This window comes from Erinaceus europaeus, chromosome 8, assembly GCF_950295315.1.
Source record: "Erinaceus europaeus chromosome 8, mEriEur2.1, whole genome shotgun sequence".
In the NCBI taxonomy this organism is placed as follows: Eukaryota; Metazoa; Chordata; class Mammalia; order Eulipotyphla; family Erinaceidae; genus Erinaceus; species Erinaceus europaeus.
Genome location: NC_080169.1, coordinates 114,774,558 through 114,846,646, shown reverse-complemented (window position 1 = coordinate 114,846,646; position 72,089 = coordinate 114,774,558). Strand labels below are relative to the sequence as shown.

The 72,089-nt window shown below is 40.2% G+C and overlaps 7 gene segments (V, D, J or C); all 7 read right to left on the bottom strand.

The window, feature by feature from the left end:
• Nucleotides 1-10,727: 10,727 nt before the first annotated feature.
• Nucleotides 10,728-11,562, bottom strand: LOC107522465 (T cell receptor beta variable 20-1-like). The segment is given in 2 exon segments: nucleotides 10,728-11,161; nucleotides 11,472-11,562. Coding segments are annotated over 2 exon segments (465 nt in total).
• A 9,023-nt stretch (nucleotides 11,563-20,585) lies between these two features.
• On the bottom strand, nucleotides 20,586-23,541 carry LOC132539735 (T cell receptor beta variable 20-1-like). The segment is given in 2 exon segments: nucleotides 20,586-20,935; nucleotides 23,448-23,541. Coding segments are annotated over 2 exon segments (444 nt in total).
• Nucleotides 23,542-29,650: 6,109 nt separating this feature from the next.
• LOC107522464 (T cell receptor beta variable 20-1-like) lies at nucleotides 29,651-30,905 on the bottom strand. The segment is given in 2 exon segments: nucleotides 29,651-30,003; nucleotides 30,308-30,905. Coding segments are annotated over 2 exon segments (390 nt in total).
• A 1,200-nt stretch (nucleotides 30,906-32,105) lies between these two features.
• On the bottom strand, nucleotides 32,106-32,872 carry LOC107522463 (T cell receptor beta variable 20-1-like). The segment is given in 2 exon segments: nucleotides 32,106-32,455; nucleotides 32,794-32,872. Coding segments are annotated over 2 exon segments (381 nt in total).
• Nucleotides 32,873-39,531: 6,659 nt separating this feature from the next.
• On the bottom strand, nucleotides 39,532-40,546 carry LOC107522462 (T cell receptor beta variable 18-like). The segment is given in 2 exon segments: nucleotides 39,532-39,875; nucleotides 40,501-40,546. Coding segments are annotated over 2 exon segments (390 nt in total).
• Nucleotides 40,547-49,048: 8,502 nt separating this feature from the next.
• Nucleotides 49,049-49,490, bottom strand: LOC107522461 (probable non-functional T cell receptor beta variable 17). The segment is given in 2 exon segments: nucleotides 49,049-49,357; nucleotides 49,442-49,490. Coding segments are annotated over 2 exon segments (358 nt in total).
• A 5,270-nt stretch (nucleotides 49,491-54,760) lies between these two features.
• On the bottom strand, nucleotides 54,761-62,378 carry LOC107522460 (T cell receptor beta variable 16-like). The segment is given in 3 exon segments: nucleotides 54,761-54,780; nucleotides 55,917-56,198; nucleotides 62,330-62,378. Coding segments are annotated over 3 exon segments (351 nt in total).
• Between the last annotated feature and the right edge of the window lie 9,711 nt (nucleotides 62,379-72,089).

Genomic DNA, 72,089 nt, shown 5'->3' with positions numbered 1-72,089 from the left:
TGTTTTTTAGTGATTAGTGATAGTAAACCCCCTTTTTCTAAGCTCTATTGAACATTTGGTGGTAGTGCAGCAGGTTAAGTGTACATGGTGTGAACATTTGCATGTTTTCTTTGGAGCACTTTTGTCAAACTAAGATGAGTTGATTTGATGTTTATCATTTTGTATTAAGATGAGTTGATTTGATGTTTATCAGTTTTGTATGAGTTCCCTCAGTATTTTTGAAGAGTATTTCTTTACATATGGCTAGCAAGTGTTTTCTCTGTATCAGTTAAAACTACAGGAATTAATATAGTATATGCAAACAGAAACAAAAACATATTCAGAAATAGAACAAAATAGAAAATCCAGAAATAAACCCATGTATATAGGACCAACTGATACCTGACTAGGGTGCCTCACACGGAGGAAAAGTAGTTCTTGAACTGTGCTGGAAAAATTAGATATTTAAATACAAAAATAGACCTTTATCTGATATCAAACACAGAAAACAATTCAAAGTGAATTAAGACTTAAGTGTGAGACTGGGATCATAGATCAACCTGCTAACGCTGATGTCCAGTGGAGAAGCACTTACAGAAGCCAGAACTCTGACCCTCTGCACCCCTGAAATAATTTTGATCCATGACCCCAGTGGGGGAAACATGATAGGGGGAAGATGACCAGAGGGCTCTGAACTCCAACTCCATCAGGAACTGGAGAGAGAAGAGGGAAACTAGGAGAGGGACATTTGGATGCAGTAATAAGTGTATGTGTAACTTGGAAAGGAAGAGAAGACGGGACCCTTAAAAATAAAGGACCAATGTATGCAAATGGTTGTAGAAATAATAGTTGTGTGGAGTTGTACCCCTCTTATCCTATGGTTTTGTCAGTGTTTCCTGTTGGGAAATTGCGCAGATGCAGTCACATCCACCATGTTGTCCCCTCAGGATATGTCAATTCCCTATTTCCAGAGTTCCTTGTTTCCTAGCCAATCCGGTCCCAGCTTGTCACTTCCAGAATTTCTCCCATAAAAGCCCTTCTGCTTCTTCCCCTCTCTCTCTTTTGCCTGCTTTTCACCTCCGTGACTGGTCGCAGGGAAAGGTTGTTGGCAGTGGGAGGCGGTCATTTTGCTAGCTCCACGTGGCCTGAACCACTGCACTCTCACCTAACTCTGAGGTGTCCCTGTGAATAAAGATTTGTGTTCCCTCTCTGCTCTGGATCTCCTCTCTCTCCTCTGCATTGCAGCCCGACAGTTTCCTTTTTTATAAATATTTTTTTTTAAATAAAAGCAATAATAGTTGACCCATATCTGCAGCCTTAGGAGAACTGCTATAGCTTACAGCAGAGCAATTGGGGACCCAGCACTCTGGTGGTGGGAACAGTGCAGAGTTGTGCCTCTTTCATCTTGTAATTTTGTAAAGCAATATTCACTCATATAAATGAAAAAGTGTGAGACCTGACATTGTAAAAATCCTCAAAGAAAACATATCAGAAAGTAAAATACAGAAGTGGGATGTAAAAGCAAAATGTTTATTTCCCTAATAGATTGTAAATTTCTGGCCATTAAAAATTGAAAAGTAAAGCTATTGAAGAGATTTTCTACTGGGCTTTCACATTTTACTCATGACGTAATAATATAATACTTATTTGCTGTCTCTTAAGATTTTAGCTCTCTGCTTGAGTGAAGGAATCTTTCCAATATCTGAAACATCTCTAGCCCTAACTTTTGAATACTAAACCCAGGGATTGTTATTCACAAGCAAGGAAGTGCTTCAAAGTTGAATGCTGGGGAGTCAGGCAGTAGCTCAGCGGGATAAGTGCACGTGGTGCACAGCCAGCGCAAGGACCGGAGTTAGGATCCCGGTTCGAGCCCCTGGCTCCCCACTTGCAGGAAGGGGAGTCGCTTCACACACACACAACACACACACACAAACACACACACACACACACACACACACACACACACATCAGTAATAATAATAATGCTCTTACAAGATCCCAGAAGAAGCAGGAGAATCAGCATCTTCAGGTATTAACCTAAGATACACTTCGGATACAGTACCACACCACTGTTCCCAAATCTTTTCTCATTAATTGAAAGGGTCTACAAATGATTCCAAGATACTGAGGATGCTTGGATATGCCCCCTAGTGGGCATATTTGCCAGTGAGGAAACACTGTGTACTGTCAACAGTGATCAGAAAGACCTGGTTGATGGTCTAACTCAACTACTAATTTTACAGAAGATACGCCAAGACAACAGTCATCAAAATAAATGTAACACATTTCTTGGTCTTTTATAAGGAATGTAATATAGGGTTTGGAGATAGCACTGCAGTTATGCAAAAGTCTTTCATGCCTGAGACTCCAAGGTCCTAGGTTCAGTCTATAGCAACATCTAAGACCACATCTGAGAATGTTCTGTAAATAACATGGACAAAAAATAACAAGAAGGAAAATAGGAAAGGGAAGGAGAAAAGGAGGAGGAGAAGGATGAAAAGGATGAGGAGGAAAAGGAGAGGAAGAATGTTCAGCAGAAAAGTAGTGTATGTCTGGAAATAAATTAAATTACTGCTATTATAGTAAAGCACATAATAATCTTCTCTATGCCTTATCTTCAAAGTAACCAATATTCACACGGTTTTTAGTCACTCACACTATCAGGCGATGCTAGACATTTTAGGATAGAAATCCAGTATTTCTTTATACTGGCAGCAAGGATTCAATTATATCATCTAAATGATATATTTATCCCATGACTACATCAAGCCAGCTCTTTTCACATTGAAGGGATTAATACTCCAGTGACACCTTATTACAGTCTATATGTTTCTGTGAAATAGACCAGGTGGTTTGCTTGCAGTAGTAATTAATATAGGCTGTGTTAGCACTCTGGGTCCAGGGAAATAGGTTCTAGGAGATGTAGAAAAAATTCTTCCTTGAACATGAATTGCACTTGTTTTAAGTGATTCAGACTCAATATATAGCAACTTCAGAGACCGAATATTTTTCTCTAACATACTATAATTGCATTTTTATGACAACCTCCCAGTTTTCATAAAACCTCCCAGTGTGCTTTCACTTGATATTTTGTTTTATGTATTTATGTATTTTTGTCTGTGGATGTAACATAGAAAGATAAGACTATAATTTTATCTAGAAAAATATCTTTCTATTATGGTGTCCTATATTTTTATAGTGTCATATATTTTTATAGTCTGTATTTTATAGTAAAAATATATATCTTTATTCCATTTGAGAAGTGCCAGTCCCTAGAAATATACTGTGGATATTTTATTATTTAATGTAAATTTGTTATTTTAATTTTTTAAGTTGTATTTGATAGGATAGAGAGACATTGGGAGAGGAGACAGAGCAGCAGAGAGAAAGAAATGCTTGCAGCAATTCTTCACCTCTTATGAAGTTCCCTTCTACAGATGGGAACAGGGGACTTGAACCTGCATCCTTGTGCATGGTAACACGTGCACTGAATAAGCTGTGCCAGTAACCTACCACAATGATAGTGCCAATTTAACTAACAAATCCATTTTTCAGAAATGTCTTTCTGATGTAGATACTTCTTAATTAGAATTAACCTCAAGAAGAATGTTTGTAAGCAATGCAACTGCTCTAATGTTCTGAAATCATCACTTCGCTAATGCAGTAAGGATCATTAATTCAAGGAGGGCAACTACTCTTCACAGATGAACTAAATCTGCCAGAATTCATATTACTTTTTTTTTCTGTAAATTATACAACAGACAAGGAAATCTTCCTCTCTTCTAATTATGTCTAATATATTTTAAAAAACAGACCTACTGTTTACATCTTAATATGTTATCATTAATATTTGTACTCTCTCTGGCTATATAAGCTTACACCCTCCCATCAGCACTGCGTTATTATCATTATTTATAAATAAGAAGATGAGAACTCCACCGTCTGTTATGCGGGTGATACTAGATCATCTGGCTCAGGAAATGACTAGTCAGGAGGGATCCATGAACATGAAATGGACTGCCAAATTAAAGCAACCTAGAGTCATTCCATAATGGCTTCATTTCTATGGTCAGAAAACATTAGATATTATTTTTTTTAATTTTTTTCTTTTTTTAAATTTAATAATTAATTATTTATTTTGTTGCCCTTGTTGTTTTGTTGTTGTAGTTATTATTGATGTCATTGTTGTTGGATAGGACAGAGAGAAATGGAGAGAGGAGGGGAAGACAGAGAGGGGGAGAGAAAGACAGACACCTGCAGACCTGCTTCACCACCTGTGAAGTGACTCCCCTGCAGGTGGGGAGCCGGGGGCTCGAACCAGGATCCTTCCGCTGGTCCTTGTGCTTAGCGCCACCTGCGCTTAACCCGCTGCACTACCGCCCGACTCCCAACATTAGATATTCTATCAGATCCAAGATTTCATTGAACAGTAGCATTGCAATATCCAATGGTCACTGCTATTTTCTCATTTCTGTATGTTGTTATGTTGGTTTTGTCTGGTGGAAATATATAGAGGAATGAATGAATTATAAAACCAAATCCAGGAAGAATCCACAGATAATTTCTAGAGTAACCTTTTGTGTCTGGTGGTGGGGAGGAGCTAGCATACTGGTTACAAACTAGGCTTTCATGCCTGAACTTTTTAATTTTTTTTTCCTCCAGGGTTATTGCTGGGGCTCTATGCCTGCACCAGGCATCCACTGCTCCTGGAGGTAATTTCCTCCCATTTTGTTGCCCCCATTGTTACTCTTATTATTGTTGTCATTGCTGTTGTTGTTGCAGGACAGGACAGAGAGAAATGGAGAAAAGAGGGGAAACACAGAGGGGGAAAGAAAGATAGACACCTGCAGAGCTGCTTCCCTGCTTGTGAAGAGACCACCCTGCAGGTGGGGATCCAGGGGCTTGAACAGGGATCCTTATGCCGGTCCTTGCTCTTCACCAACCATGTGTGCTTTAACCTGCTCCACTACTGCCTGGTCCCCATGCCTATACTTTAAGGTTCCAGTTTTAATCCCAAGCATGACCATAAGTCAGAGCTGAGTAGTGTTCTGGTTTCTCTCTATTTCTGTATCTCTCTCATTAAAAGAAAATAAACAAAACATTAAACAAAATTTGTATGTGAAGAACTGCCACATTTCCTCTTCCTTAAAGTTTTATATCAAGAGAAACAGACACTGCTTTAGTTGAAGAAACACTTCTAGGGATAAGTTAAATATTTTCTCACTTAGCATTCTAGTTGTATGCAGTGAGGTGATTCGTTTGAATAGCGCAAGCCCATATATTTAGTAACAGAATGATGCAATCAAAAACATATTTGAAACTGATGAAATCCGCAAACTAGGACCTCTTCTTCTTAACTGAATGGGCAAGTGTCAGATCGTGAGGGAGAAAATAAAACAGAAAACAGCAAGACTTTAAAGCACACTGAACTCCTGTCTGCTAATCAGTCCTGCAAACGATTCATTCAAGTCTGACATTCTTTTCACGTTGCTACACTGCTGGCAGAGATACTACAGCTCTGTCCAGTTCTTTTGTGTGGAAGACCACTTCTTCTGAGAAATATTGTAGTGTTTAGAAATGTCCCCTTCTTGAACATCCTTTACAAATTTCAAGTCCTATAAACAAGCCTCAAACCTTTTCCCTGGATCCTGAATGTTCAGATATGATGCCACATACTTTAAGACTCTTTAGTCACTATCAGGCCATTCCACCAGCTGGGGCCATAACTGGGGAGTCCTGAGATTCCCAAACAGACTTGATGGGCCTAGGCCTCAAATAAATCACTCTCTCCGGTGTTACAGGTCATTTCTATCAGGGACAACAAAATAGACCCCTTTGTGGGCCCTCATAGGACCTTGCCCTCAACTTGGATCCACAGTGATAGAGAATGTTCCATCCTTTGAAGGGAGGATGGACAACATACTCTGTGCTACACCTGAGGAAGAGGGGTCGATACTGGGGCAGCTTGGAAGATTCCTACTCATGACCACAGAATGTGAGCTCAGATCTAGAGGGATACAGAGGTCACACAGGCTCCTAAGCTAATTATGGGTTTATAGTCAATAATATTTACACCCCTTTCCCATATTACGGAGCTACTCTGTTCCCTGATCCAGCTTTCTGGTCTTTCTTCCAGCCATGACATCATCTCCCCAGAAAATTATTAGGATCCAACTGTATATCAGATTTCAGGCTCAGGCAAAAAAAAAAAAAATCCACTAGTCTAACTAACTACAGGCCCACTGAAATATAACTAAAATATACCTACTAGCTATCTACAAAATGGAGGACCCCCAACACTTCATCTTCACTATTCTAGCCTTTAGGTCCATGATTGTTCAACGATTTGCTTGGCTTAGTATGTTAACTCTCTTGTCAACCACCAGGTTCTAGATGCTAGCAGGATATGACCAGACTTCCCTGGACAGACAACCCCACCAATGTGCCTTGGAGTTCTGCTTCCCCAGAGCCCTTCCCCACTAGGGAAAGAGAGATGCAGGCTGGAAGTATGGATTGACCTGTTAACGCCCATATTCAGCGAGGAAGCAATTACAGAAGCCAGACCTTCAACTTTCTGCATCCCACAATGATCTTGGTTCCATACTCCTAGAGAGTTAGAGAATAGGAAATCTATCAGGGGAGACGATGGGATATGGAGTTCTGGTGGTGGGAATTGTGTGGAGTTGTACCCCTCTTATCTTATGGTTTTGTTAATGTTTCCTTTTTATAAATAAAACATTTAAAAAAAAATCTGTTTATTACCAGGGTTCTAGCTCAGTTTCCCTCTCTGAATAGATATTTGGGCATCTGAAGAGTTCCATCTTCCACAATGGAAGAAGAGGAAGGCTCTGGAATTATGTATCTGGAGGGCTTGGGGTTGTTGTCACTGATAAATGCTTAGATCTGGAGCCTGGATTCTTTGAGACAGGAAGTTTCTCTCTGAACTCAGGACTCAGCGGCTTATAGGAGACAAAGGATCACACAGCACATCCCTGAGTTGCCCATAGTAGAATAACATCTCCTTGTATCCTTCTGTCTGGAAGAAATGAAAGAAAGAAATAAAGACATTAATCTCTAAACACTAAGCAGAGCTTGTAATGGAATTGGTGTATTGCACCAAAGTAAAAGACTCTGGGGTAGGTCTGGGGGAGTACAGGTACTGGAAAAAGATGACAGAGGACTTAATGGGGGTTGTATTGTTATGTGGAAAACTGAAAAATGTTATGCATGTACAAACTATTGTATTTACTGTTGACTGTAAAACATTAATCCCCCAATAAAGAAATTTAAAAAAAAGAAAGACAATCTCTGAGGACCTCATCTAGTTTAGTAGAAGCAATTTGTGAGATAACTCGGGGACATAGTTGGAAGGGATGCTGGAGGTATTTAAAAGAACACTCTTCAGTTTGCAAATGTGGAGACTGAAGCCTGAGAACTCAATCCGGCACATCCCAATGTACCTCCACTAACTGATCATCCACTTTTATTTTACATCTAGTTTAAGGGAGTTGAGTTACCTTGTGACAAACCTAATTTCACTCTGATAGGTCCTTTAAGTTGCTCTTGGTTTCTGGAATGTTTGGTTACTATAGGAACACTTAGACTTTGGTCAAGGAAAAGACAGGGTCACTCCAGACCATCCCATCAACTCTCTCAGGGAAAATGGATCCTGGGGTTTGCCCAGGGACATCTGAGTCAGCGATGGAAGGACACACACACCCTCCTGCTGCCTGGAGCTCATGCTTTGGACTCACCACTTTTCACTCAAAGGAGAATGTTCATTCTACCTCTGTGTCTAAGGCTGGTTTGATTTGTTTGAAGTATTTCTTCAATACCTTTACTGATCCCCATTTGAGTTTATTATTTCTTAGATGTCTTATTTTTCAAAATAATAATTTACTTGAGAGAGACAGAGAAAGAGTGATAGAGTGAGGAAAAGACTAGATGACTTCTGAACTGTCACATATGAATGTAATGGGTATCAAACTCAGGCATCTGGGGCCTAAGGTGAAGGAGTTTGTTGTTCTACCAGTGTAGTTTTCAGAGCCCTATTTGGTACTAACTCAACACTACTGAGAAATTTTTGTTCATAATGTATGTTGAATATCAATGCTTTGATACACAACTCACATATATTTTCTCCATGTTCATAGATATCTAGAGAAATCCCATGTATATATTTCTGGCACAAATATGGCATACATCAATAGAACAATGAGAGTATATGTATGTGCGTGTGCATACACACAGAGATGCATTTGTGTTCTACTGAACTTTGGCAAGGGAACCTTAATGGGGGAAGGATAATCACTTTAAAGAGTGGCATTAAGAATCTTAGCTAGCCTCCTGAAAAAGAATGCATCCACAAAATACATGGGAATGCATCCTTTTTGTAGGACTATATGAGAGCTTGGTAGAGCTTAGGGGAGCTCTCCCATCCTTGGATGGAGGTCTGGAAGCACACCCCACTTCTTGACCTCTCCAGTATAGGGATGAACTAAGAGGGAAAGTCTTCCATGACTCAGTTTTCCCTTGTTAGTCTCTCAAGCCCAAAGAAGGCCTACAAGCCTCTTACACTTAGATCCCCCTGCTAGCAGGCCAAATGGCTGCCTGCTTGAGGGTTCACTCAAAGTTCACTATAGGCCTTCAAATTTCACACGTTCACTATAAGTTCACCTTCTGATCATATAGGAGAACACACACTCTCATACACCCCTGCCAATACCTTGGCAGTGAGACCCCCATATCTATTTCCTTGTTGTCCTTTGATATTTATGATTTACATTAAACCTTGTCTCTCTGCTTCACCTCACCCTACTGGTTTAGCCACTATGTTTTTCTTAATACCTTTGGATAATCAACATGCCTGCATCATGGAGACTAATTGTTCTGACCTTTTGGTATCACACCATTTCTTGCCATTCCTACCCCTCCCCACCATAGGGGCAAGCTGACCTTTAAGAAACCTGTAATTTCTGACATATGTGAAAAATGTCCTCCATTCTGTTTGCTATAAAGCCTTGTGTTCTACCCTAAATAAACAGAGGTTCATACTAGAATCTCTCCTAGTGCTTCCTTTCTTTGTACGTGGTCTCTTGAACCAGTAGCAGAAGGCCAGTGGCTTACCTCCTGGTTGGAGGCACTCCACATGAGTGCCAGCACTTTTGACAATAAAATTTCTGTAAGTTGACGTTTCTTCAATATTATTATTCTACAGGAGGAAAACAATGTCCAATTCCCAAACTAAAATACACTCTAGCTGATTCTATCCCATGTATTGCTTTTGCTATCATATTTTTTTTTAAAAAAATGAAAGTCTTTAGCATGGGGAACAAAGATAAAATGCATTTCCCCATGTTTTGTTTAAGGAATTCTACATTTTTAGGTTATGTATTAAGTTGTATATATATTTGCTACCAGGATTATTGCTGGGGCCTAGTGCAAGCATTAAGAACCCATCACTTTAGGGGGGATTTTTCCCTCTTTTTACATCTTCTATTTTATATTTTATAGGACAGAGATAAATTAATAATGTAGAGAGAGAGAGAGAAGAAAAGAGAGAGAGAGAGACACCTGAAGACCTGCTTCACCTCTCATGATGCATGCCCCCTGCCTGAAGTCCTGTGGAATAGGACTTCACACCCTGGTCCTTGTGCGTGGTATATTTTACACTTCACCAAACATGCCTTCTGCTTCACCATAGAGCATTAGAGCCTTTGACTCCCCTTATTACTGCTCCTTCCCCCTTACAAGACCCCAGATCTGCTTCCTTTCTTGCCCTCTTAACCGCATAAATCAAAATACTGTATAGACTTATTATCTTTAAAATTTTTTGCCTCCAGGGTTATCCCTGGGGCTCAGTACCAGCAAATGAATCCACTGCTCCTGGCAACAATGTTTTCCCCATTTTATTAGACAGGACAGAGAAAATGAGAGAGGAGGAGGAGACAGGGAAGGAGAGAGAAAGCTACCTGAAGACCTGCTTCAAAACTTGTGAAGTGTCTCCACTTCAGGTGGGGAGCTGGTGGCTCAAACCAGGATCCTTGCATGGGTCCTTGTGCTTTATACTATGTGCATTTAACTGGGTGCACCATAGCCTGAGCCCTTGTGTAGACTCCATGAGTGACTATCTCTGCAAAATTGATAACGGTCCTCTTGGTATCAAGGTCCTTGGATAGTGATGAGAATTGAATAGTTTAGGAGAGTCAAGTGTAGAATTTATCACAGGAACACATTGTTTCATGGAAGGGCATTGAGATCTAAAGAATCCTGAATGATTTATCAATAATATATATTGGGGTTGGGTGCTGACTCACCTGTTTGAGTGCACAGGTTCAGGCCCTGCAGAGGTAAAGCCTTTCATGTACTGAAGCAGTGCTGCATCTTTCTCTCTCTCTCTCTCTCTGCCCCCCCTCCCTCTCCATCTCCCCCTCCCTCTCCCTCTTCCTCTCCCTCTCCCTCTCCCTTTCTCTCTCTCCTCCCTTCTTTTCACTTTCTGGCTGTCTATCTGACAAGTAAGTAAATGTAATTTAAACATAATAATACATGAGTGTGATATATTGCTGCAGAATAATCAAATTTTGAAATTGCAGACCAAGGAATCCTGGCCACCTTATATGCCTACCTTAATTCCCACATCACCTAAAAAAGTTACTAGAGACTCTGCCTTCTAACATGCCAACTCAGATATATTCCTTCCATCACCTCACTTCTCTCTCTCCCTCCCCCACTCTCTCCACACAGGTGTCTCAGTCAGAGAAGCTGTGGTTTTGATCCTCCACCTCCTTCCTCAAGGCTCCCTGGCTTTTGGGGTGAGGAAGGAGGGAGAGCTGTTTTATATGTTCTTGTCTGGGTCTCTGCTCTCTTCCCCGCTCTGTGCTACTGGCACCACAGAAGTAAAGGCTGCTGTCTCCAGGAAGCAGGTTTGTCAAGGTCATATTTGTAACTGTTTGACTTTGGCGATTTATGGAAAACTTCTCCTTGTGAAAACCTTCCTCATACGTGGCACTGGAGCCCTCATTGGAAGTTGCTATCAGTGCGAGGCCCTCTGTAGGAAACTGACGGTACCAAAACACAGTTGGGACAAGAATGTCCACTGTCGTGCACTGGAAAGTCACAGATGTTCCACTCTTGCAGAGAGCCCTGCTTGGATGCTGAAGGACATGAGCACCAAGCCCATAACCTGGAGAAGCAGAGACCAGGGAGATGAAATAACCAACAGGACAATCAGGCACAACCACTCTCTGAAAAGTAATACATTTCACATCCTCACCATTTTCTCAGCTCCCAGGATTTTCAGAAAACTTCCTGTCAGACTCCTCCCAAGGATTCTAGTGCCCTAGATTACAGACTGACTACTCTTCCAGAAAGCACAGATATCCCATTCTCCTTTTGGCAGCATCCTCTCTCTCTCTCTCTCTCTCTCTCTCTCTCTCTCTCTCTCTCTCTCCCTCTTCCCCCCCCTCCACACACACAGAGAATAAGACTCTTACTGGGTCCCAGAAGCAGCAGTAGCATCAGCATTTTTAGCAGTCACTCCACACAGACGTTCTGCATGGTGTAAACTATTCATCAGTCCCCCATCCACAGCTGGAGAGGTGGGTGGTGATTGCATGAGGCTAGGTGTACTCAGCTCCGCCCCGTGGTGGTGATGTTTGCAGGCTACAGGAAAGCTCTATACCTCTTAAGAGTTACACCCTGCTGAAAGAGACCCAGGGGATGTTCTTCACTTTAGAGACGATGCATAAGACAGAGATCATTGAAATGACTTAAACAAGTTATGTTGTGAAGTAGATGGCATTAGCACAAAGACCCTTACAGTATAGTAAGCATTACTATGACTGCCCTTCCCTACCCTCGAAGTGTCCAATAGCTTCTAATCATTATTCACTTGATGAGGTAATCTTTTTTTTTCTTTTGTTCATTTATTACTGAGTAGAGACAGAGAGAAATTCAGAGGGGAGGGGAAGAATGGAAGAGAGACAGACACCTGCAGCCCTACTTCACCACTTGTGAAGCTATCCCCCTGCAGGTGGGGACCAGGGACTTGAACCTGCGTCCTTATTCACTGTAATGTGTGCTGTTAACCAGGTGCACCACTGTCTGGCCCCTTCTTTCTTTTTTTCTTTTTCTTTTTTTTTTTTTAATGCCTCTTGGTTTATCTGCTGGGGGGGGGGGGCTTGATGCCAGCACTAAGAATCCACTGCTCCTAGTGGACATTTTTTTCATTTTATTGGATAGGACAGAGAGAAATTGAGAGGGGAGGGGAAGATGGAAACAGAGAGAGACAGAGGCACCTGCAACCCTGCTTCACCACTCCTGAAGCATCCCCCCTGCAGGTGGGGGCCAGGGGCTTGAACTTGGGTTCTTATACATTGTAATGCAAGCACTTAACCAGATGTGCCACTGTCTGGCCCCTTCTTCACCTTCTAAATATAAATATAACATTTTTATACCTATCTCATATAGTTTCCTCTTTTATAGACAGGATTGATATTAAATACCTCTACACTTGCAGTCCACAAATATTTGTGAAAAGTATGAGGATAAGTTAGTAATAGCTGTAGCATCACAAAGTATGTCATATTTTAAGTGTGTGCCAACAGAAATAGATTCTGAGGGTTTTAGAATGTGATTTTTGGCTTGATTATGCAGATAGTTAGAATTAAATGGATGGGACTCAGAAATGCATAGAAGTTTCAATACTATCTATTTTGTTTCAAACCATTATAATTCCATTTTATGGAATCCTTCAAGTGTTTTCACTTACTTCTATTTGTGTGGGATAACTAAGAAAGGTGGAATCTGACTTTACATCACTTGTATTATAGTTACAAATATATCACAGAAAATAAGTATTGTACTTGAAATAGTTCTATTACATGACTCTATAGGCATCCCGTTCCTATGGTAAATGTAATTTACCAGAACTGAAGCATCTTCCACTAAACCGTACTTTTTCTGCAGAAAAATAGGCAAATGTTCTGGATCACAAAGGCAAAACCTTGTGACATATATAGTGTGGTGTGGTAGGTTAAATAAGACAGCTGAGCAGTCATTGCTGAAGTTCCCTGAACACTCCTCCTGTATAGTGATGGAAAAGGCTGCTTTGGGTGGCTATTCAAAGTGAAGAAAGCAGATGACTCAGGGTACTGAACACAAGAAAGGCTGCCACCTAGTGGGAAGCAGGGGTTGGGACATGTGCATGCGCACAGAGAAGATGACTGTTTCCTACACTGCTACTGCTGCTAACAGAGACATATGGTTCTTTTTGTGTGTGTGTGTGGGGGGGGGGGGGTTGAGGTCGGGCGGCAGCACTCTAGCTTGACTTAGGTCCTTTCTCAACACCATTTAAATTTTGTGAGAAGCAGATCAGCATCAGCCCTTGTGCGGGATCCTGAGAGAACCAGTAGGTGATATTTCAGTTAAAATGTTGCTCATGAGCTGGCAAAGTATCTCACTTGGGTAGTGTGAGTCTTTGAAGGAGCCAAGCTCAAACTTAGTCAATACAGCATTGGATGAAGCCTTGTTGTTATGGCCTTTTTTGCAACTTTCTCCCTCTCCCTCTCCCTCTCCCTCTCCCTCTCCCTCTCCCTCTCCCTCTCCCTCTCCCTCTCCCTCTCCCTCTCCCCTCCTTTCCTCTCCCCCTCCTCCCTCTCCCTCTCCCCTCCTTTCCTCTCTCCCCTCCCCTCCTCTCCCTTCCTCTTCTCTCCCCTCCTCCCCTCTTCCCCTCCCCTCCCCTCCCCTCCCCTCCCCTCCCCTCTCCTCTCCTCTCCTCTCCTCTCCTCTTCTCTTCTCTTCTCTTCTCTTCTCTTCTCTTCTCTTCTCTTCTCTTCTCTCTCTCTCTCTTCCTCTACTTCTCATTTTCTCTCTCAATCTCTAATATATTTATAAGAAGGACCATGAAATAGAACATCTGGCTATATATAGTGGAAAGAAAGCTTTGCGATTGGTCAAGTATTATCTGAAAGAGAATGTTTGCATTCATGAAACATAATTCTGAGAGTATCTTTGGCTAAAAGGCACAAGTGTTACAGAAGACTGGAATACATATTTGGTAAGGAGCTTGGATATAGTCAAGTAGAGCTCGCCACTGTTGATATAAAGAATCAGAGTTCTGATCTGAGTGACATACCTCTGCATGTATTTTCTCTTCCCAGTCACACATCCTACTTTCTATCTAGGTCAAGGGGATGGAGCCTCCACAAATCTGATCCAAGTCTCACTTTGGCCATCTGTGTTTATCTCCCTGGTTACTGGAATGTATGGTTGTTACAGCAACACTGTAGCTTCTCTGGCCCATGGAATTCTCAAAATCATTTCAATTCTATCAACTTTCTCTGGAATAATGAGTTTCCTGAGGTTTGTATAGTTGTGTCTGTTGGTACGCTTCTAATTCTGCTTCTAAAACCCCTTCTGTTTCATTAGTTTAATCCCCCCTGCTTATCACTGTATTCTATTTACATAACCACTGTTAACTAAGCACCGCCCTGCCTGCAGGGCATTGGTTTAATCCCCACTGGTTCAAGATGTCTTTTTGCTCTGCCCCCTCTCATAGTCACCCTGATTTTCACCAGTCTCTTTTCCCTCCACCCTCTCTATGTCACATCCTGTTTCCACCCTACTTGGCAAATATATATATATATATATAAGGACAGGATTGTGATTAGAGATAGCTTAGCTTAGACTGCGCTGTGTTCCACATGAATAAAGACTGAATTGAGTACCACTCAGCCATGAGTCTCTGGTCCTCTGTTTCCCACCCACGAAGCTAGCCAGCCCAGCTATAGCAATGATGAAAGGACACATTAGCCTTCACCTACACCTCTCTGGCTGTGTGGAGCTCGGGCTCCGAAGCCAACACACCTGTTACCCAAAGGCAATCAGTCAAAAATAATTAGACTGCATTCAGAACTTTGCATGAAAGCATATCCACAGTAAAAAGTTGTGAAGCAGATAATAAAATGATGACCTTTATTTTATTATTTTCTAGATGATGAATTTTGCCTCCAGGGTTATCACTGGGGCTCGGTGCCTGCACTATGAATCCACTGCTTCTTTGGGTCCTCATTTCTTTTATTCTTTTGGATAAGACAAATAGAAATAGGAGGGGATGGGAAGATAGAGAAGGAGAGAGAAAGATAGACACCTGTAGACATGCTTCACCCTTTGTGAAGCGACCCCCTTACAGGTGGGGAGATGGGGGAACAGGTATCCTTGTGCGGTCCTTGAGGGTTGTACTATGTGCCCTTAACCCAGTGTGCACCCACCGCCCATTACCCTCAAATGATGACCTGTAGATAACTAAGTTACTACACACACACACACACACACACACACACACACACACACACACACCATTAAATGGGATCTCCAGTACAGCATTTCTGAAAATTATTTGTTTTTCCTATTTATTTATTTATTTATTTATGCCACTAGGGCTATTGCATGATGAATCCACTGCCTGGAGCCACCATTTTTAAATTTTATTTGACAGGACAGGGAGAAATTGAGAATGGAAGAGAAGGAAAGTAAGAGAGACACCTGCAGGACGGCTTCACCACTAATGAAGCTTCCCTCCTGCAGTTGGGGACAATGGGTTTGAACCCACATCCTTGTCCATGGCATTGTGTTTGTGCTCAACTAAATGTGCCATCACTTGTGCCTTGGGCAATTATTTTAGCGTGATGTTAATTGCAAAGCCAGTTCACTAATGACCTTGCATATCTCCTTCATATAACAAAGTATTGTGTGAGAAATGGGCATTCAGAATGAAAAAAAAATCTTAGATACAAGAAACTTAAGCCAATTCCCTAAAAAACCTCAAAATTCTGTCAATGGCATCTCTATTACTAGAGAAAACTGGTCTTCTGAAGGGTTTTCATGTTGGTATATATGAAAGTACATGTGTCTCCTATATTTTGTTTGTTCAATAGATATGCAATGATGTAGCATTATGTCTCCTTTCACATTTTTCTCATAATCAGAAAAGTCAAATATCTCTTCATGACTTTAGCCAGATATTTCCTATATAAAATCATGTTGATGTATTTTGCTTATTTTTATTCAGTTTGTGCAACAATTTGTTAATTCTCATACATATACAAATCCAAAAATATGGTCACTAAAATCTGGGGGTTTCCTAGGTGTCTGATAATTCACTTAGATAATGTACTTGCTTTGTCATACACACTGTTCAGGTTGAAGCCCGACTCCCACCACTCTGAAGGAAGCTTTTGTGATGTGGTTAGTGCCTTTATCTCTGTCTCCTTAACTCTGTTTCTGTTTTTAAAAGAAGTCAGACTGGAGTGGTGAGTTCACAGACAAAAAATCCAGGATAAATATACAAATACATTCATTAATTAATCAATCAAACAATCAATTAAATGTTTCCTCTAGTACATTTTTGGAGGATATTGCCAGGACCTTGCGCATGTGTGATTTTATTGGTCCAGAGCAGCTCTTTCAAATGCACCTTCCACAGCACTGCAGACTCCCTAAGGGTCCTAGCAATCCCATATGGCACCCTTGGGCTTCAAATCTAAACTTCTGGGGTGGCAAGATAGGCTTCTGATCAGGTGATCTATATCAGTGCCTTCCACAAAATAATTTTGAGCAGTTTTTTTTTTTAAATTATCTTTATTTATTTGATAGTGACAGTCAGAAATAGAGAAGGAAGGGGGAGATAGAGAGGGAGAGAGACAGAGAAACACCTGCAACCCTGATTCACACTCACAAAGCTTTTCCCCTGCAGGTGGGGACTGGGGGCTCAAACCTGGGTCCTTGTGCACTGTAAAATGTGCGCACAACCAGGTGCACCACCACTCGGCACCACAAAATAATTTTGAAGGGTTTATTTTCATACTGTACTTGTTCTCTTCTTGTTTCAGAATTTTCTAGTTGTGAGTAGCGTATCTTCTTAAGTTTGTATGATTCTCTTTCTGCTGTTTCTTCTCTTTGACACCATCTTCTTGAGCTAGATAAAGTCATATCACTTCCCTGAAGTTTTTTTTTTGAATCCTTGTTAGTAATTATATAGAGACCATCTCTAAAACATCATTAATTTTTGTCACAAATGAATAGATCTGATTTCTCATCATACATATTTCTTGAGGGTCCCTGGTGGTATCTAGACAGAACTGACTAATCTTTGGGATACAATACTGACATTTATTGTAGGAAAACGCTGCTTTATAAAAGGATAGAACTAGACACCTGGTTAAGTGCTCACATAAAAGGATTTGATATTTACATGCAGACTGTATGTATATTTATCAACAAAATATTACTAAAAATGGAATTCAGGTAAAAAAATTCTAGGCTTTTAAATTTTCATTATTATTGTTTTATTTATTTAAGAAAGGAGACATTAACAAAACTGTAGGATAAGAGGGGTACAGCTCCACACAATTCCCACAACCTGATCTCCATATTCCATCCCCTCCCCTGATAGCCTTCCCATTCTCTATCTCTCTGGGAGTATGGACCCAGGGTCATTGTGGGTTGCAGAAGGTGGAAGGTCTGGCTTCTGTAATTGCTTCCCCACTGAACATGGGCGTTGACTGGTTGATCCATACTCCCAGTCTGCCTCTCTCTTTCCCTAGTAGAATGGGGTTCTGGGGAAGTGGAGCTCCAGGAAACATTGGTGGGGTCCTCAGTCCAGGGAAGTCTGGTCAGCATGCTGCTAGCATCCAGAACCTGGTGGCTGAAAAGAGAGTTAACATACAAAGCCAAACAAACTGTTGAACAATCATGGACCTAAAGGCTGGAATAGTGCAGATGAAGTGTTGGGGGGTTTATTATTATTATTATTATTATTATTATTGGCAGTATTAGTAGTAGTAATAGTAGTAGTAGTAGTAATAGTAGTAGTAGTAGTAGTAGTAGTAGTAGTAGTAGTAGTAATAGCAACAGCAGTGCTATTTTAATTCTAGGTTATATGGGACTTTTGAAAGTGTGATTATAGAGAAACTGCAGATTCACTTTGCTCTCCCCAGTCAACTAGAAAAAGCAAGGGAAATGACATGAAAACTAAACAAAATTGGACCAGAATTTCTTCAGAACCTCACCAAGCCACAGTGGCAAAGTACAAGGACCGGCATAAGGATCCCGGTTCAAGCCCCAGTCTCCCCACCTGCAGGGGAGTCACTTCACAAGCAGTGAAGCATCTATCTTTCTCTCCCCCTCTCTGTCTTCCCCTCCTCTCTCCATTTCTCTCTGTCCTATCCAACAATGATGACATCAATAATCACTACAAGGGCAACAAAAGGAAATAAATTAATATTTTAAAAAAAGAAAAACAACAATGACAAAACTCCTAAGACAAATATAGGGCCTAAAAGAATGAAGTATTCCATGCCAATAATGCCATCAAAATGGCAGGAATGACAGGTAAATTAGACTTTCCAGCAAATAAGGTGAAAGAGAAAGACATGGACACACATATTAGTCAGAGAATCACTCCAACAGAAAGACATAAGAATGGTCAATATATATCTTCCCAATATGCATGTATCCCAAAATATGACAAAAGTATTAACTGTCTCTTAAGAGACATTAGGAGCAACACAGTATTAATTGGAGACCTTAATACATTCAAAGCAAGAGACAGATCAAAAGGACAAAAAATCAACAAGGAGATAGAGGCCTTAAATGAAGTCATCAATAAGATGAACTTAACAGATATATTCAGCACTTTTCAGACAGATGTATTCAGAACTTTTCTCCCCTCCCCGAAAAAAATATAAAATATTTTCAAGTGCACATGGAACATACTCAGGGAAAGAACACAAAAATAGCCTTAGTAAATACATAAGTATTGAATTTATAAAAAGTATCTTTTCTGACTATGAGGTGGTAAGGCTAGAAATCAATAAAAAAAAAATAAATAAAATACACCCAAACAATGGAGACTGAACAATATACTTCTGGGTGACTGAAGAAACCAAATGAGTACTCATCAGTCAAATGTTATTTTTCAAACAAATTGAACAACTTGTCCGACAATTTCTATGGAACCACAACAGGCCACCAATTACTAAATCACTTCTGAGGGAAAAAGGGAAAATATGGAAGTATCTTGCTATCCAACTTCAGTTTATACAACAAAGTGACAGTAATCGAAACAGCATAGTACTGCAATAAAAATTTATCAACTGAGCAGAACCTAAAGTTCAGAAATGAGCCCACACATATACAACTACCTAATGTAAGACAAAGGGGCCAAAACCATTCAACTGGGTAAATAAAGTCTCTTTAACAGATGGTGTTGGGGAAATTGGACAGGTATCTGTAGAAAAGTGAAACTAGACTACCACCTACCACCATAAATCTGGGTCACAACAAAATGGATTAAAGACCCTAATATTACACCAGAAACTGTAAAATTACTAGAAGAAAATGTTGGTGAAACTTTGCAGGACCTTCACATCAGAGATGTATTTGGAGACTCAAACCCTGAGCATGGGAAATGAAAACAAGAGTAAATAAATGTGGTTACATGAAACTAAAAAGTTTCTACATATTGAAAACAGACTACACAAGGGTAAGAGGTAACCCAGTAAATGGGAGAAGATATTTCCACATTATACATCAGTCAAGTGACTGGTATCAGACATCCATACTGACTTGGCACAGATCTACAAAAGAAACAGAAATAATCCAATAAAAAAAAAGCGAGCCAAAGAACTAAACAGAGAGTTTTCTAAAGAAGAAAGACATATTACCCACAGACACATGAAGAAATGATCCACTTTCCTTATCCTTAGAGAAATTCACATTAAAACTATGCTGAGATACCATCTCACACTAGAGAGAATGGCTTACTTCATCAAACCAGAAAATGACAGGTGCTGGAGAGGTTGGAGAACGAGGAAGTCTGGTATATTCTGGTGGGAATACAAACAGGCACAGTCCCTTTGGAAGACTGTATGGACAGTCCTTAAACACATAAAAATGGAATAATCTTATGATCTAGCAATACCTCTCTTAGGTATTTATCCAGTGGACACCCAAACACTAATTAGAAGAGACATATGCACCCCTGAGTTCATAGTTGCATTATTAACAATTCCCAAAAGTGGAAGCTGCATAAATATCCATCTAGACATGACTGGCTTGAGAAGCTATGGAAACACTACTCTATAATCAAAACGATGATATTGTACTCTTTGGGACAAATGGATGGAATTGGAGGAGATTATGCTAATCAAACAGTTTCTAATACGAAATATGGTGGTTATCTTTGGAAGGTGGGAGGGTGGGGGCAAGGAACTTTGATGGTGGCTTGGTATAGAACTATACATTGTATCTTACAATCTTGTTACATAGTATTAATAACAACAAAGAAAATAATCCTAAATTTTACAATGATACTCCATGGATCATTTCATGTCAGTTGGCCACCTTATTGGTTCAGCTCAGCCCCAATATTTCTGGTCTATATTTTCCAAAAAGACCTTCTTTATACTCCAGCTCAAATATCCACTTTCTTCTCTCTCTGGACAAACATGCCACAGGTGCTTCAGTCAGAGAAGTTGTGGTTTTTCTTCCCACCACCATCTTCCACTGGGTTCATGAGTTTGGTGGGGTGATGAAAGAGGAGGGTATTACATGTGTTCTTGCCTGGATCTCTGATCTCTGCACAGCTCTGTGTGACTGGCACTACAGAAGTAGAGGCTACTGTCTTCAGGATCCACATTATTTACCATCAGAGATGAAAATGTGAGGTTTGGATGGTTAATGTGAAACTTCTCCTTGGAAAAACCTTGTTCGTATGTGGCACTGGAACCCGGATTAGAAGATGCTATTAGTCTGAGGTGCTGACTGGGGACCTGGCGATACCAAAACATTATTGAACTCTGAAAGTCCACTGAGATGCACTGGATTGTAACAGAGACACCACTCTTGCAGAGCGCCCTGCTTGGATATTGAGAGACAAGTTCACCAAGTCCAGAACCTATAGAAAGAGAGATCAAGTTGATGAAAGAGGTCAGACACGACCACAAGCAGAAATCTTGGAGCTGCACACATTGTCTTCATGACCCCTCTTCAAGCAAACAACCATCTTTGTTTTGAGACTTTCTAGAACTAGCATGATCCATCTTCTTTGAGTGAAGACTAGGTTCTCTCTTGGCTTTTGTGTCTTCAGATGACATGAGCACTCACTTCCTATTCACCAGTATAGGAAAACAGAACTTGGTCAATACTTTCTCTCTCCTCTCTCTCTCTCTCTCTCTCTCTCTCTCTCTCTCTGTCTCTCTCTCTCTTACACACACACACACACAAACACACACACACACACACACACACACACACTTGCATACTTGATACAATAACATTCTTACTGGGTCCCAGAAGCAAAAGAAATAGCAGCATCTTCAGGAGTTATCTCTTCACACCACCATGCTCATTACTGGTTTTTTGCTATCCTAGAAGTGCGAATGAGTTACTACATGATGCTGAGGATGTTGAGAATGCCCTCTGGTGGTAATATTTGCCAGTGATGATTTCTAAGAGCCATACACTAGAGAGTGGGACATGGAAGACGTTCTGTATAACAACTCATTTTAGAGAAGAAACACAAGGCAAAGATCATTGAAAATGGCTTAAACAAAGTTCTTGATATTAAATATAATATGGGGTATATGTCTGTAAAAAAATAAATTGTGTGGTCCAGGAGGTGGCGCAGTGGCTAAGGCACTATACTCTCAAGCATGAGGTCCTGAGTTCAATCCCTGGCAGCACATGTACCAGAGTGATGTCTGGTTCTTTCTCTATCTCCCCTATCTTTCTCATAAATAAATAAATAAAATCTTTTAAAAAAATAAATAAATAAATAAAATAAAATAAATTGTAGGCCAAGTAGATATAACAGCAGTAACACAGAGATCATATATAAGAGAGATCACAGGTTAAACCCTCTTGTCCACTGTAAATTTTAAGTAAACATTTTAATGTCATGAAAAGCCTATATGCTTTACTTTATATAAATTGTTCAACTAGTAGGGCAAGCTCTATCCTCTCCATTTATGTTGAAATTAATTAAATAAACAACATTTGGCCAGCAAGATAGTTCACTCAGGAGACTGCCCATTTATTTAGTTGTGCATGTGGCCTAAGTCTTAGCCTAGCTCCTGGAGCACTGGGGGATGCTTCTGCACTGCATTTTCTTTCCCTTTATATTTCTGAAACTTCCTCTATATATCAGTCTAAAAAGTTGTCCCACAGCAGTTGTCCTGATAAGGCCAAAATAAGAAAAAAAAAAGATAAATAAAAATAAAAACATTATTATGTATCTTTACTGTCCTACCTTGAATTTCCTTCCTCACAACATCATCCTGTCCCATCAGTGCTTCAGTATAAAAAGCAAATTAGGAGATGATAAGTCTAGCACTGTCTTTCACTGCCACAAGGCCCATGTTGTCTCCTCTGTCTCAGAAAATGACTCATGGGGAAACAACAGTGAATGTGAAATGAACAAATGTTAAACACCTTCGAGCTGTAACATTTCCAGTGATTGCTCTGATGTCATTAGTAGAAATTAGATGCAGTGACAATATGAAGTGTTTATCATTCCACATTTCATTGTTTTAAATCCTGTTCAAAGGGGTGTGTCTTCTTCCTAGCTCTGTATGTCAGTAATTGGTCTAGTGTAAAAAGTATTTCCACTGAATATTGGGGAAAGAAAGGCAAAGCTGACCCCAAAATTCAGGAAGGATTTTGAAAACAGTGACAGGAGTCAAGACTTGCCTGAGATGATCACAGACTTATCATATTTTCCCACATACTCTTTCCCCAGAGGGGAAAAAATGGGTCACTCAGAACAGAAGCATATCCAAAGCAAGATTACTCTGAATGCTTGGTTGAGGTGTGTGAAGGAAGTTGATAGCTCAGAATACATACAGCTCATGATAGTGAATGCAGAGAAACCAAACAACTTGTGGGAAATGGGGTTGAGTAATCACTTAATGCAGAGAAGAGGTGACTAGACTTCTCTGTGTCTGTAGGCTAACACATAGCTACAGAGGTGTCTAGGTCTAGGGAGTGGAAGTTACCAATGAAAGGAAAACAAACCTTCTTCTGAGAGTTCTTACAACTTTCAGAATATCTTTTTCCTGAATGTCATTTTCAATTTGCCAGGAGTAACTTAGGCCAGCCTTTGTTCTGGGTTCTTTGTTCTGTTTGGCTTTGATACCAAACTCTGACTACATTTCAGGATCAGTTTATCCTTTTATTTTTAAATATTATCTTTATTTTATTTATTGGATAGAAACATCCAGAAATTGAGAGGGAAGGGTGATAAAGAGGGAAAGAGACACATATAGCACTGCTTCATCACTTGCAAACTTTTCCCCCTGCAAATGGGGACCAAGGGCTCAAACCCAGGTCCTTGTACATTGTGACTATGTGTGTTTAACAAGGTGCACTACAACCAGCCCCCAGTTTACCCTTTCTCTGTGAGTAGCTACCTGGTGGTCGGAGCAGCTCATATCCCACTGTGACTGTGTTTTGGAAATACAACCAAGAGAGTTCCACAACTGTTGTCACTTGGATGTTTTCCATCTAGAGTTCTGCTGCTCTACAGTGGAAATTTGCTCCCTGTAACCAGGATTTACCTGTGTTCCACAGCAGACCTGTACGACCCTTACTGGGAAGGGGGTTTCCTTGTGACTTTAGCAGTTTCCAAGGAGAAAGAAGATTAAAAAAAAAAAAAGCACAGCTCTGTGGGCCTCAACTACTTTAATGGGTACAATTAGAATTATCCAATGGATGTTGCAAGAAATTCTAGAGAGTTTCAAGGCTTATGTTTCTAAATTTTACAAATGAGATGACAGCCTACGATCTGAATCATGAGTGGCAGTAGATAACATAACAGTTATGCAAAGAGACTCTTATGCCTGCAGCTCCAAAGTCCCAGGTTCAACCCCCTGTACCACCAAAAGCCAGAGCTGAGCAGTACTCTAGAATAATAATAATGATGATAATGATATGTGAATCATGTGCACCCCATATGCCTCCCCCAAAGCTCTGCTTTTCAACTGGACCAAGTAGTCAGAGTCTCTGCACATCAACCCCGAGGCTCACTTGAATTTGTCCATTGGATATTCCTTCCTGGTTACTAGAATGTTTGGTTACTGTAATTACACATAGGTGCTGTGGGCAGACAAGTGCCCAGAATCATTTCAATCACCTTTATTCTCTCAGGGAGAATGAGTTCTGAGTCTGTCCTAGGGCCTTTGTAACAGTGATGCAAGGACACCTGCCCTTTGCTCCTGCTTCATGGAGATTGGGCTCTGGACACACCACTTTACCAAGAAGGAAATTTTAATGACCCTTCCTTAAGGCCAGTTTGACTTCCTGTCATGTTCATGTTTGTTTGATGAAACCAAAGATGAAAACTAATTGGAAAATAGTGCCAGGGAGTAGATGAGACATAAAAGACACATATATTGTAGGGTAGCTGGAACTGATTACTCTCCTACGTAAGGATTTTTATGAAGGGGTCCTGACCACTACTCTATAAACTGCCTTCTGGATTAGGACAGAAGTTTCTAGTTATGCAGACAAACCATATTGACTGAAACTACTCTGGTATGCTCCTTCTAGTTTGTCTCTTTGACATATTTCTTTTTTTAAAAAAATATTTATTTTCCCTTTTGTTATCCTTGTCTCTTCACTATTGTTGTGGTTATTGTTGTTGTTATTGATGTTGTCATTGTTGGATAGGAGAGAAATGGAGAGAGGAGGGGAAGACAGAGAGAGGGAGAGAAAGACAGACACCAGACCTGCTTCACTGCCTGTGAAGCGCCTCCCCTGCAGGTGGGGAGCCAGGGGCTCGAACCAGGATCCTTTTGCCGGTCCTTGTGAGCTTAACTTGCTGCGCTACCACCGACTCCCCCTTTGACATATTTCTTTTTGGAAAAGCAAGTAGTACTTCTCTGAAATTTCTAGAAATCTAATCAATGTAGGACCCATATGTTCCTTCCAGCTGTAACATAACTATCAATAATCAGTGCCTATACCTCACTGACTAGGCTCATGATTAAATACCTTTAATTGAGCATTTTTTTTAAATTGAGATATCAGGACTGTGATAAATGGTGCCAGAAGGTTTTGGAGAAGCAATGAGAATGTTTATTGTAAAAAATGCACTGTTTTATGGAAAGATTTTGGCTATGTCTAAAAAATTGTGTGTACAGCTACATAAAATATTATGATGATTAGTTTTGTTTTGTTTTGCCTCCAGGATTATCACTGGGGATTGGTGCCTGCACAATGAATATACTGTTCCCAATGACCATTTTTTCCATGTTTACTGGATAGGACAGAGAAAAATTGAGAGAGGAGGAGAAGAAAGAGAGAGAGAGAGAGAGAGCAAGAGACAGAAAGATGTACATGTGCAGACCTGCTTCACCACTTGTGAAGCAACCCTCCTGCAGCTGGGGAACCGGAGGCTCCATCTGGGATCCTTGTGCTTGGAACTATGTGCACTTATCCCAGTGTGGCACCACCATGCCCCAAGATGATTAGTTTTCTGCAAAGGAGCATAATACAGCACTTGTTTAGTATAGAAACATTAAAATGTGTTATCATCTATAGCAGCTTTTTGTCATTAATTCATTACTATTGAGCCCTTACTCCCCACCTATGTGGGGGCCCTTCACAATCAGTGAAGTGGGTCTTCAGTTGTATATATATATATATATATATATATATATATATATATATATATATATACAACTGAATATATATATTAATTTTTATTGGGGGAATTAATGGCTTACAGCCAACAGTATATTCAGGTGTCAGGTTTCTATCTTTCTCTCACTTTGTCTATGTCCCTCTGTACTCTCAATTTCTTTTCTCCTTTCTTTTTTTCTTTCTTTCTTTCTTTTTTTTTCTTTTTGTGTTTTGCCTCCATCAGGGTTATCTCTGGGACATGATGCCTGCACTAGGAATCCACTTCTCCCATGGTCATTTTTATTTTTTTTTTTATTTTTGGCTATGACAGAGAGAAATAGAGAGGGTAAGGGGAGTTAGGGATAGAGAAATATAGACACCTGCAGATCTGATTCACTATTCACTACTCATGAAGTGGCTCCCCTGAAGGTGGGGAGCTGGGCGTTCAACAAAGGTCTTTCACAGGTCCTTGCACTTTGTACTATGTGTGCTTAATCTAGTGTGCCACCACTGGGTCCCACTCAATGTTTTTTTTTTCTGTTCTATCAAATAAAACAGAAAGGTGGGGGGGGGGAGAGAGGAAGAGAGTTAGAGAGAGAGAGAGAGGAAATGGTTGCTGGGAGCAGTGGACTTACAATGCCAACACTGAATTCCAGCAATAACACTGTTAATTTTTTAAAAAGAAAAGAAAATGGTATATGGAACAGTCCATATGAGCTGACCAATGTACAGCTCAACAAAACTCTCACATTGCTACTTCTAAAACATTATATTTTCTCCAGCTCCTACTCAGTCACTTCCCTGCTCTCTTTGTTTACACAAATGTATGCAGTCACATATGTCTCAGTCACAGAAGGTGTGTGTGTGTGTGTGTGTGTGTGTGTGTGTGTGTGTGTGTGTGTCTCACCCTTTCCTCCTTCCATGGATCACTGGGTGGTTTGGATGATGAAGGAAGAGGATGTTGCTGAGGTTCTTGTGTGAGTCTTTGCTCTCTGCACAGCTCTGTGTCACTGGCACCAAAGTAGAGGCTATTGTCTTTGGGAAATACACTCTTTACCATCAGTGATGGGAAACTTCTCCTTGGGATAAGCTTATTCATATAGGGACTGGACCCAAGGCTAGAAATTGCTATCAGTGTTGGTAACTAATGTTTCCAAAGTATATTTGCACTCTGGATACTTTCTGAGCTGCACTGGATGGTCACTGAGTCTCCACTCTTGCAGAGAGCTCTTCTTGGATGTTGAAAGACAAGAATACCAGGCCCAAAGCCTGCACACACAGAGATCAAGGTGATGGAAGTCAACAGCACGAAAAACAATATGACTACATGCTTGTAACTTTGAATTGTCCCTAGCTCTTAGGGAGTCCTCTTGATGAAGTGAAAAGTTGCTGTGAAAATGCCTAGAATCAAAATCTCCCATCTCTTCTGACAAGTTACTACTCACCTTTTATATCTCCAGATTGCATGGATGTCCACAATCCTTTAATATGCCTTAAAATATTCCAAAATGGGAATTGGGTGGTAGCGCAGTGGGTTAAGAGGACATGGCACAAAGCACAAGAACCGGTGTAAAGATCCTGCTTGGAGCCCCCGACTCCCTACCTGCAGGGGAGTCCCTTCACAGGAGGTGAAGTAGGTCTGCAGGTGTCTATCTTTCTATTCCCCTCCTCTCTCCATTTCTCTCTGTCCTATCCAAGAACTCTGACATCATAACAACAATAATAATACAACAATAAAACCTCAAGGACAACAAAAGGGAATGAATAAATAAATATTTTAAAAATATTCCATAATATTAACTACTTACTACTCCTCCCTCTCATCTCTCAAACACACACACACACACACACACACACACACACACACACACACACACACACACACATCACAATTATTTATATAGAATGCTCTTTCTAGGCTGCAGAAGCAGAAAAAGTAGAAATATTTTCAAAGCTTGGTCTCAGAAATTGTTTGGATATGGTAAGATCATGATCTTTATTGATGACATGACTATGAATGTGCTCCATTGTACTACCTGGTTCTGACTTTCCCTGTGATGGTGACTCAGTTCCTCTTTCTAAGAACCACACAATCAGTCCTGAGAATGTGCATGTTAGCATGCACAAGGACTCCTGTTTAAGCCCCTAGTCAATATCTGTGTGGCTGAGCCATATAAGTGGGAGAATAATGTTGCACCTCTCCCTCCTTCTCCCCACCCCCTCTCTTTCTCTTTCTCTCAGGATAAAAATAAAAAGTAGTGAATCTGGTGTACAAGTGCCTTTATCTCTCTCTCTCTCTATCTCCCCCTCCTCTCTCAATTTCTCTCTGTCTTATTCAATAAAGAAATGGGGTGGGCAAAGGCTATAGGGAGCAATGGGTTCCTTGTGCAGGCACCAGTGATAAAGCCAGTGATAAAGCTGAAGGAAAAAGAAATCTTTGAGATACACTGTGTATCAGGGAATTTTTGCTGAGGCTTCAATAAAACAGTTCTGAAACTCTTTATATGATATTTAGTCACATACCAGTTGGCTCACAGATCAAATGTTCTGAAATTGTCATGTGGCTTCTCTGTGGTTGGAGAATATTGCCTCTGAAGAGTATGTTTTATAATCAAATTATATATAGTGACATATACATTGAAAGATAAGAACACTAGCTCCAGGAGTCCAGCTGTAGTGCAGTGGTTTAAGCACACATGGAGCAAAGAGCAAGGACTCCAGTAAGGATCCTGGTTCCAGCCCCCGCTCCCCACCTGTAGGGGAGTCGCTTCACAGGTAGTGAAGCAGGTCTGCAGATATCTGTCTTTCTCTCCCTCTCTGTCTTCCCCTCCTCTCTTCATTTCTCTCTGTCCTATCCAACAATGACGACATCAGTAACAACAACAATAAAACAACAAAGGCAACAAAAAGGGGGGAAGAAGCAAAAAATTTAAAAAAATAAGGAACACAAGCCCCAAAGCCTGTACAAACAGATCAAGGTGACGACAGTCACCAGCAGGATAATCAGCATGACTACAGGCAGAAAACTCTCAAGCTTGTATCCTTGAATTTTCTTGCTTTAGATCTTAAAATGTTTATACAGTTATTAGTACAAATGTTCATACCCCTGCTAGTCTATTTATTTCTTCTATTATATGCTTTCTCATTATTTATTCATTTTAGATAAAGACAGAGATTGAGAGGGGAATGAGAGAATAAAGGAAGAGAGAGAAAGAAAGACACCCTCAGCACTACTTCACCACTCGTCAAGCTTATTCTCTGTGGGTGGGGACCAGAGACTTGAATCTGGGTCCCAAAGTATGGTAACATGTGGTCTCTACTTGATGCTCCAACTTCCAGGCCTCAATTTACACTTTATGTGGGATCAACTTCATCAAACTTTGAAGGTTTTTCTGGAATTTTCTATTCTTAAGTATATGGTAATAAGGCCCTTCTACCAAGTGTTACCCTGGTCAATTATCAATCAGCTCACTCTAAAATATTGTCAATTACACTCACCACCAAATAGACGTATTTTTAGTTCTGTTTCTTTTACATAGAGAACCTAAGATGGTGAGTAAATCATGTTGCGTAGTTTTGGGAGAAGCAATGCCAGAATGTGTTGTAGGAGATATGCACTGCTATGTGGAAGAGGTTAGGGACTTTCCTAGAGCCTTGTGTGTAGATTTAAAAAGAACACAGGATTGTCATAGGACAGAATGATACAATGATCTATATTGTGCGACTTTATTTCAGGAAACTTCTTATGTCCATTGCTCACTGCTACAAAGCCCAGTTCAATTCCAGATAGTTCTTTAATACTATACTTTCCCTGCTCTTCAACTGAAAATTATCCCCGTTCTTCTTTTTCTCTACAAACACACACAGGCACAGGTGTACTGGAAGATTTGTGGTTTCTCCACCCCCTCCCCCTTTGATGGGGCTAATGGGTTTTTTGGTGTGGAGGGAGAGGAGGAGGTGGAGGAGAGGGTATAAGAGGAGGAGGAGACTATCACACTGGTTCTTGTCTGGGTCTCTGCTCTTCACACAGCTCTGTGTCACTGGCACCACAGAAGTAGAGGCTGCCATCTTTAGGATCCACTTTCAATACCGTCAGAGAAGAAAATGTTACATTCGGATGACTGATGAGAAACTTCTCCTTGGAAAAACCTTGTTCATATGAGGCAGTGGAACCCGTATTAGAAGATGCTATTAGTGTGAGCTCCTGATTGGGGAGCTGATGATACCAAAACATAGTTGTGCTCTGAAAGTCCACCAAGGTGCATTGGATGACCACTGATGCTTTACTCTTGCAGAGAACTCTGCTTGGGTGTTGAGAGACAAGAGTACCAAGCACAGAGCTAACTGCAGGGATAGAGGGTGAAAATTATAAAACAGGCAGTCAGGACAATTGACTTGACCAGGACACAAAAACAAGAAATAACCATGCCTGTCTTTCTCACAGTTCTCAGGTGCTCCAATTTGTTTTGTGATAACATCCTGTCAGACGCCTTACAGACACAACTCACTCAGAAGCCTGACTGGTGACTCTCCAGAGGCATGGATGTTAGGGACTCCTATTATTCAGAGGAGAAGTGTCCAAAATCTCTGGAGGTTGCTTCACTCATGACAACACACACACACTATACTGAAATAATGCTATTCTCACCAGGCTGCAGAAGCAGTAGAATAAACAGCATCTTCATGGTGGTGTCTTCTCTACACTCTTGGTGTGGTGTGATCTTTCTCTTCACTCAAGGAGGGTGGATGAGTGCCTACAGGAGGGGAAGGATCTAGATTTTTTTTTTTTTACACCCCCTGGTGTTGATCTTTGCCAGAAATGGAGGACTCATCCTTCTTTCTATAAACTATATAATTCTGAAAGAAGCTCAGGAAATATTCTAAGAGAAATCCTAATTTTATTTATTTATTTGTTTGTTTGTTTGTTTTTAATTGCCTCCAGCAATTATTGCTGGGGCTGAGTGCCCACACTACTCCCAGCAGTTCTATTTTCCTTTTGTTTTTTACATTCTATTTTGTTTTATTTAACAGAGAAAAATTGAGAGGTGGGGAAAGGGAGAGATAAAGGAGAGAGAGAGACCTATAGACCTGCTCGACTACTCATGAAGTTTCTCCTCTGCAGGTGAGGAGTGAACCCCAGTCCTCCTGCTTGGTATATAAGTGCACCACTGCCCACCCTCAAGAAATCCTAATTTTAAATAATATTCACTGAGATTGAAATCATGTAATTGATAAAATGTTACTTAATCCTACATAAGGAATGGAGTATATACCTGTGTAATAAATGAGATTATATTCAGTTATTTACTTCTATACCTTACTGTCAATACAATCATAACAATTTGTGTTTAAGTTTAACAAAGTTCACTATAGAAAATACATTCTTGGGCCTGGGGAGAGGCCCACCTGGTTGAGTGCATATGTTACAGCATGTGAGGACCCGGGTTCAAGCCCCCAGTCCCCACCTGCAGGGGAAAAGGTTTGTAAGTGGTGAAGCAGGGCTGCAGAGTGTTCCTGTCTCTCTCCCTCTCTACATTCCCTCATCCCTCTCAATGTCTAGCTGCTTCTATCAATTAAAGATAATACAAAATTTAACAAAGGAAATGCATTCCTCTATATGGATTGGTTTTAAGATCTGCCTATGGAGTATATGCACAGTTATTAGGATTAGCACTTGGTAGAGTTAAGAAGGTATCAGGATTTTACAGTTGTATTTCAGAGTGTTTAACAATACAGCTGGTCACTTTACAAGTTACTAAATCCCCCCATGGCTATATCTTCAACACTTATATTTACCTAGTTGAGCATTTACACTACCATGTGCAAGGACCCAGGTTCAAATCCTGGGTCCCCACCTGCAAGGGGAAAGTTTCATGAGTGGTGAGGCAGTAACTGCAGTTCTCTGTCTTTATCTCTTTCTCCCTCACTCCTTCCCACCCCTTCCCCTCTCCTTCTCTCTCTCTCCTTTCTCTTTCAATTTCTTTCCATTTTATAATATTAGAAAAATTAAGAAGATATGATAAAAGAAAAAAATGTACACAAGGAACAGTCAGTTTCTTATCCACTCACCAAACACCAGTGATAACACTGGTGACAAAAAAAATCATGTACATGTTACAATGTGCAAGAATCTGGGTTCAAGTCTCCAGTCCCACCTCCAGGGCGGAAAGCTTCATGAGCAGGAAACAGTACCGCTTTCTCTTCTTTCACCTCCTTCTATTTATCCTTTCTCTATATATTTCTACCTATCCAATAAATAATAAAATATTTTAAAAACAAACAAAACACTATTTCTTTATGTTTTACTCTGAGATTTTCTTCTCATCTTTCTCTTTGCAAGCACAAGCTGTCACAGATATCCTCAGTGAGCGACTCTGTGTTTTTTCTCTTTCCCACCTCCTTCCGCAAAGATCAGTGGGTGGTTTGGGTGGTGAAGGAGGAGGCTGTTACAAAGGTTCTTGTCTGGGTGTCTGCTCAGTGCACCGCTCTGTGTCACTGGCACTGCAGAAGTAGAGGCTGCTGTCTTCAGGAAGGACACGCTTCACTGTCAGATCTGAAAATGTGAGGTTTGGATGGCTGATGGAAAACTTCTCTCTTTTATAACCTTGCTCATATGCAGGATTGGAGCCCATATTTGAAGTCGCTATTACTGTGAGACTTTGACTCAGAAGCTGACGATACCAAATGATAGTTGTACCCTGTATGCCTTCTAAGCTGCACTTGATGGTCACTGAAGTTCCATTCTTGCAGAGAACTCTGCTTGGATGTTGAAAGATGAGATTACCAAGTCCAGAGTCTGTATAAAAAAAGAGGAACATTAGTCCTTCAGAATACCAGACAATGTTTCAGATCATAATCTCACAGCCTGTGTCATTTTCTTTATCCAAGATCCCAAGAAATTTCATTTATGATGACTTCCGGTTCATACCCTAGGATTAGAAACCCTCAGCCTACTTACTCTCCAAAGGAAGAAATGTTAAACTCTCATTCTGATCAGACTGAAAAGAGCCACAATCTCTGGTCACCAGGTCACTCACAGGAGAACACACACACACACACACACACACACCACCGCCACCACCGCCACCACCACCACCACTACCACTTAATTTACTATTATAATCAGACTCTTACCCAGTCCTAAGAATATCAGAATTATTAACATCTTAAGGGAGCTATTTCACACAAACTCCTGGGGTATTGTAACCATCCTGTTCATCTGTCTGTCCTTCCTCCACCCCTAAAACCATGCTTTATGATGCAGAAGGAGCTCAGTTCTGCCCCTAGTGGTGATTTTTGTCACTGACTAGGACTCCATTCCACTTTCTGACTGTCTACAATCCACTCAGTTCTGTAGCTATCTGGAAGATGGTCTGATACGTTCTGCTAAGACTCCCATTTTTAGACAGGGTACACTGAGACAGAGATCAGTGGCATGTAGACAAGTTCCTAGTCATAGATACGGAATTGGGTTTATGCTTGTATAATAACTGGCATTATAATCTCTTTAGTACATAGTCTCACTGCACCCAAGACAACTCCTGTTAGTCACCAAAAATTAAAAAGTGAAATTCTACACTCAGAATACAATCTTCTTTTCTATAAATGGTGATAATTCTTTTCTAACTTTTTTAAACAGAGTTTTCAATAGAGTCCTTGTTTATTCTACCTTGCAAACTTGACAGCAGAGCCACAAGTATACCTGGGAAAGCACAGATAGAAACTGACTCTCTATGGCAAGAGAAACAAGGCTCATCATCCAAAAAGTGATAGGTTCTCCCCCACCCCGCCAAGAAACCGAACTGTAAACAAATGTTCAAGGTACTGGACTCTAGTCATTAGATCTGCATAAGGAAGGTGTGCTGAAATTTTGGCTCATCATCTTATCCCTACAACTGTGCAATAATGCATTCAAAAACAGGAAGTTGAAAGACATAAGAAAAAAGGCTGAGCCTTGATGGCAAATCTCCCTGATGCCCACAGGATTTTGCAAGAGTTGCAATGGGAACAACCATATTGGAATTAGTTTATAGGGTATGGTTGGGACTATGTGTAAGCTTGATAGAGTTTAGGGAGAACTACCCCCATCCTTGGATGGAGGTCTGAGAAGATAACCTCTTGGTGAGTCTCTCTCAACCGAGGTGAGAAAAAGGGGGGAAACTCAGACTTATTTCTTTCCTTCTTGACTCTCAGGCCCACAGAAACCCCAATACTTCTCCCCATTAACTGCAGGCCACATGGCCGCCTACTTTAAGATTCACTTACTCAAAGTCACCTTCTGATCACAGAAGAACACACCTTATCACACACTCCATTTTGTTTATTTTTATGATACAATCTTGGTTTTTTTTCCTTATATCACATTTTTTCTCTGTGTTTTTGTCATTTCCATTTCTGATTTTTAAAAATTTCTTGTTATTAGGAGCTTTTCCTATCTTAAACTGATGATATATATTTAATTCAGCTTGAAGTATAAACTTACATTTAACTTTTCTGAATAATGACTGTTTTATTCTATTTTCAAGGAAAGTGGGAGAAAACTTGCCCTTTGTTCTGTTCAATATCTAGCACTTTCTGTTTGCTCATTTTCATGATATTGTATTGCTTTATTTTTTAAAAAATTATTTATATATTGGATACAGAGAGAAATTGAATTGAAAGGAAAATATAAAGAGAGCAGGAGAGAGACACCTGTAGCTCTCTGTTACCACTCAGGATCTTCCCCATACAGGGAAGTTGGAGATACAGGTGCTTGAGTCAAGGTCTTTACACACTTAAATGTGTGTGCTCAATCAGGTCTTCCACTACCTGGTTTCTAGACTATTTTAAAGTATACCTAAATCATACCTTTTCTGTTCAACTAATGAAATTGGAGACTTGCTTTCTTTATACTAAGAGGTTTGGTTGTGGTGTCTTTTATGTTGTGATTTTCTTTTTCTTTTCTTTTTTTTTTTTTTTTTTGCCTTCAGGGTTGGGTTACTGCTGGGACTTGGTGCCTGCACTAAGAATTCACTACTCCTGATGGCCATTTTTTTTTTTTTTTTTGGCTAGAACAGAGAGAAATTGAGAGGAGAGAGAGAGAGAGAGAGAGAGAGAGAGAGAGGAAGATAGACACCTGTAGATCTGCTTCACTGCTTGTGAAGCAACCCACTGGCAGGTGGGGAGTCAGGGGCTCAAACTAGGGTTCTTATGTGGGGTCCTTGCACTTTGTACTATGTGCGCTTAACCCAGTGTGCCATCACCTGGCCCCCATGTTGTGATTTTCTTTTTCAAGTTTTCTTTTTCCTTACTAGTGGGATTTCCAGAGGACCTGTCTTTGTTTCTTTTTCTCATTCATTCATTCATTCATTCTCTCTTCCTTTTCCCTTCTTTCTTTTCTAGTCACTGTAAAACCATTAAATTATTTTAGTATTGTGTCTGTCACTTTCAATATTTTGAAAAATATATTTCTTTGTTACATAGTGAGAATTTCACATGAGGCAGGAAAAAAAAAGACAAAAGTAAGCAAGATATATTCCCTAATCTCTTTTGACAGCAACAGCACTATTGCCATGTCTTGGTAATATTTAGAAGAAATACTGCATAAAATTGGCCAAGAGATAAATAATCAAAAAGTGTATATATATAAACTAAAGGATAGTTATTGTCCTTATCACAACCCTTATTAGAATCATGCAACAAGTAAAATTCAGTAAAACTTAAGGTTAACTTAAATACCACTAAAACCCTCAATCTATTTCCTCCCTAACTTGAGGCCAGACTCCATAAGCCTAATCATGTTTTGATACAATAAATGACACTCAAAGCTTTAAGTCTAACCACAACAGATAAAGAAATTACTATAAAAGTTGGATACAGGCAAAGAGACTGGCTCACTTAATGATGGTCCTTTTGGCAAATACCTGGCCAACCCATCACCATCACCTGGAGCCCTGGTTAGGAAATCCTTGGATTCCCCCATAGACAGTATGGGCCTAGACCTCTAGTATATTACTCTCTCCACCATTACTTGTCAGTTCTGTCAGGAACATCATCATAAGCCCTCTTGTGGGCCTCTCCTATGTCCTCACTATAAAGTGGTAATGGTAGGGAATATTTCACTCTATGAAGGGAGACTGGGTCAATCTATTCTGCCACTCAAGCAAGAGTGCTCCTGAAATGAGAGCAGCCTACAATGTTCCCCGCTGTGACCATGGACTGTGAACTCAGACTGGCAGGATTTCAGAGGTTCCACAGGCTCCTGTGCTAAATATGAATAGATACCGGCCCTGGGTCAGACTGATGGGGTAAACAATCAGTGGTATTTATAGACTTTCTTCAAGTTTTGGAGATATCATCTGCCTAATCCAGCTTTCTAGTCCTTTTCTCAAATCTGACACCATCTTCCCAGACAATATTTTTAGTTCACCTGCAGGATCAGGCAAAAATTACTAAGGTCGGGGGTCGGGCGGTGGCGCAGTGGGTTAAGCGCATGTGGGGCAAAGCGCAAGGACCGGCGTAAGGATCCCGGTTCGAGCCCCCGGCTCCCCACCTGCAGGGGAGTCGCTTCACAGGCGGTGAAGCAGGTCTGCAGGTGTCTATCTTTCTCTCCCCCTCTCTCTGTCTTCCCCTCCTCTCTCCATTTCTCTCTGTCCTATCCAACAACGAATTGCGTCCACAAGGGTAATAATAATAACCACAACGAAGCTACAACAAGGGCAACAAAAGGGGGGAAAAATGGCCTCCAGGAGTGGTGGATTCATGGTGCAGGCACTGAGCCCAGCAATAACCCTGGAGGAAAAAAAAAAATTACTAAGGTCATGGGCCCCTTGGAACATATCTAACATAGACTTCCTAGCTTATTCATACATGAAGACACCTAATTTCATCTGTTCTGTTCATACCTTTAGGTTTGTACTTATTAAACAATTTTCCATTTTATATATTACCACCTTCCAGCACCAAGTTGCAGAAGCTACTGTAATTCCACTCTGAATTCCCTGGGTAGACAATCTCATCAATGTGTACTGAAGCCTCACCTCCATAGAGCCCTACCCCAAAGGCTGGGGGTATGGATCAACCTGACATCACCAATGTCTAGCAGACAAGCAATTACAGAAGCCATAATTCCCACCTTTTGCAACCAAAAAAAAAAAAATTTTAGTCCATACTTCCATAGGAAGAGAACTGTTAGAGGAAGATGATCTGAGGGCTCTCAACTCCAATTCCATCAGGACTCAGAAAGAGAAGAGGAAAAAAAGGACATTCAATGTAGTGATAAGTATAAGTGAGGCTTAGATAAGAAGAAAACTAAAGACCATAAAAATAGGCAATTATATGTAAATATAAATGGATATAGAAATAATAGTTAACCCATACCTGTGACCTTGGGAGAACCAGTGCAGTTTCCAATGAAGGGAGTGGGGAAACAGATCTCTGGTGGTGGGAATGGTATGGGATTATACCTTCATTATCTCATAATTCTGAAAATCAATATTGTATCATGAAAACTTTTTTTAAATGGCAAAAGAAAAGAATATGCATAAATAGAAAATGAACAACTGAGCTGGGTGGTGGTGCACCGTGGTTGAGTGCACATATTAGAATGGGCAAGGACCCCAGTTCAAGTGTCTTGTCCCCACCTGCAGGAGTTAAGCTTCACAAGTGGTGGAACTATGCTGCAGACAGCTTAAATAAATACATTTTAAAAAATAAACAAATAGGGAGTCGAGCAGTAGCGCAGCGGATTAAGCGCAGGTGGTGCACAAGCAGTGAAGCAGGTCTGTAGGAGTCTATCTTTCTCTCCTCCTCTCTGTCTTCCCCTCCTCTCTCCATTTCTCTCTGTCCTATCCAACAGCAACAACAACAATAATAACTACAACAATAAAACAAGGGCAAAAAAGGGAATAAATAAATATTTAAAAAATAAAAAATAGGGAGTCGGGCTGTAGCTCAGTGGGTTAAGCGCAGGTGGCGCAAAGCACAAGGACCGGCATAAGGATCCCGGTTCAAACCCCGGCTCCCCACCTGCAGGGAAGTTGCTTCACAGGTGGTGAAGCAGGTCTGCAGGTGTCTGTCTTTCTCTCCTCCTCTCTGTCTTCCCCTCCTCTCTCCATTTCTCTCTGTCCTATCCAACAACAACAATAATAACTACAACAATAAAAACAACAAGGGCAAGAAAAGGGAATAAATAAATAAAATAAATATTAAAAAAAAATTTTTTAAATAAACAAATCTAAAGCATGAAGTTTTGGGCCAGATAATCCTGAGTTTGCTTCTGTATTTCTATTAGATAGAAAAAGTCACTCCTTGAAAAACATTTTTTCATACTGAAAGTGAACAAAAAATTTTCTTTGTCTTGATGATTCAGTAAAACCATAAGTTTCTCTTTTAAATTTTAATTAAATTTTTTTTTCCTCCAGTTGCATGGGCTGGCTCAGTGCCAGCACTGCAAATCCACAGCTTCTAGTAACCACTTTTTCCTCCTTCACCCCCATTTTTTCAGTAGGACAGAGAGAAATTGAGAGGGGGAGGAAAAATAGACAGGGAGAGAAAAAGACCGACACTTGCAGATCTGCTTCACCACTGTGAAGTGGGAGCAGAAGCTCCAGTCCGGTGTGTATCCTGCATGTGGTTCTATGTGTACTTGAACAGGTTCACCACTGCCCAACCCAGCCCTATAAAATCATAAGTTGCAAACACATAATAGACTAATAGACATTAAAAAAAAAACCTACAGAATAAGGAAAAGGAAACTATCTTGTGTGGAGCCAGGTGGTGGAACACCTAGTGGGACTCACCCATAACCGTTTCCTTTCTTTTCTTTTCTTTCTTTCTTTCTTTTTTTTTTTTTTTGCCTCCAGGGTTATTGCTGGGCTCCATGCCAGCATTATGAATCTACTGCTCCTGGAGGCAATTTTCCCATTTTATTGCCCTTGTTGCTGTGCTTCTTGTAATTGTTAATGTTATTGTTGTCATAGCTGTTATTGTTGTTAGATAGGAAAGAGAGAAATGGAGAGAGGAGAAGACAGAGAGGGGGAGAGAAAGATACCTACAGACCTGCTTCACTGGTTGCCAAGTGACCCCCCCCCCCCCGCAGATGGGGAGCTGGGGCTCAAACTGGGATCCTTACGATGGAGCTTGTGCTTCCTGCCATGTGCACTTAACCAGCTGTGCTACCGCCCAGCTCCCGCATCACCATTTTCAAGGACTTGGATTCAATGTCCTGGTCTCCACCTGTAGGCAGGAAGCTTCACAGTCAGGGAAGAAATGCTGCAGCTATCTCTCTTATTCTATCTCCCACTCCCTTTTATGTAATATGTCCTGTCACATAAAAAGAAAAGGGGGGGAGAAAAAAGAAAAGAAATAACTGCTGACGTGGGGAATTCTTTGTGCAGAAAAAGTCCCAGAGATGACCCAAGTGGCAAGCAAATAAGCCAGCAAGAGAGATATAAAGAAGGAAAAATGATGAAAACTATGTTATTTAATGCATGTTTAACCTGACAAACAAAGCTAAGGGCCCTGGGGAAGGAAAACAGGGAGAGAGCTGCTAGAGAGGGACTTTCAGGTCTTGACACATGAAGATGGATCTGATTTAGAAGAGAGTGTGTTTTTTTACAGGTAGTTATCCTAGTGAAATGGGAAATTGTACCCATGTGCTAACAACTTTATTATAAATCATTAACTTACCAATTAAAAAAAAAAAAAGAAAAAATCTGAATCTTTTCCAAATAACAGAGCGAGTTCGTAAACAGAACTGGGACGTTCACTGGCATTTCTGCAAACCCCTCATGTCTGTAATCACTCCACAGAAACTGTTCCTGTTGTATAGTTTGTGTAATTCACTATGTGTATACTTCCGGTTCCTCAGAGCTGTTATTCCCAGTGTGGGGGCTATGGGGGTTTGTGCCTTGGCAGGATGTGGTTCTGCACTGGTGTGTCTAAGGAACTGGCACAGAGATATGCTGCAGAATCCTCCAGCTCTGTAGGCTCGATCTTGAGGGTGCTGGGGCCTTCTTTGGGAAATTCAGCAGAAAAGCGTTTGGATGGCATTCCAGATTCATCCAGGGGTGTTTCTCTCCGGAAGTAAGCCATAAACTTCAGACTTCCCTCTGACAGCTGCTGATACCAGTACACATAAATGTGTCCTTCCTCGGGGTTGCATCTCAAGGTGGCCTCCTGTCCTGACCTCCTGATTAGGTGTGGTGGATTCTGGGTGACGCTGGCATTTGTGGGACCTCCAGGAAAAGAGATCATGGAAGATGCAGTAGTAAAGCCAAACAAATGCGTTTCCTCAGTTGAAGCAAGCTAGAGTGATCTTTGATATCTTTCACTTACCCTGTATTCTTAAAAACGAAACTCCCAAGGGATTATTGACATCCTTAGTGGTTTTGCACAGGACTTGCAAGGCTAAGACACCAGGTTGGATAACAAGCATTGACAGAACTGAGCAGTGCTCTCTCTCATACACACATCAAATAACTCTTATAAAAAGATGACAATTCACATAACATTTATTTTCTATTCTATAATGTAATGACTGATTTCCATGCCAAAAAATTCAGAAAAAAAATTTACTTATTTTTGCCTCAAGGTTATTGCTAGGGCTCAGTGCCAGCACTATGAATCCACTGCTCCATTTATTCCTTTTCTTTTTTAAAAAATAGGACAGAGAGAAATTGAGAGAAAGGGAGGAGATAACAAGGGATAGAGAGAGAAAGTCCCCTGTAGACCTGCTTTTTTGTCACTTGTGAGGCATGTCCCTGCAGGTGGGGATCTGGGGGATTGAACCTGGATCCTTGGCATGAGTTTCTGGGACTGAGACACAGTCTAGTGAGGTGTATCTGTTAGTATAGGACTCACCTAATCCCAAGAGCCAGATGATCATCCAGAAAAGGCTAGTGTCCATGGCTGAGTTCACGTGCAATGAGGTGTGTTGACTGCAGCAATCCAGGGAGCCAGACCCTGCAGCTGTGTCTTTGGAGGCAGATCTTCCTGGGAGGTCACTATTTCATTGGATCCTGTTGCGTGTCGAATAATCTTGTTCACTGACTGATTAGCTCTTCTCCTTTGGCTAACTATTCATTCATACATCTTTGCTTACACATTAGCATACAGGGCCATTTCTCCTAGAGGCTGAGTGATAAGAGCCTTCTTTATTGCTCTATAGTTTCTGATACATCACTGAATACTAAGCTTCATCTCTTCGGTCTACTCTTTAAAAAAAGTGTGTCCTTTATTTTCCTTTTACTGACTGATATCACCTTTCCATTCTACACCATTGCTGAGTCCAAGTACTGACCAGATGTCCCTTCTAGGTTAATCTATAGAAACATAAGGAAGTAGAGATAAAGTCTGATAATGAAAAAAAAATAAATAAATAGGAAGTGATTTGAATTAGTTCTCTATTTTCCCACCACCTCAGCTAAGCAATGCTTTCAAGGATCTTTAGGGAACCACTTTTTATATTTTTCTCATCTTTTATGATTCTACTTGAATGTTTTCTGTAAAGGATTCAAAGATCAAGTGTTAGAGACAGACTACAAACCCTCTTTTGTTTTTCCCATTGTCCTTTGAGTCTGCTTATTAGCATGTACTAATCTCTTTAATCATGAATGAGAGATACCTATGTCTGAGTTTCCCTTCCTTTTATTCTCTTTTCCTTTCCTACCCTATGACACTGAATAGAAATTCCTCCTTTGATTTCTGCATGTTGAAAGACAACAAAAGGAGAAAGTACAGTCTCTCCCCTGTTAGAATTTATGGGATCCCTGGAGGAGATGCATATCTTAGAGACCTTCAACCTTTGAGTAATTAATGAGATCATATCAAAAATCCAAATAAAAATGTCTAATTACGTTCTCCCTCAAGGGGCCTTCGTTATTTAGAAGACTAGGCTCCCCAGATGAACACTTCAATCAAAACTCAGTTGCTGCCATCAACTGAAAATATTCCAGCAATTTTCCTGGGAAGAATTCAGAATGTTCACCAATGTTTTTTTTTTCATTAAAATACATTGATAGATTCAGAGTAGATCGCATAATGGTTATGCAAAGAAACTCTCATGCCTGAGGCTCTAGAAGTCCCAGCTTCAATCCCCTACACCATCATCATAAGCCATAGCTGAGTAGTGTTCTGATTACAAAAAATAAAGTCCAGAGATCACAGAGCACTATGCCAAGCCCAAAGAAACATTACCTGACCTGAGTGTTATTATATCACTTAGCCCTCAAGTTGCAAGGATAGAATCAAAGAACCAAACTGTGCTGATAATCAAACATCATTTGAATACCAATACATTCAAGCAGTAAGTTATGCCTTGGAATGGAAATGTTAAATGCTTTGATCCTGGTGGTTTGATGGGAGAAGTAGTGATAATCTATTCTGTGTAGGTAGCCAACAGGCCATCTTATCAGCTCAAAAAGTTGTGACTTAATTGGAATAATGTATGAAACTGCTTCTGACACTCAATTTATCTGGTCAAATCTTTACTCCCAGACCTTTGAACATCGTTCCTGAGAGCAAAGAACAAGAATGAAGGCATCACACCTCCTGACCTCATAACATACTGCAGAGTCACTATAATAAAAGCAGCCAGGTACTGGAACCAAAATAGACACACAGACTCGTAGAGCACACACATTACCATGCTCAAGGACACAGGTTCAGACCCCCAGTTCCATGTCCAGGAGAGAAATTTTATTAATGGTGAAGCAGTGCTATGTTGGGTAGTATGCCAGCTCCCCCTGGCTTCTGCTTAACCATATGCCTATATAGGGATTGATTGATCCCATTCAAAGCTTTGGTCTATTTACATAAATCACTTTTACATTTACATAAAGCACCACACTCCCTCCAGGGCATTGGTGGTTTAGTGGTAGAATTCTCACCTGCTCCACCCCCTCTCCTTGTCACACCCTGATCCTCTCCTTGTCACACCCTGATCTTCCACCAGTCACCTTTTGCTCCACCCTCTCTATGTCACATCCTGTTTCTACCTTACTTGGAGAGTATAAAAACAGCTGCTCTTCTGATTAAAGACACTTGGAAATTGCTTTCCGGCTCCGAGGGTTTCAGAGTGTATCTCCTGTGAAGTTAGTGCTGCATGAGTTCCTGATCCTTCTCCCACGCAGCAGCCTAGATCGGCTCCAGTTGAGTTCTCTCCAACCCAGAGAGCACCAGCTTGGGAAGAAGCACCCTCAGGCTATCCCGACAGTGCTATAGATGACTGTCTTTTGTTCTCTCTTTACTTCACCATTCCCTCTCAGTTTCTCCATTTCTATCCAAAAAAGAAAGGAAAAAAAGGGGGGAAAGAGTCTGCTAGCAGTGGCAAAGTCATTGTGCAGCCAACAGGCTCCAGTGATTACCCAGGTGGCAAAAGAAAACAAACAAAAATGCTTCTTTGACAAGACTTCATACGTTATCCCTTTACCATGAACAAACAAAGGGATGAAGTTTATTTTGGTAGCTAAAGTCTCATAGTAGAGGCCCTCATAGTTTGCTTTGTTTCCCCTAGTTTATTCCGCTCCGATAATGGCCATGCAGAAGGTTCAGAATCCCCATGTAGATATGAAAAATAACAGCTCGTGCCTCTCCATAAGGGAATTTTTTAAAATTTTATTTATTTATTTATTCCTTTTGTTGCCCTTGTTGTTTTATTGTTGTAGTTATTATTGATGTCATTGTTGTTGGATAGGACAGAGAGAAATGGAGAGAGGAGGGAAAGACAGAGAGGAGGAGAGAAAGATAGACACCTGCAGATCTGCTTCACTGCCTGTGAAGTGACTCCCCTGCAGGTGGGGAGCCGGGGGCTCAAACCGGGATCCTTCCACTGGTCCTTGTGCTTAGCGCCACCTGCGCTTAACCCGCTGCACTACCGCCCGACTCCCAAGGGAATTTTTTTTAAAGTAAAAATGCAGTTAGTATTTTCAAGAACTACTGTTCTCTTGGACTGGAGTTAGTGTATGGCACCAAAGTAAATGCCTCTGGGGTTGAGGAAAGGTTCAGGTCCTGGAACATGATGGAAGAGGAGTTCCTAGTGGGGGTTGAGTTGTAATGTGAAAAACTGAGAAATGTTAACACATGTGCAAACTACTGTATTTTACTGTCTAATATAAACCATTAAGCCACCCAATAAAGAAAAAAGGGGAAAAAAGATCCCACCATAATACAAAAAAACAAACAAATAGGTCCAGTCTACTGTGCAACCAAATGCCAGAGCTAAGTGATGCTTTGGTCTCTCTCTCTCTTTCCCTCTCTCCCTCTCTCTCTCTCTCCTCTATGTTTCATAAAAATGAATCAATGCTAAAAAATAATTCCATAGTTGCATACCTCCACTCTCTAATCAGGGGAACATTTTTTAAAACTGTTTTCCCAAATATTTATATATTTATTTATCCCCTTTTGTTGTCCTTGTTGTTTTATTGTTGTAGTCATTATTGTTGTTGTTGGATAGGACAGAGAGAAATGGAGAGAAGAGGGGAAGACAGAGAGCGGGAGAGAAAGTTAGACACCTGCAGACCTGCTTCACTGCTTGTAAAGTGACTCCCCTGCATGTGGGGAGCTGGAGACTTGAACCGGGATCTTTACAGCAGTCCTTGTGCTTTGTGCCACGTGCGCTTAACCTGCTGCACTACTGCCCAATTCCCCAGGGGGGGAACATTTTTAATAGGGCAGAAACTGCAGAGAAAGTGGCTAAATAAAGCTAACTTTATAAATATATGTTTAGAAGATAAGCAGGGTGAAAACATTTAATTTCACTTAGAAATTACAAAACACTAACAGCCAGTTTTTAAAACACTTTAGTGTTTCCTTACTAAGTAAGTTTCAGTAAATATTATCAACTTTAAATTTAAGAGACTAGATTTTTTTTTTTTTAATCCACCAAGGTTGTCGCTGGGATTTTGTGTGTGCACTATAGATTTGTCACTCCAGGTGGCCATTCTTCTCCTACTTTATTTAATAGGACTGAGAGAGACCTGAAAAATCTGCTTCACCACTTGTGAACCCTCCCCTACCCCCCCCCCGCATTGCAGGTGGGGATCAGGGTCTTGAACCTGGGTCCTTGTGCACAGTAATAGGTGCAAGCAAGAGACTAGCTTTTAACTGTTCTCATCATACACATACGCAGAATATAACCTCTGTGTGAAGTGATGAAGATGTTAGCTAACAATACAGAAGTAATCTTGTAGCAGCATGCAATCCCATGAAATTAACAATTAATTCATCTTAAACTTTTACAGTGTTATATGGCAACACGGTCTCCAATAAAAACAGCTTGATTGAAGTGTAATTGACACACAAAATAAATCACACACATTAAAAACTGTTTTGACATATGTATGCAAAAAAGGTTGGAATCATCACAGCAATCAATATAATGAGTGCAGTCATTATAAAGCCACACTTTAATTCTTGCTTCAAATATCCCCCCTTCCATCCTAAGAAAATAAAGTTCAGCTATCCTTTGATAAGATTTATTTATTTATTTATAGACATTGAAGCAAATGGGGCAAAATGTCATGGATTAATTTATGTCTGGCCTATTTCCATCACTATAATAACTTGAAACACACCCTATGTTATTAAGTACACCTTTTTAAGGCAGCTAAAGTGGGAACTTTCTAAAATGCTTACATAATGTGTTTTACTTTTGGAAGATTCACAACTCCATCTATAAAATTTATTGTGCTAAGTTATACATCACTGAAAATAGACATTTCTCTGTTCACCGTGGTAACTTTTAAGATTTTTTTTCTGAGATTCAATCAAGGATATGTTGATTTTTAAAGTTTTTTTAAATTAAATTAAATTAATTATTGGATAGAGACAGAAATAAATCAAAAGTGGACAGGGAAATAGAAAAGGAGAGAGGCAGAGAGATACCCAAATCTCTACTTCGTCACTCATGAAGCTGTCCCCCTGCAGGTGGGGATGAGGGGCTTGAACCTGGGCCCTTGCTCACTGTACTGTATGTATGTAATCAGGTGTGCCACTGTTGGGCCCTGAAAGTGCTGACTCTTTTAGCTGAGCTCTTTTCATTATCACCTTCATCTCCTCCTCCTCCTCCTCTACCTCCTCCTCCTCTTCCTCTTCCTCCTCCTCCTGTCTCCTCCTCCTCTTCCTCCTCTTCCTCTTTCTCCTCCTCCTTTTTTTCATAGCACTGTTCAGCTCTGCTTCATGTCAATGACAGACACAAAGTCTGAGACCTATGATTTCTCAGGCATGAAAATCTGTTGTATAGAATGCTTCATCAATCATTTATATGTCATCTTTGAAGAGATGTGGATTCCTAGTGCTGGCAATGAGCCTCAGAAATAACCCTGGAGGCAAAAAAGAGATAGGAGAGAGGGGGGAGGGGGAGGGGGGAGGGGAGGGGGAGGGGAGGGGGAGGGGGGGAGAGGGAGAGGGAGAGGGAGAGGGAGAGGGAGAGGGAGAGGGAGAGGGAGAGAGAGAAGAGACTAGAGTATCCTCTAGTGCCATGCCAATTCCATGTCCTGGTTTTTCTGAAACTGAACGAGGACTGCAGTATGTTGTTAAAATTCGGTGGCTCTAGCCGGCCAGGCTAGCTTCACGGGCGGGTAACAGAGACGACCAGAGACATACGGCTGGGCAGGGAAGCTGTATTTCTTTATTCAGGAACAACGATTCATAAACTAAACCAAACTAATCACCAAACAAAACTCCGCTGTCTCTTTGTGGCGGAGCAAGCACTCTCTCTTACTCTGAAACTCTGGAACTCCGGAACTCTGGAACTCTGCAACCCTCTCTTGGGGTTCCCAGGGGTGGGGCCAAGTGGGCCCGCGAAACTAACTGGACTGATCCAATTTTCTTGGCGGGGGAGAACTAGAACAACCCAATGTAAAGCATACAACAGCAGTAAGGCATGTGCCCTACCCCATGAGCTACCTCTGACCCCTCTAAATATCTTTGGGTGTTTTGTTTTACTTTTTTTGACTAGAGCACCACTCAGCATTAGCTATCAAAACTGGGACTTCTTATTTCAAAGCTAGTGCTTTACATCAAACCTGGCCCCCCTTCTCTGCAGACTTGTGTACTAACACTGGTTGTACATGGCCACAAATTTATAATTATTTTGTCTGAACCATGACTGCATGGCAAACCAGCTATCCCACCACTGAAGTGATGTCTTTTCTTTTTTATTTATAAAATGGAGATATTGTCAAGATCATAGGATAAAAGGAGTATAATTTCAAACAATTCCCACCACCAGAACTCTTTATCTTATTCCCTCTCCTTGAAAGCTCTCTATTCTTTATCCCTCTGGGAGTATGGACCCACGATTCTTTATCCCTCTGGAAGCATGGACCCAGGATCATTATGGGGTAGAGAAGGTGGAAGGTCTGGCTTCTATAATTGCTTCCCCACTGAACCTGGGCATTAACAGGTTGATCCATACTCCCAACCTGTCTCTTCCTTTCCGTAGTGCAGCAGGGGTCTGGGGAGGTGAGGCTCCAAGACACATGTTGAGGTCATCTGCCCAAAGAACTCCAGTTGGCATTATGGTAGCATCTGGAAACTGGTGGCTGGAAATAAAAGATATAAGGCAGAACAAACTGTTGACTAATCATGAACCTAAAGGCTGGAATATTGCAGATGAAGATTTGGGGTCTCCATTTTTGAAAAAGCTAGTAGGTCTATTTTAGGTATATTCCACTTCAAAGGGCCCATGACTTTGCTAGTTTTTGCCTGAGTCTGACAGCTAACATGCAGATGGATGCAAGGTATATTTTCAAACATGTCCTTTGACTGCCACCTGGCTATGGTGGGAGAAACTGCAGAGGATATAGACTATATGAATACATTTTCAGTGGGTTCAATGTTGAGAGATACAGGAAAAGTCTCTTATGCCCCTTCCACCCAGATGGCCCCTAGTTTTGTGCAATCTGCATTTATAGTTGTGCTCAGTCAGCTCCAGGAGGTTCTGGCTCATCAAACCCCAGTGGTCACATAAGAGGCAGAATGAAGTTGTATTCTGTGTCAAACAATCATCATCATATCAGCTCCTGTAGACCAAACAGTGAAATCTTCTCATTTTATAACCTTTCATTTAAATCATTTAACTTTACTGAATACCCTACAGAGGAGGATAGACATTAATCTTTTTTTTTTTTTCCTCCAGGGTTATTGCTGGGCTCGGTGTCTGCACCATGAATCCACCGCTCCTGGAGGCCATTTTCCCCCCTTTTTGTTGCCCTAGTTGTTGCAGCCTCGTTGCGGTTATTATTGCCATTATTGACGTTGTTTTGTTGTTGGATAGGACAGAGAGAAATGGAGAGAGGAGGGGAAGACAGAGAGAGGGGGAGAGAAAGATAGACACCTGCAGACCTGCTTCACTGCCCGTGAAGCGACTCCCCTGCAGGTGGGGAGCCGGGGGCTGGAACCTGGATCCTTACGCGGGTCCTTGCACTTTGCGCCACGTGCGCTTAACCCACTGCACCACCACCCGACCCCTGACATTAATCTTTTTATTACAGAACAAAACAAAAACTCAGGGTTGGGTTTTGGAAGCATATTCCCTGATTCCAGTTTTAGTATCTGTAGATTATACTCGGATCTTAAGAGAAAGAATGGAGCTTTGTAATATCTGAGTCAGTGTTGAAATCCTACAGCAGAGTGTTGGAATGAAGAGCTTGGGATCATAAATCAGTTGTGGTCCTGAAGATGGAACAAGCAGTAGATCTCTTGGCATATAAGAATGCTGTTCCCAGATTGAAGACTGGCAATTTACATGCAGGAGTAGTCTCTCTCTCTCTCTCTCATTAAATAAAACATATCTTTAGAAAAATAAGGATCACAATACAAAGCTTTATACTTCTCTGGATTACAACTATGAATTTCCTGAATGGGGATGACGTATCTGCATGTTTCATTCTTCTTTTCCAAGGGGAATTATGATTGAGGCCTTACAATTGCTCCTACTTCGTCTTTGTCCCCAGGGGCTGGTTAGGCTTGCTGAAGAGAGAGAAATATTCACACTAAATGATTCAGGTGAACCTGTAGTAGTCACCTTTCTGTAGGGTGTAAGGAAGTTGTGTTGAAGGCACAACTACTAGACATGGCTTATCATTGTGGTAAATTAGTAGCTATCTCTCAACTTAAAGTGGTGTGTTTTGTTTCTTTATCAACTGGGTCTCACAGATAATTCTGTGAAGACTTTTGGTGTGTTTTTGTCATTTCAAAACTCTTTGTCCTAAGCCATGCCTATCATGATAATTTGAGAGGATCTGTGGGCCAGTTTCTATGGGAGGTAGCAGCTGGAACCACAACAGTCAATCTGTCCCTGTTTTATGAGACAAGGTGGGAACAGGGCATTTCAGATGTCTTCCTGGGGTTCAGAGGAAAGTGAGGAAGTCAGTGAGTTTGCACACTGACAGCAACTGGTCCAGTATCACTGTGATAGATTTTGGGAGGAGCAGAGATATGTCAACGAGTCTTCTAGCTCTGCAGGATGGAACCTGAAGGTGGAGAATGTTCCGTTGGGTCTTTCAGCTGAGAGCCTTTCTTTGGGCATCCCTGCCTGGGCTATAATCTTTTGGTACTGGAAAGAAACCAGAAAACTCTAATTCTGGCTGCAGATTCTTCCGGTACCAGTAAACAAATCCATGACCCGAAATTGGCTCGCATCTCAGAGTCACCTCTTGTCCCTTCCATGTGACTCTGTGGCTGGGCTTCTGTGTGATTCCAGAGTCTGTGTGTCCTACAGGAAAAGACGGAAGTTACAGAGTGAAATTTGTCTTAGGAAAGCATCCTCCTGATAAATGATGCTGTGCCTGAAACTCACCTGCCCCCAGAAAACAGAGGTTCACCCAGAAGAGGAGCCACATGTACATGGCGGGCACTAAGGGTCCCTAGTTCACCCCCAGAATGGTTTCAGAAGTACAGCAGCAACAAGGAATGGAACTTCTGGGCTCCACTGGTTCCATAAGGGTGAGCTGTTGATGACATCACAGTCCCTCACACCACCTCACAGCCTCAGGGGCACCTTCTGCAAGAGATGGAGAATCCTAGATCATATTTGTTTACTAAAGTGACTGGTGGGATTTGGGATATATAGGGAATTCGGACTGTAATGAACTCATCACAGGAGTGGCAAAAGGAGAGGGCAGGAAAGCCAGAAGGGGGCTGGCACAGGTTCAAGTACTCAGCTCTATATGGAGACATGTACTGTGGTGGATCTTCATGACATTATGATGTGGCACTCAATGTCTTTTTCTCTCTCCTCCTCTCTCCCTCTCTAGTTCTCTCTGTCAGTGTGTGTGTGTGTGTGTGTGTGTGTGTGTGTGTGTGTGTGTGTGTGATGGAGAGAGAGAGAGAGACCAAAAACTGACCACCAGTACTGGTGTAACAAAGCAGGCACCCAGCCCCAGTGATAATCCTGGTGGATAAAAAAAAAATAGAGTAAAAAGAAAAGATAATACATATATGGTACAGCCCTACCCTAGAGTCACTATTTTATTAGTCTTTTAAATAATCTTATCAAGAGATATAAAACTTTAACATGAATAAACAGCACAAAGAGCTTGGTGAAATTAGATACCTATTTCTATAACTCACTTCCCCATATTTAGATTCTGTGTTAGGACAGACCTGTTTACCTTACTGTGGCAAGTTTTCTCAGACCACACTTTATTGCATTAGATATTTTAAATGCATTATATTAAGAAAAGAAGACAACTTAGCACATTGAATTAAAATACAAAAATAAGCAAAGAAAGCAGAACAAAAGGAAGTTTTCTATGGATGGAAAAATTTAGTGGGAAGACTAAGGTTCTGGAAACCACATTATAAAACTGAGTATACAAAAAACAATATGTAATTGAAAACTAATATAACTGAAACTATGGAAAATAAACTTCTTGGGTGCAAGGATTAGTCAATACTTGAAACAAGCTTACTTTTTAAAAGAGACAAACAGGAATAAAAATAAAACCAAACATTTGTTTGAGATGCATATAACTTCAATAAGTGTATAATTTTAATTATTAAGGAAATTATTTCATTAGCATGGAGATAATTTCTGTAAAACTGATAATGGCATCCAAGTGACCAAGTAAACCAATCAATTCCTCAATGTGGAGACATAAGCTTTGCCACCAAGTGTCAAACTGAACTAGGAGAGAAACAAAATTTGGTACCAATTAACATTTCTTGAGCATTAGAAAAGTAATTTGAAATAAAAAGTCAGAGTTTCTGTTTGAATGATTTTTTTTCCTGAAAGAATAAGAACCAGTAAACTGTTCTGTTTGTGTTGAATGAAGAGCAGATATGATGAGAGAAGAAGTGGTAGGTAGTGTAAGAGTGACTAGTTTTAAAGAGGCAGAGCATTATTTTACTTTATTTCTGTATTTACTTACTTATTTTTTATTGCCAACAAGGTTGTCACTAGGGTTTAGGGCAGGTGCTACAAATCCTGGCAGCCACCCCCCCCCTTGTTTTTCTGTTTATTTCTCTCCTTTGAAAGGAATTTACTTCTACAAAAAAATCTTTATTTGCATTCTAAGTCTTTTTTTAATCTATCCGTATTAATTGGATAGAGACAGAAGAAATTAAGAGGGTAGAGAAGATGTTTTAAAGTGTTTCAATCAATTTTTTACTTGTCTTATTTCTTTCTTTATTTTCTTTAATTAACCCATTATCTTGCCAATTCTGTTTCTATCTCACTTATTGTTATTTCTCCACTTTGTTGTTTACCAAAGCTCAACTATTTTGTTATCTTGTTCAAATACTGTATTAGCTAGTTATGCTCTTAGCTCAGCTATTTCAGCATTTAACTTTCCAATTACCTTAAGATAGCTAGTGGTTTCTTTCTTTTAGAATATCGCTTGTTTCTGATGACATTACCATTAAAAGTTTTCCTCATTCCCATGATTAGTGGGTTGGTAGGTGTTTGAATGTTATTCTTATTTGCTTCCAGCTCATTGGGATTTTTGCTGGGCTTTTGTCCTGGTTCGTTTCTGTAATGTTTTTCTTTGGTTTGACCATTGTATTTGATGTAGTTTGCAATTTGTGTCCTGGATGTTGCTTTTTATATATGAAGGTGGTGGTTTCTGTATCCCTGAAGCTTTGGTATGTTTCAGGACTGGGCAGACTGTTAGTTTAATAACAGCTGCTTTTAGAAGATGGGAGATAGGGTCTCTGTGGCTGAGTGAGTTTCTGAAGAATCCCTGGTTGTCTTTTGTTGAGTTTTCAGGTGGTTTTATTTTTTGTTGTTTTTCCTACTTTATGAGGAGAGTAATATGAAAAGGCTCTTACTCCACAGCCACACATCTAGACCCACATAAGTCTTTTTGAATAAATGTTCTTTAAAAATATTCCTAGGTGAGGTATTGTGGGACCATATGGTAAGTTTATTGCTAATGTTTGCAGTAGTCTCAAATCTATTTTCCATAAGGACTACACTAATATACATCCTGACCAAAAGTGTAGAATATTTCCCTACTTGCCATATACTTGTCATTATTTGTTTTCTCTGTAATTTTAGGTTTAGGTTATTCTCACAGAGATGAGGTGCTCTTTCACTATCTTGATTTTCATTCATGTGACAATTAATGGCTTTGAGAGATTTTTCATATGTTTGTGGTCATATGAATTCCTTCTCTAGAAAGGTGTCTCTTTAATCCCTTCCCCAATTTTCTCTTTTTTATATTTATTTTTTTTTGTTTATTTTCTCTTTTGTTGCCCTTCTTGTTTTTTATTGTTGTAGTACTGATTGTTGTTAATTGATGTCGTCGTTGTTGGATAGGACAGAGAGCAATGGAGAGAGGAGGGGAAGACAGAGAGGGGGAGAGAAAGACAGACACCTGCAGACCTGCTTCACCGCCTGTGAAGCGACTCCCCTGCAGGTGGGGAGCCGGGGGCTCAAACTGCCCAATTTTCTTTAATTAATTTTTGTGAGTTCTTTATGTACCTTGGTTATTAATCCTTTGATGTGTGGCATATAAATATCCTTACTTGTTCTATAGGGCGTCTTTCTGCTTTGGTGGTGGTTTCTTTTGCTGAGTAGAAGCTTTTCATTTTGATATAGTCCCAGTAGTGCATCTTTCTCTTCCCCTTTTCTTTGGCTCAAGAATGTGAATATACTCTTAAACTGATATTATGTAGTGTTCTTCCTATGTTTACCCTATATATTTTATGGTTTCTGGTGTAAAAATTAAATATTTGATCTATTTTATTTTACCTTTGTGTATGCTGCTTGTGATGGTTTTGTTTCATTTTTAGCATAAGACCTCCCAGTTTTCCCAATATAATTTGTTAGATAAAATTTTTTTCACATAACAGTCTATGCACCTTAGTTACAGATTAACTCCATAAATGTATAATCTTATTTGGGGTATCACAACTCTATCTCATTGATCTGCCTTTTTAGTTTTGTAACACACACTTCTGATTTCTAGATCACTGTGTTAAATTGTAAGACACAGAGTATGATGTTTTTATTTTGTTCTTTTTCTAAGAATTTCTTTGGTGATGTTTTGATATTTTGTGATTCCAAATAAACTTCTGTAGCATTTCTTATATTCCAATAAAGAAGTTCATATGGATTATTATAGGAATTTCACTGGTTGATTTCTGTCTGTCTGTCTGAAAAAGTCATTATGGTGTGATAAAGGCCTAGAAGTGACAAAAAAACAAGGAAAGGAAAAGGCACACACACACACACACACACAAAAAAAAAAAAAAAAAAAACAGGAAACAGAAAACAAACAAAAAATGGACTAATCAGTCTTCATTTGATCTAATGTTATTTAAAAAAACTAAGAAATGTAAAACTCAATTTTCTTTTTTTTAATTTTTTATTTATAAAAAGGAAACATTGAAAAAATCATAGGATAAGAGGGGTGCAGCTTAGTACAGTTCCCACCACCAGAACTCTATTTATCATCCCCTCCACTGATAGTTTTCCTATGGACCCAAGATCATTGTGAGATGCAGAAGGTGGAAGGTCTGGCTTCTGTAATTGCTTCCCCTGCTGAACATGGGCATTGATAGGTTAATCCATACTTCCAACCTGTCTCTCTCTTTCCCTAGTGGGGAAGGGCTCTGGGGAAGCAGAGCTCCAAGACACATTGGTGGGGTTGTCTGTCCAGGGAAGTCTGATCGCATCCTGCTAGCATCTGGAACCTGGTGGCTGAAAAGAGAGTTAACATACAAAGACAAACAAATTGTTGACCAATCATGAACCTAAAGGCTGGAATAGTACAGATGAATTGCTGGGTGGTCCTCCATTTTGTATATAGCTAGTAGGCATATTTTAGTTATATTTCAAAGGGCCTATAGATATACTAGTGTTTTTTGTTTGTTTGTTTGTTTTTTGCCTGAGCCTGAAATCTGATATGCAGGTGGATCCTAATATTTTTCTGGGGAGATGATACCATGGCTGGGAAAAGTACCAGAAAGCTGGATCAGGGAAAAGAGTAGCTCCATAATATGGGAAAGCAGTATAAATATTGTTGACTGTAAACTCCAATGATTTGATGTGATCTGGGCCCATAATCAGCTTAGGAGCCTGTGTGACCTCTACATCCCTCTAGATCTGAGCTCACATTCTATGGTCATGAGTAGGAACATTCCAAGCTGCCCCAGTATCAACCCATCTTCCTCAGGTGTAGCATAGAGTATGTTGTCCATCCTCCCTTTGGAGGATGGAACATTCTCTACCATTGTTGATCCAAGTTGAGGGCAAGGTCCTATGAGGGCCCACAAAGGGGTCCATTTGGTTGTTCCTGATGGAAATGACTGGTAACAATGGAGAGAGTGATTTATTTGAGGTCTAGGCCCATCATGTCTGTTTGGGAATCTCAGGACTCCCCAATTAGGGCCCCAGCTGGTGGAATGGCCTGATAGTGACTAAAAAGTCATTGTTAAAGTATGCCAGTCTCTTGCCGTTATTCAGCTTTTGCAGTCCTTGCTTTGATAAGATTAGCTTTGGAGTGAGTGAGGGAGGTATAACACAAAGTAGGTGAGAAGTGTATCTAAGTCTAAGTGGACACATTATTTCATTATGAACTTGATACTGACTCACTACAGACTACTGTGTAATTTTGATTTCAGGTATATATTTTGCCCTAATTTATGGATACATGTGAACATATGCTCTATCTTATGTGTCCTGGCCTATATCTAGGTTTTGGGACTTTGTAAGGAAGTGAACCTCCTGGAATGGAATTAGAGAATACCTTGAAAGGAAAGGGCTCACCCAAGTGATGAGGGTGAAGGGTTGGCATTCCATGCCTGATGTCTCTGTACACAGTCTGAAGTGAAGCATGCTGAGATGGTAGTCGTTGCATTGATTAGGCTGGAATCGGCGGATGCAATATCATTTGGCCTGACTTGAGAGAAGCATGCAGGGAAGTGAGCCCCACCCCAGGTTCCAACATTGGGAAAAGCATAGGCTTTATAGAAGAAGTGGGAGATTGCTGTTGTCGTAGGGTTTAAGAAGCCAATAGATAATTATTGTAGTAATCACATTGGCAATTTGGTTAACTTTGAAAAATCCCTTTGTTATGATTTGCTGTATCATACACACCCTGCCATATTTTATGTCCTTTGACATTATTTGCAGATAGCTATGCCATTGTTGCTTTTGTTCTCCCTGGACTAAGCTTTTAAGAGAATCAACATATCAAAGACATTAATTTATTTTCATAGGTACATATAGTCAGCAAATATCTTAACTTCATTTATTATGAATATGGTGTGATATCTTGTTTTCTAGCTAAGAAATTTCCTTCACTAAAATCCTTTATCTCTAAAGGTGAAGTAATAGGCATCCAGATCATAATAATTCAAACTTCATGGCTAATGTTGAGATTTCCAAGTGAAAATTTCTGAGTAATATAGGATCATATCCTAAATTTCAATCTAGCATGAAAGCTCACTGTCTTTCTTAGTGCAGCTGGAAGGTTGACGTGTAAATCAAACACCTACCTACTAAGTGGTCTATGAAAATAGAGAAGTCAATGCATAATATAAGAAAGTAATGCAGCCAATAAGGTGGAGGAAAGAATGAAAGCTATCAAGTTAACAAGGTCCTGATTCCAGATTTTCATTCCATGTCAGTCCTGATAAATTTTAGTATTCTTGCTTTGTGATTATGTGGATACTCATTTAATCATGTTTTAAATCAAACTTTGAAAGCTGACTTTAGTTCATTTCAGTTCATTTCTTTGCAACCTAGTTCTCCACATGTTTCCTGAGCTGAGCTCAGGGTGAGTTCATACATTAAGATGAGGCAACATTTAACACTGTGGATTCACTGCTGGCACAGAAATACACTGCAGAATCCTGCAGCTCTGTGGACTGGATCTCTAGCCTACCTGTAGGACACTCAGCTACAAATCTTTCTTTGGACATCTCTCCTTCATACAATACATCTTCATTCTGAAAGGAAATCAAGAACTTAAACTCTTTTCCAGGAATCAGTTGATACCAGTAAACATAGTCACATCCTTTGATTGGCACACAGCTCACACTGGCTTTCTGTCCCTTTCCTTTGACCAGTTGTCCCGGAGTCTGGACAACTTCTGCACAAAGTGAGCCTGTGAATAAAGCAGATAAAGAAGGGTTTCAATCCATAAATCATGCTAATGCCATAAAGGAAAGGCTTAGAGCAGGTATCAGACATTTTTATAGCAGGAACTTACTTGCTCCCAGGATAAAGAGAGGACAGTGCAGCTGATAGACATGGGGAGCATGGCAGAATGAGGACAAAGCACGTAGCAGACTTTCTCTGAGGATGATTCTTCCCTAGGAGTAGTTGTTCTGTGATGTGACCCCTTTAAAGTATCCTAGTCTTTGGTGCACTGCCCTATGTGTGTTGTTCTTCTAGCGTTTGCCCTTCTTCCATAGCCAGTCAACAGCGTCAGGTTGAGCCTGATGTAAAGTTTCGAGACCTCCTTTGAATCTGGAGAGGTGGCAGTCGTTGACTATGTGGGTCATAGTCTGTCTGGAGCCGCAGGGGCAGTTCGGGTCGTCTTTGGCTCCCCAGCGATGGAACATAGCGGTGCACCGGCCACGGCCTGTTCGATAGCTATTGAGGAGGGCCCAGTCATAACGTGCTAGGTCAAAGCCGGGTTGAAGCTTGCAGGAGTCTGTGATGAGGTGTTTGTTCTTGACCTCAGCTGACTGCCAACTCTGTTTCCAAGAGACTGGAACAGAGAAGTTCAGTGTAGGTGTAGGGGACCAGATTGGGTGACGAGACTTCAAGCGTTGGACAGGGTGGGCGAAGATATCCGCGTATATTGGCAGGTCCGGTCAAGCGTAGACGTGGGAAATGAACTTAGATGATGCCGCATCCCGACGAATATCTGGCGGGGCGATGTTGCTAAGAACTGGCAGCCATGGAACCGGGGTGGAACGGATGGTTCCAGAAATTATCCTCATGGAGGAATATAATTTGGAATCGACCAAGTGGACATGGGGGCTATGGAACCATACTGGGGCACAGTATTCTGCAGTGGAATAGCATAATGCCAGAGATGATGAATGTAGTGTGGAAGCACTTGCGCCCCATGAGGAGCTGGCCAGTCTTGCAATGATGTTATTCCTCGCACCCACCTTTGCTGCAGTTTTTATGAGATGTTCGTGAAATGACAGAGTGCGATCAAGAGTAATGCCAAGATAGACTGGCTGGGCTTTATGCCGGATTCTCGTATCGCCACGCTGCACATTAAGCTCACGCGAGGCCAAGGCATGGTGTAGATGGAAAACAGATGATACCGTTTTTGCAGTGCTAGGGATTAGTTGCCATTTTTTACAGTAATCAGATATCAGAGACATGTCTTTCGTGAGTGTTTCCTCGAGGATGTCGAACTTTGATGCCTGAGTTGCACAGCAGATGTCATCGGCGTAGATGAACTTCCTTGAAGAAGTTACTGGGAGGTCATTGATGTAAATATTAAATAGCATAGGAGCCAGAACAGAGCCCTGTGGGAGGCCACTTGAGACAAGTCTCCATCTGCTAGACTTGTCACCCAGATGCACCAGGAATCTTCTGTTTATGTGTGTAAGAAAGATTGACTATATGAGTCAAACATACTACCCATGGTAAAGCAGACAGTCTAGCAGAGTGATTTTTTTTACAACAAGGAAAGTGAATTAATATTTGCACAAAGGGTGGCATACTCAGTAAAGCTTATGTGTTTTCATGTGCAAGAACCATTGTTCAAGCCCAGATCCCACATGGCTAAAGGAAAAAATGTCTTCTAGGACCATGGAATCTATGAAGGAACTAGAGCCCATCAATAACCACGGTGGAAAAAAATAAAGAAAAAATGTATCTCCATAATTTCACATATTAAAGAGAAAACTGAGTGTGGCCAGTTTTCACATTATAGAGGCTGAGGCTGAACGTTAGAGAGGACAAAGTGAAATCTTGAGGAAGAGGATCAGAAGATGAAGCTATGGAAGGAATCAGGACTCTTCACAATGAACATTACCAACATTTATCTTAACAACATGAGTGCATCTTTCTGAGTATGTACACGGGAAGTATAATAACCAACAGAACTTCAGGGGGAAGAGTTTAACTCTGAAAACACAGGAAGGGAATCCCTAAGGCTTTTGTTTGTATTTCCAGTGCTTCCTGTTTAATTGTGTTTCTTTTCTTCTCTTTAATTCCCATTCCTATGTAACTTTCTCTTACTCTCATATAAAATAATGAAAAAAGTAGGATCCACAGAAAAAGAAATAGCAGCAAGCCAGAATGCGTGTTCAAAGCACAAAAAATATATATGATTCATTCTCATACACATATGTGTACTTCACTGGGTTGAACACTATTTATTTTTATTTTGTTAGATACAGGGACTAATTCATAAGGAAAGAAAAGAGAGAGAGAGAGAGAGAGAGAGAGAGAGAGAGACCTGCAGTAATGTCTCTCCATTTGTGAAGCTTACTTCCTGCCCTACAAGTTTGGATCAGGGGCTTGGAGAAGTGAGGTTTTAACCTAGGTTCTTGCACATGTGTGTACTCTACCAGATATGCCATCATCTAGTCCTGACATTATTCTTTTCATTCAAGTTTTCTTAATTAGTTATTATTAAAATTTAATTTTTTCTACCCTAAATGTTGTTCATACACATCTGTTGATCTCCTTGCCCATAGAGGAGAGGATTCTGCTGCTCTGCTGTAGGATAAACTATGCCATTTTAACCGCCTTCTTCATCACACCTTTGGAAGCTCCCCAGGTGCCAAGATCAGACAGCACCCCTGTGCAGATGAAACTTCTGCTTCTTTATCCCAGGGTCTGACATTTTATGTAGACATCAGCTGCGGAGAATTTCTGCTATTCCCTTTAGTTGGGAAGAGGTAATATCTACACAATTTGATGAAGCTCACTATCGCCTCTTGGTGGTTTTATTTGGCCATTTCACTCAGGAGTTATCAGTTTGCTAGACTGGCCCCATGTGTGGAATCACTGACTGTGAGAAGAATCTCCAGAGACATAATTCCAAGATGACATGTTACCAAAGGAAAAAAGAAAAAGCAAGAAGGATAAATGAGTTAGCAGAGATGTGAAAAAGATGTTGTACAATAATCCCACAAGTAATGTTCCACCTTTTTATTGTAATGTTTTATTGTAGTGCAACCACCTCTTACTGTAATATTCATGATGGAAAAAATAGTTCCACCATTATTGGATGTAACAGTGTGAACCTCTTGTCCTGATGTGTCATTTATGTTAACGGTGAAATTTCCAATAACTCACAAAAAACTGTCAGTCAACACTTCTTTGCAATATTTGGGGAACAAAAGAGAGTTTAAAAAAGAGGAATCACATGACCAGTGCTGACTCAGGTGACAGTATTTGTTTCTCAGGATTCTTCTTAAGCTCTTGGTTAAAATGTGGTTAGTTTGTGATATTGTCGGTGACTGTATGTGGCATTGTAATGAATGATTGCACTGGTGATACATCTATCTGTCCTTCAGAACTTGAGGGAGAACACACTCTCATCCTCTGAATGAGACATGTCTTAGCTGCAGACACTGATTCCTCAGCTTTGTGGATCTCATTCACTCAGGCAAAAGGTATTCACTTAGTATATACCTAGTTTTGTTGTAAATGCTGAGTATTTTAAAATGAATGAAACTAGTTGCATGGTGTATTACATCAAAAACAAAAGAATCTGGAGGAAGAGGGAGAGGGAAAGGGTGAAAAGAACCTTGGGAGCCTGATGCATAATAAAAATGGATATAAGTAGGTTGTGGATGAGAGAGTCTTCTGCAGAGAACTTTCACAGGGAGATGAGAAATTGTACCCATGTCTCAATGACTGCACTGTAAACCCTTAGTGCCCCAATGAAAGTGATAATATTAAAAATATCTAGTTTTTAACACTAGAAAAGGCTGTACTTTGTGTATTCTCTTTTAGAAAACTGCATTAGTAGATGCAAGAAACCCCCTTTGTTTCAACCAAGCTGAAGCTTTTGACAGTTTCTTTTCATAATACTGAAAATCTAGAACCAATGTATTAAAATTAATATATCTTTCAAAGTGTAGCATCTGACTTTTGGTCTTCTTATTACCATGTCACTTAAAATGTTATCTAAGGCAGATTTTTATGAAGCAAAATAGTTACATATGTTGTAAATAAATCATAGATAAATCATTTATCTTCATATAAACCTACAAATAAATTTTCATTTATTTTATTTTAATAAGAGAGAATGCAGAGAAAGAAAGATTTGGAAACAAAAATAGAAAGATACTGCTCAGTTCTTGCTTATGCTGGTGTTTGGGATTGACTCTGGAGCCTGTAGGCTGAGATGTGAAAGTCTCCTTGCATGAACACTATGCTGTCTCCACAGTCCCTCCCCTCACTCCCACTTAATTCTTAGCAGTTATAATATCCTCACCTGATGGGGGAAAAAAACATTTCAAAAAAAATTAGGTGGCATGGCATTGGCATACCTGGTTGAGTACACAGGCATACAGGTTAACATGTGCAGGGTCCAGGTTTGTGTCCTCACTTCCTACCTGTTGGGGAGATGCTTCACAAACAGTAAAGGAGGGGTATGTCTTTCTCTCTTCTTTCCTACCTGCCTTTCCCCTCTCAGTTTCTCTCTATCCTATTAAATAAAATATAAAGAGAAAATAAATAAAAAGCATGGCCACTGGGAAAGTAGATTTGTAGTGCTGGCACCGAGCCCCAGTGGTAACCCTGGTGACAATTAAAGAATAAATAATATAAAATAAAAACAAATCTATGTGTCTATTTTTTAATTGCCACTGAGGTTATTGCTAAGGTTTGGTGCTTGTGTGAGGAATATATCCTGATAGCCTTTGCCCTTTCTTCTTTCTTTTTCCTTTCTATTTCTTTCTCTCTCATTTTTTCTTTCTTTTTTTTTTCCTTCTTATAGCAACAGAGAAAATTGATAGGGGAGGGGTAGTTGGAGAGGAAGAGGAAAATTGAGACACTTTAACCACTCTTCACCTCTTGTGAAGCTTCTCCCTTTTAGATGGGGACTGGAAAGCTTGAACCCAGGCCCACACATGTACACTGTACAGGGTGTCACCCATCCTACTTCCCTAACTTAAGGAAAATATTCATGGGAGTGAGCCTATTTCCTGTCTGAACCTGTCTATTAACATATTTCTATATCACTAACAGATTTTTTTTTTTAAAAAAAAGGCTACTAAAAACAGTTCCTAGGTATTTACAAAATAAAGAAGAAAATAATGGTAGTTAATTAAGGTGGCCTTAGGGAAAAGCCACAAACTGAATAATTTGTAAATTTCACTCCATTTTCATTATTTTCACAACTGTCATTTTTGTAGGTTTCTCTTCAGATCCTGCCTGCTAAGGAGATGAAAACAGGCATCAACCCACTTCCTATTATTGTTGAAGGGGGCAAGAGGGTGTTTAGATAAGGATCTAGGAAACAGGTTTGTGAACAGAGGGGAGGCAACTATTGAGCTCTGTGTCTCTGCTGCTGGCACAGAGGTATACAGCTGCATCCCCCAAGTCTATGGAACGGATCTCAAGAGAACAGAAAGAATTGTTGGGCCGCTTGGATTGGAAGTGCTCTGAGGTGTCTCTTTCTCTGTTGAGTTGATCATCATAGTAGTAGAGCAGCAACTTTGGTGCTTGGTTCAGCCTCTGTTGGTACCAGTACATGACCTTATGTTTCTGATTCTGCAAACAACTCAAATTCACTGAGTCTCCAGTCTTGACCACCTGGTATCTTGGGTTCTGGGTGACATGTGTACCCTGACCTTCAGAGAGAGAAAGAGAAAGAAAATTCTGAGAAAAAAAAAAAAGGGTGCTTTCATAGAAGTAGGCTGAATAGAAGATAAACAGCTAGGATCAAAGACTTATCTAGCTAACTATTTCACTGATTATTTTGCCTGCAGGGTTATAGCTGAGACTCGGTGCTGGCACTACAAATCCATTGCTCCTGGTAACATTTTTCCCATTTTATTGGATAGGACATAGAGAAATTGAGGAAGTAGAGGGAGATAGAGAGAAGGAGAGAAAGAGGGACACCTAAAGATCTGCTTCACTGCTTGTGAAGTACCCTTCCTCCTCACACCCTCCATCCCCCACAGGTAGGAAGCAGGGAAGCTCAGACCCAGATCCCTGCACTGCCCTTGTGCTTTGTACTATGTTCACTTAACTAGGTGCATGATTGTCTGGGACCCATATTCATATCTCTTTACTAGAACTCACCTGCTCCAAGGAGACAGAGTGCCACATAATGGAGAAGCCAGAGATCCATCACAAGAACAAGCAGAGATAGAGTATCTGTTCGGATTTGGTTCTCAGAGGTGGAGGCTCACAGTGCCTGGTTTCTGATAGGTGGATCTGCCTGTGACAGCAGTGGTACTGGTTGATGTATGGTATAAGGATCCTTCCTCTCAGTGATATATAAGAGCAGCTTCCTACTTGGTATGGGAGCCCAAAATGTATGAAATTATATGAAGCAGATATGTACCTTTCTGTTAAAAGTTATTTATTTATTTATATATTATCACCATCAGAGTTTTCATTGGGGCTCTGTGCCTACATGACAAATCAACCACTGCTGCTGTTTTGTTTAATAGTGACTGAGAGGGAGTTAGGGGGTAGTGCAGTGGGTTAAGCACACATGGTGGGATGCATTGGATCGACCTTCTCGTGGTGCATCCCGTGAGTACCCATTTATTGGGGAAACTGATGACCCTTCCTAGCCGACTGAATCCACATGGATCCCAGTCACTTTCAAAGCCAGCAACAAGCAGACATCAGGCTCAACCTGACGCTGTTGACTGGCTACAGAAGAAGGGCAAACACTAGAAGAATAAGAAGCACACATGGTGCTAAGCACAAGGACCAGCATAAGGATCCAGGTTCAAGCCCTGGGCTCCCCACCTAAAGGAGAGTGGCTTCACAAGCAGTGAAGCACATCTGCAGGTGTCTATCTTTCTCTTCCCCTCTCTGTCTTCCCCTCCTCTTTCCATTTCTCTTCCTCCTAACAAGGACAACATCAATAACAGTGATAATAACTACAACAACAATAAAAAAACAAGTACAACAGAAGGGAAAATAAATTTTAGAAATTGTGACAGAGAGAAATTGAGGTGGGGGGGAGAGGGAGAGACAGAATAGAGCTCTAACACTGTTTCACCTGTCATAAATTTCATCCCCAAGGTAAGGACTGGAAGCTCTACCCTGGACCCTTGAACAGGGTAATGTTGGTTCTGTACACATTGTGCCACCACCTTCTCCTAACATATGCAATCTTTATGTCCTTCTGTTCATTTATATGATTCATGTTAACCCAGGGGTTTCTAGTTCTCTTTCATTTAATTTTTAATTGGTTAGTCAATATAACCTTATGAGAGAAAAAAAGAAGGAGGAGGAGGAATAAAAGAAGGAGGAGGCTCAGAAGAAAGAAGTAGAAGACAGAGAAGAAAGAAAAGAAGGGAGAGAGCCTAACACCATTCAGCAGGGAAAGCCAATGCTCTAACTCCCTCATCTTCACTCCTCATTCCTTAAATCCCTCATGGCACCTGGTAGTTTCAATCCAGTCTGCCGGGCTAGCATGAAGGTGTTTCTTCCTGGGCACATGCTCTCTGGGTTGGAGAGAACTCGACAGGAGCCAACCTGGGCTGCTGCTTACTCAGCAACATGGGAGAGAGATCAGGAACTAGTGGTGGAGTGGGAACGCAATGCAATGCCTTTACTGATCAGAGACAATGCCTTTATATGTATCTTCAACCAGAAGTGGCAAGTGGGGAAAGGAAATGGCTAGGAGAGGGGGTGGAGAAAAGAGCACGAAGGTAGAAAGCTTCCATGGCTGCTGTTGCGAAGGTTCTAACCAGTGGGATTAACCAAAACCCTGCAGGCAGGGTGGGTCTCAGGAAAAACAATGATTATGCAAATAGACCATAGTGTCAGCAATGGAGCAGGGGGCCTGCCAGACACCAGTCAAGACAATCCTGTGTTTTGTTAACCTTACATATTCCAGTGCTTGATTTCTACAAACTCTCTCTACCTTAATACAGAACCAGTCTTAGAATTCCTCCTTGAGTGCACTTTTCAGAGTAGGGAGGGAATTCTCTACAACCATTATCTTCCAACTACTACATATTGCCCCCTTGTGGGCTGTGGCTGAAAGCAGCCTCCCTGCTTTTAGAAATCGATGCAAAGAGTTTTGCAGGCACCTATCTTAACAAGATGAGAAATCTTACCCATGTGCCAACAACATTACTGTAAATCATTACCTTCCCAGTATAAAAGAATATAATAATAATTGGATGAAACTCAATAGTTCTTAGAAATGAATTTGTGTCTTCACCCTTTAGGACCTACCAGATATCTATCCTCCACAAACCATAGCAGCAGTGTGCTGGCAAGTTTCACTGAGAGTCATATAACACTACTGCAGTAACTGGGATTGACCTCTCAGATGTCCAGAACAGACAAATACAAAACTACATTAAGTTCTTTGTTATCTCTGTAGTTTTGTCTCTGGCCCTCAGGGGTATTTTAGCCATATCAGGGTAAACATCAATAGTGGCCAACAAGCCCGGTAGGCTTGCATGAAGCCTATCTTACCTGATAACCCTGAATTCTGTCTACATCCTAAGTCAGAATTTGTGAATACAGAATCTGATATTAATACTAGAATTGGAAATAAGAATACTGATATAGATTGGTCCACATACTATGTAAGAAGATACTTATGCTTATGTAAACTCTTAAGATATTTATGCTTGGGGTCGGGTGGTAGCAAAGTGTAAGGACCAGCATAAGGATCCAGGTTCGAGCCCTGGGTTCCCCACTTACAAGGGGGTCATTTCACAAGTGGTGAAGCAAGTCTGCAGGTGTCTTTCTCCCACTCTCTGCCTTCCACTCCTCTCTCCATTTCTTTCTGTCCTATCTAACAAGAACAACAAGGGCAACAAAGTGGAAAAAGTAGCCTCCAGGAACAATGGATTTGTAATGCAGGCACAGAATCCTAACAATAACCCTGAAAGCAAAAAAAAAAAATGTTTATGCTTGACATAACTTGACATCCACATACCCAATGAATTTGGGTAGAGATTCCACAGGGCAGATTTAGCAGCAATATTCAAAATAAACTTATTATAATATGTGTACTGTCTGTCAATTCCATGTTCTCTCTTTTTTCTCACTATTAGTGGTGTAATAAATTTTATTTCTCAACTGCTACATATCTACAAGAATCAGCTGCATTGTATCCAGTAACCCTCCTGTGGTTTTTCCATAAACAAAACATGGAATGATGGCAAATGGAATTTGCTTATCAGTCAAGTTACTAAAATTGCTTTAGGTATCCACAACAGGAGTAGTTTACTCTAGCTGAATTAGAGGACCTGGGTTCAAGCTCCCAATCCCCAACTGCAGGGAGAAGACTTCACAAACTGTTGAGCAGGTCTAAAGTCATATTTCTATCTTCTAGTCACTCTAAATTTATCTCTGTCTTATACAATAAAATAAAATAAATAAAATAAAATGGAAAAGAAAGAAAAATGTCAAAAGCAGTGGATTCATAGTACCAGCACTGAGCCCCAATTGTAATCCTAGTGGGAAAGAAAATTGTTGACAGGTGTTATATAGAAATTGCTAGTGTAAATTAGAAGTAAAACAGGTCCAGATTTAAGTATGTGTAGTCAGGCATGTATGAGGCAAAGCAGTACTGAATAGATGGATACACTTCATTTTTTCAGAGGGTGGGAGAGACATATACACAGAGAGGAGAGACACTAAACTATTGATCCACCACAATGGAGCCCCCAAGTGCTGAGCATGCTACTCCCATGTGGGATCTGAGCTCAAATCTAAGATCTTTGGCAAATGAAGGCACATGTTTTACCAAGTGAGTTACAATCCTGGTCCAAGTGTGCATTTCCTTTGATAGTTTACTATGTTTGTTAATTGTCTGTGCATAGCACTTGCCATAGTCCTGTTTCATACATTAGCATGTTTCTATCCAGTTTTCCAAAACACAATTTGCTAAATAAATGTTCTCCATTCAACAGTCCCTTTGTAACAGATTAACTGTCCATAAATGTGACATATTATTTCTGGTATTGCAATTTTATTCCCTTCATATGACTTCCCAATACCACACACTTTTCATGTCTATTCCCTTGTGTAACATGGTTAGATCAAATATTTCAATGAAGGAAATTACTTAATTAGGAAACAAGCTGCCTAGCAATTGGACATGAATCACTGACGATGCAACAACAGATGAGTGTCTTAGAAAGCTATGGTCTATAGACACAATGGAATACTACTCAGCTATTAAGGTTAGCCATGGTGTATGGTGTTTCTAATTTGTTGTTTTTCTCACAGTTATTTTGGTGATTCTCTTATCTTGCTCCTTTGTGGTTCCAAAAGATCATCTTTAGCTTTTCTTATATTCCTCTAAAGAGGTTCATAAGCATTATGATAGGAATTCTATTAATTTATTTCTCTCTGTCTTTATTTGAAAAATCAGCCTTGAATGATAAAAACCTAGAAGAGACCCCCCCCCAAAAAAAAGGCAAACAAGAAAACAGACAAACAAAAGAAACTCTTCGTCTTCATTTGATCTGACATTGTTCTAAAAGCTGAGGAATTTAAACCTCAAATTCATGATATGAATACTTGTTTTGTGTCATATTTTATTTTAATATTTTTATTTGGAGAATTAATGGTTTACAGTAAGCACAGTTATTTGCACATGTGTAAATTTCCATTTTTCTGCAACACACGTTTACCCCCATCCTTGATCCTCCTCTGCCATCCTGCATCAAGAACTGAATGTCTCACAACACCCCCTACAGTCCTTTATTTTGATGCAATATACCAAACCCAGTCCAAGCTCTGCTTTGTGTTTTCATTTACTGTTATTATTTCTCAACTCCTGTCTATAAGTTAGATCATCCCATATTCCTCCTACTTCTGGCTTATCTCAACAGGACTCCTCCAAGTTCCATCCAAGATGAGATGAAGAAGGTGAGTCCGCCATCCTTAATAGCTGAGTAGTATTCCATTGTTTCTATAGACCAAGGCTTTCTAAGACACTCCTCTGTTGTTGCATCTTCAGTGATTCATGTTCAACTGCAAGATGTCTTGTTTTCTAATTAAGTAATTTCCTTCATTGAAATATTTGATCTATAAGGGTGAAGTAATAGGCAAACAGATCAAAACAATCCAGATTTTGTGACTAATGTTGAGATTTTTTTAAGTACAAATACCTGAGTAATATAGGATCATTTCCCCCACACGCACTTCCAAAATTCCAGTCTAGCATGAAAGTTCAGTATGTCTTTCTTAGTGTAGCTGGAGGGTTGGTATGTAAATCTAACACCTTCCTATTAAGAGATTTATGAAATGGATAAGTCAATTTATAATACAAGAAAATAGTGGAGCCGGGGTTCCCGGAAGATGGCAGACTGAGAAGCTGCTAGTGGCTGAGCTCTGATGACATATCCTGGAAATAGTAGGATTTTCTGCCTTTAGTAGGCCAGCCAATAAGGGGTCCTAGCAGTGACACCAAGGAGGTGACTATAACTTAATTTGGGTTAAGAATTAGAGTAGGAAAAAAGGGGGGAAATTTTTTTTTCTTCCCTTTTAATTTCTAAGCGTACCTCCTTCCCCACCCCCCAATAACCAGTCCCTGGGGACCAGCCCCTAGCAGGATCCCCTGCTAGGAGCTCTTTTTCTTTACCAAATTCCTGTCCCACCAGGGAGTATCATTAATTCTAAGTCTATACCCTTCTGAAACCTTTGGCCTTTTTTCTTTCTAAGTAGCCAACCCCCCCCACCTCACCCCACAAGCTAATTAAATAATTAAAAATAAATACATAAAAAACCCTTTCCTTTCACTGCCCTTTTATGACTGTTCTTTTTCTTATCTTTTTCTTTTTTCTCTCTCTCTCTTTCTTTCTTTTTTTTCTTTTTCTCATTATTGTCATACTTTCTTCCTTAATCCTACGGCTTCCAAAGTCACAGCCCCCACACCAACAAACAGTGTGCTTTTTTGAATTCACTGATAAACATTTGGGAATTTCCTTTCACTGCTCTTTATTTACAGCTCTTTTTCTTATCTTTTCCCTTTTCTCTCTCTTGCCTCTTTTTTTTTTTTTTATCTTGTCATACACTTCTTCCTTCTTTGCCATTCTGAATTTGTGAATTATTTTGGGGAAGAAATCTGACTCAGAGTGGACTCTCTATGTGTGTATCTCTGCTCTAGTTCCCTTTCCCCTCTTGTTACCCCTAGAATATACAGTGGATAGTAGATTTGCATAACTGTCTATTCTTGCTATCTTTTCTTTTCTCTTTCTTATTCACAGGGATTTGGTTACTATTTATTCACAGACTGGAGAAATTGTTTGGCTAACTGGTAATGATTAAAGTGCTTCAATACTTGCTTAAGTTGCTACTGTAATTCCTGAGGTTGGTGAGTGCAATTGTCATAAAGGTATTTAGTACAGTGTTACTTGTACTCAACACACAACAACTGAGGAACAACAGAGCATAAAAAAAAGAAACACATAAATCAAAAAAATGGGTTGATCAAAAACAAATAAAACTGCTACTCCAATGAATGAAGACAGTAGCCCAAAAGAAAGTACTAATCAGCCAGAAGTAACCATAGATAAGAAAAGTATGCAAGCAATAATAAACTTATTAATCACAGAAATGAAAACAACATTGGAGGAAAGGAATGGCAGTATTAGGGAAACAACAGTTGAGACCCCCAAGGAAAATACTGATTATCTTGAGGCAATTAGAGAACTGAAAGCTGAAATAGCTGTAATGAAGAAAGAAGCTGAGGCAAGGGAAAGCACACTAACACAAGCAGAAAACAGAATTAGTCAGACAGAGGATGAGTTAGAGAAAACAAAGAAAGAGGTGAAAGAGCTTAAAAAGAGATTGAGAGACACTGAAAACAACAACAGAGACATATGGGATGATCTCAAAAGAAGTAACATTCGTATAATTGGCCTGCCAGAGGAAGAAAGAGAGGAAGGGGAAGCAAACATTCTAGAGGAAATAATACAAGAAAACTTCCCAGACCTGAATAACAGAAAGGACATCAAGATTCAAGAGGCCCAGAGAGTACCAAACAGAATCAACCCAGACCTGAAGACACCAAGACACATCATAGTCACAATGAGAAGAAGTAAGGATAAAGAAAGGATCCTAAAGGCTGCAAGAGAAAAATAAAAAGTCACATACAAGGGAAAACCCATAAGATTATCTGCAGACTTCTCCACTCAAACTCTAAAAGCCAGAAGGGAATAGCAAGATATCTATGGAGCCCTGAATGAAAAAGGGTTTCAACCAAGGATAATATATCCTGCTAGACATTCATTCGAACTAGATGGAGGGATCAAAACCTTCTTAGATAAACAACAGTTATAGGAGGCAACCATCACCAAACCGGCCCTGAAAGAGTTTCTAAAAGACCTCTTATAAACAAGAACATCAATATATCAGAGCAAACAAAATTTTTTTTGAACAATGGCACTACAATATATTAAATCCATAATATCAATAAATGTCAATGGCTTAAACTCACCCATCAAAAGGCACAGGGTGGGGGGATGGATCAGAAAACATAACCCAACCATATGCTGCTTGCAAGAATCCCATCTGTCACAACAAGATAAACACAGACTTAAAGTGAAAGGATGGAAAACTATCATACAGGCTAATGAACCACAAAAAAGGGCAGGAACAGCCATTCTCATCTCAGACACGATAGATTTTAAATTAAATAAAGTAATAAATGATAGGGAAGGACATTACATAATGATTAGAGGATCAATCAGCCAAGAAGACTTAACAATTATTAACATCTATGCACCCAATGAGGGACCATCTAAATACATCAAGCACCTACTGAAAGAATTTCAAAAATACATCAATAGTAATACAATAATGGTGGGAGACTTCAATACCTCACTCTCACACTTAGACAGATCAACAAAGCAGAGAACCAATAAATATACAAGAGAATTGAATGAAGAGATTGACAGACTAGACCTCTTGGACATTTTCAGACTCCTTCACTCCCCAAAAATGGAAAACACCTTCTTTTCAAATCCACATAACACATACTAAAGGATAGACCACATGTTAGGCCACAAAGACAGCATCAGTAAATTCAAGAGCATTGAAATCATCCCAAGTATCTTCTCAGACCACAGTGGAGTAAAACTAACATTTAACAACAAACAGAAAATTATTAAAAGTCACAGAATTTGGAAACTAAACAACCTACTCCTTAAGAACCACTGGGTCAGAGACTCAATCAAGCAGGAAATTCAAATGTTCCTGGAAATAAATGAAAATGAAGACACAACCTATCAAAATATTTGGGACACAGCTAAAGCAGTACTGAGAGGGAAACTTATAGCCATACAATCACATATTAAACACCAAGAAGAAGCTCAAATGACCGACCTTACTACACACCTCAAGGACTTAGAGGAAGAGGAACAAAGGAACCCTAAAGCAACCAGAAGGACAGAAATCACTAAAGTTAAAGCAGAAATAAACAACATCTAAAATAAAAGAACCATACAAAAGATCAATGAAGCCAAATGTTGGTTCTTTGAAAGATTAAACAAAATTGACAAAGCCCTAGCCAGACTCACCAAACAAAAAAGAGAGAAGACTCAAATTAATAGAATTGTAAACGATGGAGGAGATATCACAACTGACACCACAGAAATCCAGAAAATCCTTAGAAACTTCTATGAAGAACTATAAGCCACCAAGCTAGAGAATCTGGAAGAAATGGAACAATTCCTAGAAGCATATGCCCTTCCAAAACTGAACCAAGAAGAACTACAAAATCTAAATGCACCAATTGCAGACAAAGAAATTGAAACCGTTATTAAGAATCTCCCCAACAACAAAAGTCCTTGACCAGATAGCTTCACAAACGAATTCTACAAAACATTCAGGAAACAGTTAGTACCCATACTTCTTAAGCTTTTCCATAAGATTGAAGAAACAGGAATACTTCCTTCCACCTTCTATGAAGCCAACATCACCCTGATACCAAAAGCTGATAGGGACAGAACAAAAAAGGAAAACTACAGACCAATATCTCTGATGAACATAGATGCCAAAATATTAAACAAGATCTTGGCCAACCGGATACAGCAACATATCAAAAAGATTGTTCATCATGACCAAGTGGGATTCATCCCAGGAATGCAAGGTTGGTTCAACATCCGTAAGTCAATCAATGTCATTCACCACATCAATAAAAGCAAAGCCAAAAACCACATGATTATCTCAATGGATGCAGAGAAAGCCTTTGACAAAATCCAACACCCATTCATGCTCAGAATTCTAAAAAAAAAAAGGGAATAGATGGGAAATTCCTCAAGATAGTGGAATCCATATATAGCAAACCTACAGCCAACATCATACTCAATGGACAGAAGCTGAAAGCATTCTCCCTCAGATCGGGGACTAGACAGGGCTGTCCACTGTCACCATTACTCTTCAACATAGTACTGGAAGTTCTTGCCATAGCAATCAGGCAAGAGAAAGAAATCAAAGGAATACAGATTGGAAGGGAAGAAGTCAAGCTCTCACTATTTGCATATGATATGACAGTATAATGGAAAGACCTAAAGAATCCAGCAGAAAATTACTGGAAGTTATTAGGCAATATAGCAAGGTATCAGGCTACAAAATCAATGTACAAAAATCAGTGGCATTTCTTTATGAAAACACTAAATCTGAAGAAGAAGACATCCAGAAATCACTCCCATTTACTGTTTCAGCAAAATCAATCAAATACCTAGGAATAAAGTTGACCAAAGAAGTGAAAGACTTGTATGCTGAAAACTATGAGTCACTACTCAAGGAAATAGAAACTGATACCAAGAAATGAAAAGATATCCCATGCTCATGGATTGGAAGGATAAATATCATCAAAATGAATATTCTCCCCAGAGCCATA